This window comes from Pelophylax lessonae (assembly GCF_965119305.1).
Source record: "Pelophylax lessonae genome assembly, chromosome: 5".
Lineage (NCBI taxonomy): Eukaryota > Metazoa > Chordata > Amphibia > Anura > Ranidae > Pelophylax > Pelophylax lessonae.
In genome coordinates this window covers 25,715,342-25,787,430 of record NC_138772.1, presented here as the reverse complement: position 1 = coordinate 25,787,430, position 72,089 = coordinate 25,715,342, and positions in this window count along the sequence as shown.

Below are 72,089 nucleotides of genomic sequence, written 5' to 3'. Positions count from 1 at the left end.
GCTACCTATTTTTCAAAATTAGACCTGAAAGGAGCATACAATCTCATTCGAATCCGTGATGGACACGAGTGGAAGACTGCATTCAGAACTAGATACGGATTGTTCGAATATCTTGTGATGCCATTCGGCCTATGCAATGCCCCTGCAGTTTTCCAACGATTTATAAACGATATTTTTAAAGACTTACTAGATGTCTGTGTTGTGGTATATCTGGACGATATACTTATATATTCACGGACCCTGTCTGAACACATAAGACATGTAAGACTTGTATTATCGAGATTGCTTGCACATAATCTTTATGTGAAGCTGAAGAAATGCTTGTTCCATAAAGATGAGGTACTCTTTCTAGGCTACATCATATCCAAAACAGGAATCGAGATGGACATGAGTAAAATATCCTGCATTCAGGATTGGCCTACACCAACTACACGCAAGGCGCTACAGCGATTCCTGGGATTTCAAATTTCTACAGGAAGTTCATAAAAAACTTTTCTGCTATTGTGAGACCCCTCACACAGCTCACTAGCATAAAAATACCATTTAAATGGTCAGAAGAAGCAAATAAGGCTTTCCACTTGTTAAAGACAAGGTTTACTTCCGCTCCCATATTACGCCATCCAGACCCATCCCTCCAATACATTCTGGAGGTAGATGCGTCAAATCTGGCAGTAGGAGCAATACTCTCCCAACGACCTACCCCCACTTCACCACTTCATCCAGTCGCCTTTTTTTCTAAATCCCTGAGCAGTCCCGAGATAAATTACCCCGTGGGTGAGAAGGAACTGCTTGCTATAAAATTGGCTATGGAGAATTGGCGACATTTACTCGAAGGCACCCAATGACCAATAATTATATACACGGACCATAAAAACCTCCAATATCTTCAGACTAGCAAAACTCTCTCGCATCGACAGGTACGATGGTCACTATTCTTTCTAAGGTTTAACTTCCTAGTGACCTACACACCTGCAGATAAGAACAAAAAGGCGGATGCACTATCACGACTAACTGAAGAAAACTACTTTGAAATTCCTTCCGTTCCTATAATACCTCACAAACGCATTATTGGAGTTGTCCGTTCCTTGAAGGAAGAGGTTCTGCATGGTATAAGGTTGGATTCACCCCCACCACAACTAACTACCGATGCAGAAGGCTTCCTCTACTACAACGACAAACTTTACATACCACCTACCCTACGCACCAAGATCTTGGAATTATCGCATGATGTGCCTATGGCAGGACATATGGGTATGACAAAGACTTTCAATTTGATTTCTCGGCAATTCTGGTGGCCTGACATGAAAACATCTATACAAAAATTTGTCTCTTCATGCAATGTCTGTGCCAGGTCCAAAATTGACACTACGAGACCATCCGGTCTACTATGCAGTCTACCAATACCCCAAACTCCATGGGAGGTTCTGTCATTGGACTTCATCGTAGAATTGCCTCCTTCCAAAGGATTTAATACCATCTTGGTGTCAGTGGACCATCTGACAAAGATGGCACATTTCATTGCTATTCGCAGACTACCTTCGTCCAAACAAACGGCAGAACTCCTGATGAAACATGTCTTCAGATTACATGGTATCCCAAAAACTCTTTTGTCTGACCGTGGATCCCAATTTATTTCTAAATTCTGGCAAGAACTATGTCACATACTACGGATTGAGCGGAGGCTCACTTCTCCTTACCATCCGCAGACCAACGGACAGACTGAAAGAGTCAACCAATGCATCGAGCAGTATTTACGTTGTTACACTTCTTACCAACAGGATGATTGGTTGGATCTTCTCCCCCTGGCAGAATTTGCCTACAACAACGCAACTCACAGTACAACCAAGCAGAGTCCGTTCTACTTGAACTATGGGTTCCATCCCTCTATTCTCCCTCCACGCATCCTTCCTTCAAATAACCCAGTAGCCTCAGACTATCTTTCCCAAATAAAGGATTCTCTGGGTTTACTAAATACTACCATTGCACACGCTCACAGTCAACAAAAGAAGTACTATGATCTTCGTAGAAGACCTTCTCCACAGTATTCTATCGGGGACCTCGTTTGGCTCTCAACAAAAAACTTGAGACTGAAGATCCCTAGCAAAAAGCTTGGACCTCTGTTCTTGGGACCTTTCCCAATCAAGAAACTTATTGGAAAAGCTGCAGTGCAGCTTACATTGCCAATGGACCTAAAAATCCATCCCATTTTCCATGTGTCGCTACTAAAACCCCATGTTCCGGACCAAGGAATAAGGCCTAATATTCCACCTCCCCCTCCTGTACAAGTTGAAGGTGGAGAAGAATACGAGATAAAAGAGATTCTGGATTCTCGTATCTACAGAAGAAGACTTCAGTACTTGGTTAGATGGAAGAACTATGGGCCCCAAGACGACACCTGGCTAAACACCTCTGACATACATGCCCCTAGATTAATCCGCAATTTTCATGCGAGATACCCAGATAAACCAGCTCCAGAGGCCTTCAGGAGCAGGCCTTAAGGGGGGTATTGTAATGTTCCGGTACCTTTGGTACCCTAAATTACACTTTCCACAAGTGTATGCGCCCTACCATTTACTTTTGGAAAGGTGCGCATACACCTTTAAGACTGGAGCTGTCATCACTCAGCGCCGGACTAGATGGCTATTTAAGGCGTCGGTTCTCACTCACATGTGTTCGTTCAAACACCCTTATCTGGATGCTAACCTTGCTTGAAGCTTCCATGCTTGCAAGCTTACTTCGCTGACGGAACCTCGCTGCGCTGATCCCTGTATCCCGCTACTGGATCATCCGCCTCTCCTGAACCACCCTTCGGCTGTATCGCTAATAGTGCTAAGTACCCCGCAGGGGAATTCTCTATAAACTTATACTAAGCTTACACTATCTAGCTCTGCATAGTAGAGACTGTTTATCACATCTGCATAAACTAGATTGCTAGCTCTTGAGACTACTGCTACTTTTCTGCACTGGGTTGATCTCTTTTGTATGTCTACCTGCTATTCTATCATCTGCTATCATACAACATTGCTAAACCTTCCTGCATCCATCTGCTACTGTCTCACCTTCAAGTGTCTATCACCTACCACCTCCACTCAACCTATCCCTCAACCTTCATCATTGTGTTACCACATGCATAAAGTCACTCTAAGAACCAGCTTGCTAATTGTGTGTATTTACTGGCTGAAATAAGACCTTCCACACATGATGAGTCATTGAGGTTGGGAATGGTATCTCAGCATATCTCTTACATGACTGCTGACGTGGAACTATTTCTGCAGCTGAAAATCCACACCATATAAAAACGCAGGAGCGTTACACCCTCAAAGCTTCAGAAGTATGAGATGAACCCCAAAAACTTGGAAAGGTGGATCTCACACGTACCGACACAGACTTTTCCGCAATTTAATTGATCCCCAAAGGTTTTTATTGAATAGCGGAATAGGAAATATGATCAAAAAAAGTGTATGTATCTCACACGTACAGAATCACACTAGGCCCCAATTACTATTGTTTGTACACCTAAAAGGATGGAGGAGGAGGAGGAGGAGTATGGAACAGGCAGCACCCTCAAAGCTTCAGAAGTATGAGATGAACCCCAAAAACTTGGAAAGGTGGATCTCACACGTACCGACACAGACTATTCCGCAATTTAATTGATCCCCAAAGGTTTTTATTGAATAGCGGAATAGGAAATATGATCAAAAAAAGTGTATGTATCTCACACGTACAGAAGCACACTAGGCCCCAATTACTATTGTTTGTACACCTAAAAGGATGGAGGAGGAGGAGGAGGAGTATGGAACAGGCAGCACCCTCAAAGCTTCAGAAGTATGAGATGAACCCCAAAAACTTGGAAAGGTGGATCTCACACGTACCGACACAGACTATTCCGCAATTTAATTGATCCCCAAAGGTTTTTATTGAATAGCGGAATAGGAAATATGATCAAAAAAAAGTGTGTTTTTCACACGTACAGAAGCACACTAGGCCCCAATTACTATTGTTTGTACCCCTAAAAGGATGGATGAGGAGGAGGAGGATGAAACAGGCAGCACCCTCAAATCTTCAGAAGTATGAGATTGTGTTCACTGTACCCCATAAAGATTGTGTTCACTGCACCCCAAAAGGATTGTCTTCACTTCACCCCACAAAGATTGTGTTCACTGTAATCCACAAAGATTGTGTTCACTGTACCCCCCAAAGATTTTGTTCACTGCACCCCACAAAGATTGTGTTCATTGTACCCCACAAAGATGTTGTTCACTGCACCCCACAAGGATTGTCTTCACTGCACCCCACAAAGATTGTGTTCACTGTACCCCACAAAGATTGTGTTCACTGCACCCCAAAAGGATTGTCTTCACTGCACCCCACAAAGATTGTGTTCACTGTACCCCACAAAGATTGTGCTCACTGTACCCCCCAAAGATTTTGTTCACTGCACCCCACAAGGATTGTCTTCACTGCACCCCACAAGGATTGTCTTCACTGCACCCCACAAAGATTGTGTTCACTGTACCCCACAAAGATTGTGTTCACTGCACCCCAAAAGGATTGTCTTCACTGCACCCCACAAAGATTGTGTTCACTGTACCCCACAAGGATTGTCTTCACTGCACCCCACAAGGATTGTCTTCACTGCACCCCACAAAGATTGTGTTCACTGTACCCCACAAAGATTGTGTTCACTGCACCACAAAAGGATTGTCTTCACTGCACCCCACAAAGATTGTGTTCACTGCAGCTCACACACAGAAAAATGGATGTGGATCACTGACACCTGCATATCTCCTATCCCACACCACACAGCAATATCGATTGTAGTTTGTAGAACACACTTTCTCTAAAATTCAGCAGCTGCCTCTCCCTAACAGGATTGAGAAGAGATCGTAGATCGGGACTAAGTGCAGACCCCACCCCACACAGCAATATCGATTGTAGTTTGTAGAACACTCTGACCCTATAATTCAGCAGCAGCCTCTCCCTAACAGGATTGAGAAGAGATCGTAGATCAGGATTAAGTGCAGACCCCACCCCACACAGCAATATCGATTGTAGTTTGTAGAACACACTGACCCTATAATTCAGCAGACTCTATCCCTAAAATGCCTACAACTCGCCCTGCCTAAACACTCCGACCTGACCCTAAATTATATCCGGACACCAATTTGTTTTTCCTGCCTGTCTTTCCCTAATCAGCAGCCAGCACGTATGTGTGCTCTGTCCCTGAGCTAAGCAACAGAATGACGCCGCTGCGGCTGCCTCAAACTTATAAAGACTTGGTCACATGCTTCAGACGGCCAATCACAGCTACTCATACATTTGCAGGCATGGCTGGGATAGCTTAAGGCACACCAGTTAAACGATTGTTGATTGGCTGTTGAAAGCCCGCCATGAAAAGAGCGCCAAAACATGCAAAACCCGGAAATAAAACGACCGAACACGGATTTTTTACCCGAACATACAGTAAAGTGTCCCTGTCCGTGTTCGGGTAACAAAAATCCAATTATTCGGTACGAACACGAATAATACAGTCCGTGTTCGCTCAACACTAATCACGATATATGATCAAATATATGATATATGAAATGACACAAAAAGATAACTCTTCATAAACTACTAACTTCAAACAATTAATGCAATGTGATGTTTAGCTCAATAATGAAAGTGAAACTGAAACAAAGTGAAAGTAAAACGAAAGCAAGATTACCATTTCTTCCCAGGTATAGCATAAGCCATAAATAAATGTTCTATATAAACAGACTACAATGGTCTGCGCAATGCATAGCCGAAAGTCACTTCACTGCAGATGAGTGAGAGTAAGCCATGCAAAACGGAAGACTTAAAATTGCAAATAATGCACTAAATCTAATATTAATAAAAATGTATAAAAACAAAAATCAGCTATTTAGAGAAAAATCTACCATGGTTTATACGGCTGGGATTGTAATCATATTACCCTTTAAATATGCAATAGAAAACATATAAGGAAGGAAATAAACAATTGTTGAATAAAATCAAATAACATAGCAAGGCATATTTACCACACTTAAGATGGCCGCTAGCTTCAGATGGTCGTTACCAGAGTCTTAAGATGGATGCCAGTGAGGGAGGAGTTTCCTCCCAGTTTCAGATGAATGATGGACAAGTTGGAGTATGTCTGGATGAGTCTATCGAGGAATGTAATAGCGTGTATGATGTAAGTGTGAGGTGTGTTGTCAATAGTGTAATGTCTAATGTCCTATCTCTCATCTCTGGGCTGTTCTTTTATACAGTAAGAACAAAGGGCTATAAAAATCACCATAAGTAAAACCCAGAGGGATGAAACATTATCCCAATTGGTCGGGATATTCTATACCTAAACTGGTGAGGTCAGAGACACACCTCTTTTGATAATGAACCCAATACTTGGTATAATAAAATTAAAGGATGATTTCTCTATATGTAAGAGTAATCATAAAACACATATAAAACTTTGTCCAGACTCCCAGTACATACATAAATGTCCATCTGTATCTCCATCATTCTCTGGCAATTAATGCCCTTTCAATAATTATATTATTTAACACAATATAATATTTTTATATGGGAATATCTCAAATTATCTCAAGACTGCACCTGGTATTTCGTCTATAGAGGGCAGTATCGTACCGTTCATTAGATTTTGTATGTTAACAATAATTAAAACATTTTGTTATCTGGTGATCTTTAACCTCTGGCTAGTGAAGATCCATTAATTATTTGACCATGCCAAAGGGCTGTCAGGCATCTAGTCTAGGTTGGTAGAATTTATTACTTAGTCTATTCTAAAGCAACGCTTATATAAACACTCCTACCACATACCTTAAAATGAAGTAATTAGTATTCACTCCAGTCTTAGGTCCAAGTAAGATTACTACTATAAGAATATAAACCCAAAAGGTAATATAACATTCCTAAATATAAACGTATATGCCTTACATAATATAATGACATAATTATGGCTAATATCTTCTCACACATAATGATGTATCTTTAAAACTTATATATAGCTCATTTTAAAATACAACTAGAATATACTGGGGTATTGTCCATTGTTATGTACTTATAGACAGACTGAGATATCACCCCCTTAACATAGCGCCAGACTGACTGAGTCTTATCTGATAGAGATGTCAAAAGGGATCTTATTTACGATTACATAGATACCAAGACCTCTGTTTAAATTCTATTCTGTTTTGTAAGCTTGTAAGAGACATTTTGTTTAACAAGTACGTATGTGAACTTTGTTTTTACCCTGAAAACAAGATGGAAGCCATGCCATTCAGAATCTTATATGCATAATATGAAATACATGGCTTTTAAAATCATTTTTATTTTACCTATTATTATTTGAATCACCCCCAATAGTCCCGACAACCAGTTAAGAGTTAGAGAGGAGATATTTTTCTAGAATAATTGCTCTTGCTCTGGCGATCGCAGCGATACCCCACATGCGTGATTTGAACACCAATTACATTTGCGGGCGCGACTTACATATGTGTTTTCTTTGGTGGGGGAGCTCACATGGACGGGGGTGCTTTAAAAAAAAATGTTTCTATTTATTTTATTTTATTTTATTTTATCATTTTAAACACTGTTTAAAAAAAAATATGATTATTTTTTTTGCTGTCACAAGAAATGTAAACTCCCTTGTGACAGTAATAGGCAGTGATAGGAACCCCCCCCCCCCCCCACTTCAAAGTATTCAAAAAACTGAAATCGCCAATTTTGAATACTGATAGTTTTTTTTAAATCAACGTCATTGGTCGCCGAGTAAACCAGAAGTAACGTTGTGATGCCGCTTCCAGGTTACATGATCAGAGACCTGATCGAAGCAAAATCCGGCTTCGTTCGGGACTCTAACAAGCCGGCAGATGTGCCAGCTGGTTGCTCGGGTCTAGTGATGGACGAACATCGGACGGGGTGGTTCGCGAAACCCATCCGCAAACTTTCTCATGTTTGTGAACCCCATTCACTTTAATGGCAGGAGAATATTAAAAACCTCCAGGTCATATTTGCAGCCACAAAATACTTACTAGCTGTGCACACATAGTCCCACCACATGGACACTCACATACCAGAAGTATTGCTATTGGAAAAGTTGGCATGAATTATTATTTTTTTTTTCAGCCCCAAAATTTTTTATTTTTTTTTCTAAATCAGCCAAAACTGACAGCAGCCGGTAAATACATGTCAAATACCTATAGGGTCCATTCACACACATCTGTAAAATGGGTCCACATCCGTTCCACAATTTAGCGGAATGTTTACAGACCCATTGATTTTCAATTCCAGTCATTCACAGGATAAAGAAGTAAGTGTCGGCCAGTACAGGCCCCAAAAATTAGCCAACAGGCATTCACCTGACAGCAAACAACTTTGTATTCGGTGGCTGGAGGTACATTAGGCATTCACAGGATACAGAAGTGTCGTCCAATACAGACCCCAAAAATTAGCCAACAGGCATTCATATGACAGCAAACAACTTTGTATTCGGTGGCTGAAGGTACATTAGGCATTCACAGGATACAGAGTTAAGTGTCGGCCAGTACAGGCCCCAAAAATTAGCCCACAGGCATTCACCTGACAGCAAAGAACTTGGTATTCTGTGTTTGGAAGTACATTAGGCATTTACAGGATATAGAAGTAAGTGTTGGCCAGAACTGGCCCCAAAAAAGAGCCCACAGGCGTTCACCTGACAGCAAAGAACTTGGTATTCTGTGTCTGGAGGTATATTAGGCATTCACAGGATACAGAAGTAAGTGTTGGCCAGTACAGGCCCCAAAAATTTGCCAACAGGCATTCACCTGTAGTGATGGACGAATATCGGCCGGGGCGGATTGCGATTGTTAGCCGAAAACTTTCTCAAATGTTCGCGCACCGCAAGGTCGCGGTGGGCCTCATTGACTTTAATGGGAGGCAAACTTTAAAAATCTTTAGGTCATATTTGCAGCCACAAAATACTTACTAGCTGTGCACAAATAGTCCCACCACATGGACACGGTCATAACAGAAGAATTGCTATTGGAAAAGTTGCCCTAACATTTTTTTTTTTTTAAGAAAATAAATGTATTTTTTCCCCCTAAATCAGCCAGAACTGACAGCAGCCGGTAAATACATGTCAAATACATATAGGGTCCATTCACACATTTGTAAAATGGGTCTGCATCCCTTCCACAATTTGGCGGAACGTTTACAGACCCATTGATTTTCAATTCCAGTCTGAAAAATTAGGCATTCACAGGATAAAGAAGTAAGTGTCGGCCAGTACAGGCACCAAAAATTAGCCCACATGCGTTTACCTGACAGCTAAGAACCTTGTATTCTGTGGCTGAAGGTACATTAGGCATTCACAGGATACAGAAGTAAGTGTCGGCCATTCCAGGCCCCAAAAATTAGCCCACATGCGTTTACCTGACAGCTAAGAATGTTGTATTCTGTTACTGAAGGTACATTAGGCATTCACAGGATACAGAAGGAAGTGTTGGCCTGTATAGGCCCCAAAAATTAGCCCACATGTGTTTACCTGACAGCTAAGAACATTGTATTCTGTGGCTGAAGGTACATTAGGCATTCAGAGGATACAAAAGTAAGTGTCAGCCTGTATAGGCCCCAAAAATGAGCCCACATGCGTTTACCTGACAGGTAAGAACGTTGTATTCTGTGGCTGAAGGTACAATAGGCATTGACAGGATACAGAAGTAAGTGTCGGCCATTCCAGGCCCCATAAATTAGCCCACATGGGTTTACCTGACAGCTAAGAACGTTGTATTCTGTGGCTGAAGGTACATTAGGCATTCACAGGATACAGAAGTAAGTGTAGGCCAGTACAGGCCCCAAAAATTAGCCCACATGGGTTTACCTGACAGCTAAGAACGTTGTATTCTGTGGCTGAAGGTACATTAGGCATTCACAGGATACAGAAGTAAGTGTCGGCCAGTACAGGCCCCAAAAATTATCCCACATGGGTTTACCTGACAGCTAAGAACTTAGTATTTGGTGGCTGGAGGTACATTAGGCATTCACAGGATAAAGAAGTAAGTGTCGGCCAGTATTGGCCCCAAAAATAAGCCCACATGGGTTTACCTGACAGCTAAGAACATAGTATTCTGTGGCTGAAGGTACATTAGGCATTCACAGGATATAGAAGTAAGTGTCGGCCAGTATTGGCCCCAAAAATTAGCCCACATGGGTTTACCTGACAGCTAAGAACGTAGTATTTGGTGGCTGGAGGTACATTAGGCATTCACAGGATACAGAAGTAAGTGTCGGCCAGTATAGGCCCCAAACATTAGACCACGTGGGTTTACCTGACAGCTAAGGATGTAGTATTTGGTGGCTGGAGGTACATTAGGCATTCACAGGATAAAGAAGTAAGTGTCGGCCAGTATTGGCCCCAAAAATTAGCCCACATGGGTTTACCTGATAGCTAAGAACGTAGTATTCTGTGGCTGAAGGTACATTAAGCATTCACAGGATACAGAAGTAAGTTTAGGCCTGTATTGGCCCCAAAAATTAGCCCACATGGGTTTACCTGATAGCTAAGAACGTAGTATTCTATGGCTGAAGGTACATTAGGCATTCACAGGATACAGAAGTAAGTGTCGGCCTGTATAGGCCCCAAAAATTAGCCCACATGGGTTTAACCGACAGCTAAGAATGTAGTATTTGGTGGCTGGAGGTACATTAGGCATTCAAAGGATACAGAAGTAAGTGTCGGCCAGTATTGGCCCCAAAAATTAGCCCACATGGGTTTACCTGACAGCTAAAAATGTAGTATTTGGTGGCTTGAGGTACATTAGGCATTCACAGGATAAAGAATTAAGTGTCGGCCAGCATAGGCCCCAAAAATTAGACCAAGTGGGTTTACCTGACAGCTAAGAACGTAGTATTTGGTGGCTGGAGGTACATTAGGCATTCACAGGATACAGAAGTACGTGTCGGCCTGTATAGGCCCCAAAAATGAGACCACGTGGGTTTACCTGACAGCTAAGAACGTAGTATTTGGTGGCTGGAGGTACATTAGGCATTCACAGGATACAGAAGTAAGTGTCGGCCAGTATAGGCCCCAAAAATTAGACCACGTGGGTTTACCTGACAGCTAAGAACGTAGTATTTGGTGGCTGGAGGTACATTAGGCATTCACAGGATACAGAAGTAAGTGTAGGCCAGTATTGGCCCCAAAAATTAGCCCACATGGGTTTACATGACAGCTAAGAACGTAGTATTCTGTGGCTGAAGGTACATTAGGCATTCACAGGATACAGAAGTAAGTGTAGGCCTGTATAGGCCCCAAAAATTAGCCCACATTGGTTTACCTGACAGCTAAGAACGTAGTATTCTGTGGCTGAAGGTACATTAGGCGTTCACAGGATACAGAAGTAAGTGTCGGCCTGTATAGGCCCCAAAAACTAGCCCACATGGGTTTAACCGACAGCTAAGAATGTAGTATTTGGTGGTTGGAGGTACATTAGGCATTCACAAGATAAAGAAGTAAGTGTCAGCCAGTATAGGCCCCAAAAATTAGCCATTCAATGGACATGAAATGCCTTTTATACCGCTGTATTTAGCGAACCCAAGGACCAGGAATTGCTGTGGGTGGATGGCGGTCTGGCCGATATTTGTGGCCTGGCATGAGGAATTTCAATGAAACATGGTCTACTGGTCACATGTGTTAAATTCCTCAGATATCCGTGCCTCATTCATTTTTGCAAATGTGAGGTAATGAACACTGTGATGAGCTAGGCGAGTGCGCTTATCGGTCACGATCCCCCCTGCTGCGCTGAACGTCCTTTCGGATAGGACACTGGACGGGAGGCAAGCCAACATTTCCATTGTAAATTGTGCAAGCTCTGGCCAGAGGCCAAGCCTGCCCAACCAGTAGTCCAGGGGTTCATCACTCCTCAGAGCGTTCACATCGGCCGTTAACCCGATGTATTTGGACACCTGTCGGTCTAGGCATTCCCTGATGCTGGATCCGGAGTACAGCTGTTGATGATTCAGCTGAAAGAAGGATCTCATATCTGAAGTGACTAAGACATCTTCAAACCGCCCTCTTCTTGCAAGCGCTGTTGGATTGCTACCCGCAACAGTCTCTCTGTGACTGGAAATTCCTCTGCCAGCGCACGCAAAAGCAGAATGCAGCATTTCCAGCAGCAAGGCCTGGAAGTGCTGCATTTCAACTGCCCTCTGTGATTGTGGTAACATTTCTGCCATTTTTTGTTTGTACCGGGGGTCTAAATAGGTTGCCACCCAGTACTGGTCCTTTGCCTTTATGCTTTTTATACGGAGGTCCCCCTTAAAACACTGGAGCATGAAGGCCCCCATTCACACTAAACTGGAAGCGGTGTAGTGGCCTGCTTCCAGCTCATCATCCAGGATAATGTCCTCCTCGTTCTCCTCCCCCATCCACGGATAACACCAGGGATCCCAGAAAAGTTTAAAGCATGCTCTTCTTGCTCCTCCTCATCCCCCCAGCACCATCCTCCTCTGACTCCTCTTCAGACTCCTGCTGTTGACTTGTCTCAGATGGAGTAGCACCCACTGGGAATTCATCCAACATTGCGACTTCCTCATCTTCCTGCTCCTCGACGGCTTGATCAATGTCACAATGCAATGCACGCTCCAGAAAGAAGGCGTAAGGTACGATGTCACTTATGGCACCCTGGCCATGACTGACCAGTTTGGTGATCTCATTGAATGGCCGCAGAAGTCTGCATGCGTCCCGCATGAGCAGCCACTGGCGAGGTGAAAAAACCCAAGCTCCCCAGAACCAGTCCTGCCGCAGAGTTCATACAGGTAGTCGTTAACTGCATGTTTCTGCTGGAGCAGCCTATCAAGCATATGCAACGTTGAGTTCCATCGCGTCGGGCAGTCAGAAATAAGACGCCTGATGGGCAGGTTGTGTCGCCGCTGAATGTCAGCAAGGCGAGCCATGGCTGTTTAAGATCTCCTGAAATGGCCCGAGATTTTCCTGGCCTGCCGCAGGACGTCCCAGAACCCCAGGGTATTTGGCAACGAATCGCTGCACCACCAAGTTCAGGATGTGTGCCTTGCATGACACATGTGTTATTATGCCCTGTTTCAGCGCGCTCAGCAGATTGGCACCGTTGTCGCACACCACTTTACCAACTGTCAAATTCAGCTTTGTCAGCCACTGATCGGCCTGTGGACGCAAAGCTGAAAGGAGTGCAGGACCAGTATGGATCTTGGCTTCCAGGCACAACAGACGCAGCACAGCATGGCAACGTCTCACCTGGCATTTGGAATAGGTTCTGGGGATCTTGGGCGGCGCAGCAGAAGAGACGGTAGCAGCTTAAAAAGAGGAGTTAGCCGAGGAGGAGAGGGAGGATGAAGGAGGAGGAGAAGAAGAGGCAGGTCTACATGCAATCCGTGGCGGTACAACCAAATCTACACGGGTGCCACGGGTTACATGCTTGACGGCCGTCAGAAGGTTCACCCAGTGGGCAGTAAAAGTGATATACCTTCCCTGCCCGTGTTTGCTAGACAATGTGTCTGCGGTCAGATGTATCTTGGCACCAACACTGTGTGCCAGAGATATATTCACTTGCCGCTGAACATGACCATACAGCTCTGGAATGCCCTTCTGCTAGAAATATTTCCTGCCTGGGACATTCCATCGTGGTGTTCCAATGGCCACAAATTTACGAAAGGCCTCTGAGTCCATCAGTTGATATGGCAGTAGTTGGCGGGCTATCAGTTCCGACAAGCCAGCAGTCAAACGTTGGGCAAGAGGGCTTTCCGGCGTCATCATTTTTTTACGCTCCAACATTTGGGCCACAGAAGCCTGCCTTTTTCCAGAACAACGTGACGACGGCATCATGGAAGGTGGAGTGGAGGACAAATGTGAGGAGAGAGGAGAAGGAGAAGAGGCTGGACGGTGAGAGCCTGGAGTGTGGCTTTGTGGGTTCTGACGGTGTTGCTTCCACTGAGCTCGGTGATGGGAGTTCAGGTGCCTTCTTAAGGCGGTCGTCCCTAAGTGAGTGTTGGGCTTACCGCGACTTATGCGTTGACTGCAAAGGTTGCAGATGGCAACACTGTTGTCAGCAAAGGACACATTAAAAAAAGCCCACACTGTGGAGCCATGTGCTGGCGTCCTGGGAGCTGTACATGGTTGATGGCTCGCTCCTGATACATTTGCAGTCTGCTTTGTACCTCTTGTGCAATGCAAGTTCTGCCTGCCTCTATCCTATCTGCCGGTCTGTCTCTCCCTCTGAACTCCCCTCCTCTTCCTCTCTTGTGGGAACCCATGTGACGTCCATAGACACGTCATCATCCACGTCACCTTCCCCATCACTAACAATTGAGATATCGGAGTAGGCAGCAACAGTGGGGACCAACCTCCTTGGGCTGATCTGGGTACTGTCGTCAGACTGCTGAGTGGTGGCTGTTGCTACCTCCTCTTCCTGATCCGATGCCAACAAAGGCTGCATATCGCAAATGTCTTGTGATGGATCGGAAAATAATTCCAGAGACTCAAGCGGAGGGTATGTGGTGGTGGTGGTGGTGTTTGTGGTGGTGTCTTCGGGGGTGCTCACAGCAGAGAGTGAAGAGGGTGCAGATAGAGAGGATGTGGAGGGTGTAGAAGAGGAAGGCAGAGTGAGCCACTCAACCAAGTCTGGTGCGTCCTTTGACGTAATCGAATGTGCCTTTTGAAACTTCAGGCCTACTCCGGCCTACTGATCCTGCCCTACCCCTACCACCCCTGCGTAAGTGTCTGCCTCTTCCTCTGCCTGTCATGTTTTTAAATTACCCTGTGACAAAAGTATCTAGAGAATCGCAGTATATCTGGAAAAAGGTATATAACACCCCGCTTCAATCTGTGGTATTGGGGGGCCACAGGTTTATAATACCAATTCTACAAATAATTTGCCAGTAAATGTTGTCACTGTGTGTAGCACAGTTAACACAGCAAAAGAGGCCAAATTTTTGCAGGACTAAAATACAATCTTAGAAAAGTATACTGTTAAATAACACCCCACTTCAATATGTGATATTGGGGGGCCACAGTTTTATCACACCAGTTCTACAAATAATTGGCCAGTAACTGTTGTCACTGTGTGTAGCTCAGTTAACACAGCAAAAGAGGCCACATTTTTGCATGACTAAAATACACTCTTAGAAAATTATAATGTTAAATAACACCGCACTTCAATATGTGGTATTGGGGGGGCCACTGGTTTATCACACCAGTTGTTCAAAAATATGGCCAGTGAGTATGGCACTGTGTGTATCAGAATTAACACAGCAAAAGAGGGAATATTGTTGCAGGACACAAATACACTTATGAAAGTATACTCAGATAACACCCCACTTCAATATGTGATATTGGGAGGCCACTGGTTTATCACACCAGTTGTTCAAAAAATTGGCCAGGGAGTTTGGCACTGTGTGTATCAGAGTTAACACAGAAAAAGAGGCAATATTGTTGCAGGACACAAATACACTTGTAAAAGAATACTCAGATAACACCCCACTTCAATAGGTGGCATTGGGGGGGGGTGTACAGGTTTATTACACCAGTTCTACAAATAATTGGCCAGTAACTGTTGTCACTGTGTGTAGCAGAGTTAACACAGCAAAAGGCGCCAAATTTTTGCAGGATTAAAATATACTCTTAGAAAATCATACTGTTAAATAACACCCCACTTCAATATGTGGTATTGGGGGGGCCACTGGTCTATCACACCAGTTATTCAAAAAATTGTCCAGTGAGTTTGGCACTGTGTGTATCAGACTTAACACAGCAAAAGAGGCAATATTGTGACAGGACACAAATACACTTGTAAAAATATACTCAGATAACACCCCACTTCAATATGTGGTATTGGGGGGGGGGGGCACTGGTCTATCACACCAGTTATAATACATTAAAAGTGCTTTTGTCACTGTTTGTAGTATTGCTGCAGCAACACTCAGTCACCACACCTGTCACAATGCTGCACAGTGCACAATACAAATCCTCTATAATATGCTTTCTACAAAGTATATTATACTGTGGATTGCACACCTATATACTGCACTGCACACCAATACCAAAAAAATTGTAGCCCTTTAAATGACTTTTGTGGACATTAACAGAGCGATTTGTGCCACTGCCGATCTCTAACTGGCCCTAAAGCACAGACTGGATACCTGTCCCTAAACTGCAAAGAGACTGTAGTAGACCTATACCGAAATACCAGCCCTTTAAATGACTTCTGTGGACATTAACAGAGCGATTTGTGTCACTGCAGTGCCAATCTCTAACTACCCCTAAAGCACAGACTGGATACCTGTCCCTAACCTGAAAAGATACTGTAGTAGACCTATACCGAAATACCAGCCCTAGAAAGGACTTTTGTGGATCTTAACAGAGCTATTTGTGTCTGACAATCTCTCCCTCCGCACAGCAGACCTCTCCCTATGCTGGCACATAGCAGAATGTGAAAAGGCCGCCCGCTCTGGTGTATTTATAAGGTAGGGGGCATGTCCATGTGCTGAAATGTTTCAATTGGCTGTCCCGTTCCACCTGACGGCTGTGTCATGGGTCAAAGTTCTCCCCAATGTAAACTAATATGGCCGTCGCGAACATTGGCAAAAGTCCGCCTTTTCGCGAATTTGTGAACAAGCTAAATTTACCGCAAACCGCAAGGCCGTCTCTACACCCCTATATACTGCACACCAAACAATAGTACACCTATACCAGTCCTTTCAATGCCGGTTCACACTGATGCTATGCGGGGACACTGCGAATATATCTACGTGTTCCCGCATCGCATCCGCAGTACAGGCAGTTCACACTGCCATATGCGATACGCTGGGGGTGTCAATTCAAAGTTAACGACACCCCCAGGTAAGATTGCATATCGCAGTGCGATCTGACAGTTCGCACAGAATCGGATCGCACTGGTGTGAACCACCATGTGATCTGATTCTGCTGCGGACCAGAAAAAGGGTCCTGTGCATTTTCACTGCGATTGCGGTGCAAATTCAGCCATACAAACTGTATGGCTGAATTTGCACCGCACAGACATTGCATGTAATTTTAGGAGCGTTGCGCTCCAAATTACATGCGATCTCTGTGATCGCATCAGTGATTTGCATCAGTGTGAACCGGCACTTAGTGCCGGTTCACACTGATGCGATCACAGAGATCACATGTAATTTGGAGCGCACTGCTCCTAAAATTACATACGATGTCTGTGCGGTGCAAATTCAGCCATACAGTTTCAAGCCGGTGTACAGGTACATTGATTTGTGGGAAGTGGTTAAATTAACAGGGAATTCTTCTCACTTGCTGTTTGGCTCTAGGACATAAAGTGAATGGAAATCTCCACAATGGGACACAGGTGGCAAAATCTGATAGGGGTATAACCCTCCTTTGCTCTATCCAAAATTTAAAAAAAGTTTTGCCTATAGTTCTACTTTAAGGTTAGACTGAATAGTTTTTTTCCTACGCTGGGATCACCAATGAGGTATTTGTACAGTATATTGCAAATATGAGCAAATGAAGAAAGAGCACAAGGGAAAGGACAGGCATTGTAATCATGATCCAGGAGATAGGCCAGCTCAGCAGGCCCCCAGAAAAACTTGCTATGTAAAATCTAAAGTGTAAAGAGTAGAATGTGCAAGAGCAACAAGAAAAGCAAGAGTAATAAAAAACTGAGACCAAAGAAAAGAAGGGAGAAGGGGTAAAAAATGGGGGGGGGGGGGGTTACCGCTAGGCAGCCATTTCCTACTAAGGTTCTGTGTAACTCTAAGGTTCCTCCAGAGGTTGCTAAGGGTTTCTGGAGCTGTGGTTGAATGGCCTTTCATTTGATGGTGCCAACACTATATGGCAGAGTCAGTGACATGACACCAATGATCTTTTTTAGTTATCTGTAAGGGTGGCATTCTGGATTTAGAGGGGGTTTCCCAGGACCTAAAAATGAGTGCCGAGGTTCCTTTTAGGGGTAAAAAGGTTGAGAAAGGCTGCAAAGCTGAATGGGCAACATCAGATCAAAGATATTTCACACAAGAAGACCATATTTTCATCAACTTAGTATGCATATCATTAAGAATAGCCTTATGCCTCTCATTAAACATACTGCCAGTAATGCTTTGTTTGACTTCCCCAAAAGATAGAATGGGCTGCCACCAGGATTTAGCTATCATCTGCCTCATGGCTAAAAAGATGTATTCTTGGTTGTTTTTATTGTGCAATGACAAAAGACATTCTTAACAATGATTCACAATGATTCTAGAGATCAATATTAAGCCATATAGTGAAATTTCTTTTCTATGGACCCATTTTGTACATCTCCCATATGTGAATGAATGGCATTTTCTCTATGACTGTGTCAATCCTTGTTTGTCCTCCACAGGGTTGGTAGGATCACCGACTATTCTAATCCTGTGACAGCTTTCTGCTTTAAGGAGATAGAGGCTCAATACGTCAGCGTGGTGATTCCGGGGCGCACTCAATACCTAACCCTGTGCGAGGTGGAGGTCTACGGTGAGCCTGTGACTCCACAATAATCAGAGAATCAGCCCTGCTGGTAAACCTCAGAAGAACATAACAGAAGGAATACTAAGATTCATCATCAAATTTAATATCCAAGAAAATATATCATTAAGACCCCAGAAAAAATGATGCATCCATATTTTCCCATCTGGCTGGAGGAAGAAGTTTTTAATTTCACACTGTGTAGTTTTGACTCACTCAACTCTTAAGAAACAGCTGTCATTACTTTTTTTTATTTTAAATGAATTAAACTTAGCAGTCTATTTATATATTTTTGTACCTTAAGCCCCCGTTCACATTGCACGATTTGACAGGTCAAATCACATGTCAAATCCCAGCCTATTGTCGGCAATGGCACCGACTTTGATGGTCCCAAATTATGAGCTGTGAAATGCTTACAAAAAAAGTAATGACCTGCTAAAATTACAAAATGGTGTACCCATATCCCCAGCCATCTCTCTGTGTTACCAGCCCTGAGAATCCTCCAGCCTCTCCTCTGTGTTACCAGCCCTGATATTCCTCCAGACCCTCACCTGTGTTACCAGCCATGAGAATTCTCCAGCCTCTCCCCTGTGTTACCAGCCCTGACACCCCTCCAGCTGTTCGCTTGTCCTAGTTGATTACAGCATTTTCCTTTTGTTGGTAGGGGTGAGATTGTATCTGAAATATTACTGAATGTAGTACAAGTTGCTGAAAAAAGTTTAATAAAATGTGTTTGCAGAGAGTGATGCCTCGGATTTATCATCTGCAGTTGTCTGGAACACAAATATAATTATTTTTTTTCCATTTACAAACTTTTATTAAACGGAGTTTAGGCAACAAATGAGATGTAACAAGTATAGTGCAAAGCTATATCTCTATAACTGTACAGTATATAGAAAGATAGTACAAAATGTGTCAAAGGTATATCTGTATCCTTGTTACATCTAAAAAAAAAGGAACATAATCAGATATAGACATATATGCAATTAATTTCAGTCCGAATCTAAATTCTGACAAATTTTTGGTTATTTGGAGATTCGGATGTATCCCAATAACGATGGTAACAAATTTTGTTAAGAATAATTTTGTTTCGTTTACTAACAAATTCCAAATTTCAGAACGATTTGAATTTGAATCCCTCAAAAATGTATCGACCAATCCGAATTCTGTGGGAAGAATAGCTGGTTGTTAAGGAGGAGGCCGTGAAACTGACCACCACGCCCTTACCAACCCATGACTCAATTGCTGCCAGTTGGTTTCCCCACTGACAGCTGAATGTAAACTATAGAAGGTAAACTATAAAAAGTAAAGGATCAGGTATTGATTTTAAGGGGAACCCCACACTAAAAAAAAAAAAAAACTTGCTTGGTGTCCCCCCAAAATCCATACCAGACCCTTATCCATGCATGCAGCCCGGCAGGTCCGGAAGGGGGGGGGGATGAGAGAGCACACCCCCTCCTGAACCATACCAGACCACATGCCCTCAACATGGGGGAGTGTTTTGGGGTAGGTTGGGCTCCCCCCTGCCCAAAGCATCTTGTTCCTATGTTGATGGGAACAAGAGCCTCTTCCCCACAACCCTGGCCGTTTAACAAGGGGGCCGCCAGATCTCGCCTCCTCCCCCCTGATGTGAATAAGTATGGGGTACATCGTACCGTAGTTATTTACCAAAAAAAGTGTCAGAAAAATATAAAAACACTGAGACAATTTCAGCCGCTGATAGCTGATGAGTCATTGGTTGGTAAGGATGATGGCAGTCAATGATTCATTTTCAACCAATTTGAATTCGACTTGTTCTGAAAATTGGGAATTCATTAGAAAATAAATAAATGAAACGAGATGAAACCAAACAAATTCCAAAACGAATCCAGGAAACAAAATTGATAGCATAACAAATTTATTTGACACTAAACAAATTTTTCCATTCTGCACATGTCTAATTAGATATACAGATAAGCAATATACAATTGTATAAAGTACCGATTGGGTATGAGGTACCATGGTAAAAGGAAAACACATTGGGGTTGATTTACTAAAGGCAAATAGACTGTGCACTACAAAAGAAGGGGGTTCAAGACTTTAAATGAGGCGTGTGACACGGCCAATAAAATAAAATCATGTTTATTGCAATGAAAATAACACCACATATAGCAAAAACTACAAACGAGATAAAATGACAAACATGTAGATGTGAGCTGAATGCATATGACAAAATCACATAGTAACACAAGCAATAGTATAGTATGACTGTAGATACATGATACTGAGTTGCATAGAAGTAAGCTTGATGCGTTTCTGTGGACTGTATTCCACTTCATCAGTGGCAAGTATAAAGTATATATCTGCAAAAGATTTATGTATATGTAAAAAATACAGAAAATGGTATAGTATTGAGGAGGAGGAGATAACTCAAACCTCGTCAACTTACAATGCAGCTCAGATCTACTGTAGTGTGCTGGTACAGATCACTGGGCATGGCCGGAGGTGCAACTCTCCCAGGAGCTGAGAGGGCAAAACATATGCAGACAAGGCAAATATATAGACATATGACAAGCCAAATATATGGTGTGAATCAGCAAAGTCATCACAAATTGAACAGTGGTGGCAGACCGTATGGAGGTCCCAGATATTCTGGGCTTCCACCCTGGTAAATCTGATGAGACTTCCTCGGATCAATTTGCCCGCTACCCGACATGTTTCGTGGAAAATTCCGCTTCCTCGGGGGTGTAGGGGTCTATAATATCAATTCAGTGTAATAACTGTAGAGGATGAAACAAACATAAGATAAATACATGTAAAGGACAGTATGTTTATATGTACATATATATAAACCATAATCGTGTCTATTTAAAGCACAAACATTCATCACATTAGATATTTGAAAAGTGGGTAACATGGGTAGTCCGACCTGTATAGCTGCTTGCAAGATGACGACCAGTGGAACCGTCCAAGGGCAAACCAAACCCCCCGGGCGGGCATGAACTGCCCAGATAGATAAAGGCCGTGAAGCCCTATTAATATAAAGTTGAAAGAAAATAGGTACAAGGGTAGTGTTAGACCAAAAAGGGCCATGCCAATGATTTAACCAGTTATCTGTGTACATATAGACAAATAAAGATAAGAGAACCTACCCAATATAGGGCAAAATTAATCATATGTCAGATGGTGGGATGTGCTTGAGAGCTCCGTTCAAGGTGTTAAACTTGGTAGAAGGGGTGACCAGTTTCAAGGTGAACAACAAGTTCCAAAGAGTCCACCAGCGGCAGAAACAAAAGTCTAGATAGATATACAGTGCATTGCGAAAGTATTCGGCCCCCTTGAACTTTTCGACCTTTTGCCACATTTCAGGCTTCAAACATAAAGATATAAAACTGTAATTTTTTTTGAAGAATCAACAACAAGTGGGACACAATCATGAAGTGGAACAAAATTTATTGGATATTTTAAACTTTGTTAACAAATAAAAAACTGAAAAATTGGGCGTGCAAAATGATTCAGCCCCTTTACTTTCAATGCAGCAAACTCTCTCCAGAAGTTCAGTGAGGATCTCTGAATGATCCAATGTTGACCTAAATGACTAATGATGATAAATAGAATCCACCTGTGTGTAATCAAGTCTCCGTATAAATGCACCTGCACTGTGATAGTCTCAGAGGTCTGTTTAAAGCGCAGAGAGCATCATGAAGAACAAGGAATACACCAGGCAGGTCCGAGATACTGTTGTGGAGATGTTTAAAGCCGGATTTGGATACAAAAATATTTCCCAAGCTTTAAACATCATCCCAAGGAGCACTGTGCAAGCGATAATATTGAAATGGAAGGAGTATCAGACCACTTCAAATCTACGAAGACCTGGCCGTCCCTCTAAACTTTCAGCTCATACAAGAAGAAGACTGACCAGAGATGCAGCCAAGAGGCCCATGATCACTCTGGATGAACTGCAGAGATCTACAGCTGAGGTGGGAGACTCTGTCCATAGGACAACAATCAGTCGTATACTGCACAAATCTGGCCTTTATGGAAGAGTGGCAAGAAGAAAGCAATTTCTTAAACATATCCATAAAAAGTGTTGTTTAAAGTTTGCCACAAGCCACCTGGGAGACACACCAAACATGTGGAAGAAGGTGCTCTGATCAGATGAAACCAAAATCCAACTTTTTGGCAACAATGCAAAACGTTATGTTTGGCCTAAAAGCAACACAGCTCATCACCCTGAACACACCATCCCCACTGTCAAACATGGTGGTGGCAGCATCATGGTTTGGGCCTGCTTTTCTTCAGCAGGGACAGGGAAGATGGTTAAAATTGATGGGAAGATGGATGGAGCCAAATACAGGACCAGTCTGGAAGAAAACTTGATGGAGTCTGCAAAAAAGCTGAGACTGGACGGAGATTTGTCTGCCAACAAGACAATGATCCAAAACATAAAGCAAAATCTACAATGGAATGGTTCACAAATAAACATATCCAGGTGTTAGAATGGCCAAGTCAAAGTCCAGACCTGAATCCAATCAAGAATCTGTGGAAAGAACTGAAAACTGCTGTTCACAAACGCTCTCCATCCAACCTCACTGAGCTCGAGCTGTTTTGCAAGGAGGAATGGGAAAAAAGAACAGTCTCTCGATGTGCAAAACTGATAGAGACATACCCCAAGCGACTTACAGCTGTAATCGCAGCAAAAGGTGGCGCTACAAAGTATTAACTTAAGGGGGCTGAATAATTTTGCACGCCCAATTTTTCAGTTTTTTATTTGTTAAAAAAGTTTGAAATATCCAACAAATTTCGTTCCACTTCATGATTAGAGATGTCCCGAACTATTCGCCGGCGAACATCGCTTGTTTGCGTTCTCCTCGGCGGGCGAACATATACGATGTTCGGTCCGCCCCCTATACTTCATCATTGAGGCAAACTTTGACCCTGTACCTCACAGTCAGCAGACAAATTCCAGCCAATCAGCATACCCTCCCTCCCAGACCCTCCCACCTCCTATAAAAAAGCAAGGGCAGCATCCATCTTAGATTCATTCTGAAGCTGCAGTGTTAGTGAGAGCAGGGAGGGTGCTGCTGCTGCTGAATCAATAGGGAAATTGTTAGCTAGGCTAGTGTTCTGTGTCCACTCCTGCTGTAAGGACAGCGTCCTGACAGCACCCCAAAAAAGCCCTCTTTAGGGCTGGTATATCAGTCTGCTTTTATTTATTTTTTTCTATATATATACAGACTGTACTGTGTGCAAACCACTCATATCGGGTGGCACAGTACTTTGCAGATAAAAAAGTCATTTAATTTTTACCCTTTAATATAATTGCAGTTGCCTGCCAGTGTGTTTCAGGCTCACTGACTGAACTGTGCCCACTGCCAGTGCCCACCACTCATATAGGGTGGCACAGCACCTTGCAGATAAAAAATTTATTTAATTTTTCCTATAATAAAAAATACAATTCATCCAGAAAAAACAGGAACTGTCTTTTTCATTCGAATTTCAGTAGCGCAGGGATGGTGATAACCTCCTACCAAATAAATAGGATGATAATATATACCAAAATATATAGGGATGCACCGAAATGAATTTCTTGGCCGAAGCCGAATAATAATAAAATGTTTGGCCGAAGGCCGAAGGCCGAATACCGAACGCGGTGTTTTGCATTTTTTCCATTTATTTTGCCAATTTTTTGTCCTCTCTCTCGTCCTCTCGTGTCTCTCTCTCTCTCTCTTGTCCTCTCACTCTCTCTCTCTCTCTCTTGTCCTCTCATGTCTCTCTCTCTCTCTCTCTCTCTCTCTTGTCCTCTCTCTCTCTCTCTCTTGTCCTCTCATGTCTCTCTCTCTCCCTAAATGTTACTGTAGGGAATGGGATTCAGTGCACACTGCAGCCTTGTACCATAGGGTTAATGTTAGTGACACTGTAGGGATTGGGAAGGATGCTGGGAATGGAAATCAGGAAGCATGCAGGCAGGCTTGTAAATTTTAATTGCAGATACAGGGCACTGGGCAGGTCAGGGTTAATGTGGTAACATCAATTACTCAGTGACAGTCAGTCAGTGTCAGTGTGGACTCGATCAGATTATACAGTGACAGACAGTCTCTCATAGTGGTGGTAGTAGGAGGCTGGAGGTGGACTAGTAGTAGCCTGGAAAGGAGCACAGCCGCATACATACATTACTCACTAGTGCACTGCAGCCCGCCCCACACATTCAGTGAGTCTTACTCTCCTCCCTAGTTTTTTCAATGGCACATTCAGGAAGCCAATCACGCCGTGAGTAGCAGGCACGCGTGATTGGTTCGCTGTGCAGCTAATCACGGTGTGATTGGCTTCCTGAATGTGCCATTGAAAAAACTAGGGAGGAGAGTAAGACTCACTGAATGTGTGGGGCGGGCTGCAGTGCACGAGTGAGTAATGTATGTATGCTCACCGCTGAAGTGTCCCGGCTTCCCCTGCCTAACACGGAAGTCTGTGAGTCCTCCTGTCCTCCTCCGAGTCCCTTCCCCCTGTAAATATCGTGACCTCGGCGATATGAATATCGCCTACGGCCACAGAACGATAGTCAGTATCATATCGACTATCGTTCAGCCCTATTATTCGGCACAAAATTATTCGGCCTTTTGACTTATTCGGCCGAACACCGAAAGTGCTATTTTTTCTATTTTCGGCCGAATAATGTTCGGCCGCCGATTATTCGGTGCATCCCTAAAAATATATGAATCAGATGTGATAAATATAAGCATAAAATCATAAATACATAAAAGCATGTAATCACATCAATAGGAGTTCATAAAGTCCATAGGTATAAAGTGCATAGAGCAATGAAAGTGCAAACATGAAGGATCACAGGTGCGACTTATGGGGACCACCCTTGCTTGCCACCACCACACAGTGCCGGGAGAAGTATCTGAAATTCAGATTCACTATAAATTTACCAGGAAATCTTCCAGAGGAGTCTTTGCAGCACAAATCAGAGATCTGGAGGAAATCTGATTTTACTATATGCTGTTGTTGGCTAGTCCATGAGAGTGGTTAGGCATAGGCGTCTGGTGAGTCCTAATTTCAGACACTTCTCCTGGCACTGTGTGGTGGTGGCAAGCAAGGGTGGTCCCCATAAGTTGCACCTGTGATCCTTCATGTTTGCACTTTCATTGCTCTATGCACTTTATACCTATGGACTTTATGGACTCCTATTGATGTGATTTCATGCTTTTATGTATTTATGATTTTATGCTTATATTTATCACATCTGATTCATATATTTTGGTATATGTTATCATCCTATTTGTTTGGTAAGAGGTTATCACCATCCCTGCGCTACTGAAATTCAAATGAAAAAGCCAGTTCCGTTTTTTTCTGGATTCATTTTTTTTAATTATATTTACTCATTTAAGTAGCAGCAATTTGTGTTATTTGTGTTATTCTGTCAGGTTTGTGTTACCTGTATTTCCTAAAGCACAGTGGATTACAACATCGTCTATTAATTTAGTACAAGTAGTGATATTTATATATTTATTTTTTCCTCTGTAATATAATTGCAGTTGCCTGCCAGTGAGTGTCAGGTCAACAGACTGTACTGTGCCCACTGCCCACCACTCATATAGGATGGCACAGCACCTTGCAGATAAAAAAGTCATTTAATTTTTCCTCTCTAATATAATTGCAGTTGCCTGCCAGTGAGTGTCAGGCCCACAGACTGTACTGTGCCCACTGCAAATGGACAGTTTGCGGTTGTTTGCGGTGCCTTAAACGGGGAGTTTGGTCTGTCACTGTGAAGCGGGCGTAACCCTTACACTACCTGATCAATACAACATCATACCTGATCATATACACACACTGGATGTTTTAAAGCACGTTATTCCAAACAATTTAGGAATGTTAGGTGATTTATGCCCTTTATAGAATAAAACCCGACTCTGCGTCAACTACGTAATTTTCCATGGGAGTTTTGCCATGGATCCCCCTCCGGCATGCCACAGTCCAGGTGTTAGTCCCCTTGAAACAACTTTTCCATCACTATTGTGGCCAGAAAGAGTCCCTGTGGGTTTTAAAATTCGCCTGCCTATTGAAGTCTATGGCGGTTCGCCCGGGTTCGCCCGTTCGCGAACATTTGCGGAAGTTCGTGTTCGCCGTTCGCGAATATAAAATTTTATGTTCGCGACATCTCTATTCATGATTGTGTCCCACTTGTTGTTGATTCATCTTTATGTTTGAAGCCTGAAATGTGGCAAAAGGTCAAAAAGTTCAAGGGGGCCAAATACTTTTGCAATGCACTGTATATATATATATATATAGAAACAAGAGTCTATATATATATATATATATATATATATATATATATATATATATATATATATGTATATATATGTATATATAGATATATGTATTGGGTACAATAGGTAATAAGATTGTGCTAATGTTGATTAGAGAAATTCTAAGGGCAGTATATAGACATTTAAGTATATATACAACTTTCTCTGCAAGGGTATATACATCTCTAAGAGCAGGAGGGTCCGCCAGCGATAAAAAAAAAGGAGTCTATAAAGATATATATCTATATGGGGTACGGTGAATGATATAGGTTGTGCTAATATTAACCAGAGAGATTCTAAGGGCAGTATATAAGCATTTAGATAAATATACAGCTTTCACTGCAAAGGTATGGGTATCTAATAAGTACCCCAATGAATATAAAATATAAAGTTGAGGACTAAGGGAAAAGCACCTATAAAGCGATGACCGTCTCTCACAAGCACAGGTGAAAAAATATCCCAACAGAGATTACCTAGAACGTCTCCAATGCCCGGCATCCACCGTCTGCAGATTGCCGTGGAGGAGGCCTATGTTATATGGGCAGTAAACTCTGACGTCATCAAACAGGGATGCCACCCTGTAAAGACGTTTTAAAACCCGGAAATCGAACAGTGTATGCGCCAGCTGACGCGTGCATGCTGCCGTATTTTACGCAGGCCGTAACTGCAGGTCCGGTGGTCATGGCAACCAGACACTGCCAAACCAGGCAGGAACGCACCTAGCTGGAGAGAGGTGCTGCAGTGGAAGGAAAGGACCGGCATACAGGCACGGAGGGGTGTCGAGGGGACAATCACCAACTCCTTAGAGTCCCGTATACCTGCCAATGGGGACAGAATATGCCCAAATAAGCAGCCAGTGGGGCAGAACTCGCAAGCAGGGGGACAACAGATCGAAGGCCCATGTCATCCAGAAAATTAAATATTCTCCAATATTATCTTAATAACGAATTATCTAAATATAAAAATACAGTACATATCAATCTACGTATGCAAAAGTACAGTCACAATTGATATATACAAAAAAGCCGAATTACTGCTCATTTATTACATAAAGATGGGTATATCAAATGCAAAAATAACCACCTACATCACATGGAAAACCATCAATAGGGGATACGCAGGAATTGTACAGACTTTTCAGGCTTTGAAACTCAGACAACGTCTATTAAAAGTAGGCTATTCCCGAACAACTTTAAGGAAAGCATATAACAAAGTTAAAATTCAATCCAGCATAGATTTATTATATAAACACAAACCTTCGGTAGACTGTTCTACAGTAAGACTAATTACGCAGTTTTCCAACAACTCTATGGAACTTCGTTCCATCATTGCTAAACACTGGCATCTCCTCATGGAGGATCCTACTTTATCAAAATATGTCAGGAACTGACCTGAGTTGGTATTTAGGCGTGCTGTCTCTATTAGAGACCGCCTTATATCGAGTCACTATTCAACTACACATCGAGCTGGTCCCTCAGGACCCGTGGGCATGTATCGCTGTGGCAGCTGCCCATGATGCCCGTGGATCACTGAGGGCTCCACCATGTCACTCTCAAATGGCCAAACCCAGCGATTACGCTCACATGCAGATTGCGCTACACAGGGGGTCATTTACCTAATGACCTGTCAGTGTACAGCCTTTTACGTAGGTAAGACCATACGCCAACTAGGCCAACGTATAGCAGACCACATATACTATTCAGGTAATGGAAAAATACTTATATCGGTAACAAGACATATCGGTTTACATCATAAATTTGATAATACCGTAGTATCTTTCTAGGTACCCGAGGTGATCCCCACAGACCCCAGGGGTGGCGACTGGGATCGTCGTATCCTGCAACGTGAAACATTATGGATTGAGAGACTTGATGCACTCCAGGGCTTAATAAAATGCACACCTTTTAATCATTCCTTTGACAGGAGGTGTCCCTTCCATTGAGCGTCTTGTCTCCATGATCTCCCTTTATACCTATGCAGACAATTCATTTTTGACATTCCTTTCTAATGCATTAGGGTTTGTTTGTTTCCCCCCCCCCCTCCCCCTTCCCTTCCTTGTGATATGGTGTATTGTCTGTGTATCCATGTCTTTGTTTTTTCTTCTTTTTTCCCCTCTCTTTATCCTCCCTGGTTCTATTGCATGTATATGTATCCACATCATGATGTGCTTTACTAACATGCTTTACACACAGACCAGACTACGATAGTCAAGCTTATCCCCTATTGATGGTTTTCCATGTGATGTAGGTGCTTATTTTTGCATTTGATATACCCATCTTTATGTAATAAATGAGCAGTAATTCGGCTTTTTTGCATCTGTCAATTATGACTGTACTTTCACATACGTAGATTGATATGTACTGTATTTTTATATTTAGATAATTCATTATTAAGATAATATTGAATAATATTTAATTTTCTGGATGATCTCTGATCTGTTGTCCCCCTGCTTGCGAGTTCTGCCAAACTGGCTGCTTATTTGGGCATATTCTGTCCCCATTGGAGGGTATGCAGGACTCGTAGGAGTTGGTGATCGTCTCCTCGACACCCCTCCGTGTCTGTATGCTGGTCCTTTCCTTCCACTGCAGCACCTTTCTCCATCTAGGTGCGTTCCTGCCTGGTATGGCAGGGCTAGTTGCCATGACCACCGGCCCTGCAGTGGTGGCCTGCTTACAATATGGCAGCACGCACACGCCGGTATGTCTTTACAGGGCGGCGTCCCTGTTTGATGACGTTGGAGTTTACTACCCATATAACATAGGCCTCCTCCACAGCAATCTGCAGAAGGTGGATGCCGGGCATTGGAGACGTTCCAGGTAATCTCTGTTGGGATATTTTTTTCACCTGTGCTTTATATTTTATATTCATTGGGGTACGTATTAGATACCCATACCTTTGCAGTGAAAGCTGTATATATATATCTAAATGCTTATATACTGCCCTTAGAATCTCTCTAGTTATTATTAGCACAACCTATATCATTCACCGTACCCCATATAGATACAGTATATATCTTTGTAGACTCCTGTTTTTTTATCGCTGGCGGACCCTCCTGCTCTTAGAGATGTATATACCCTTGTAGAGAAAGTTGTATATATACTTAAATGTCTATATACTGTCCATAGAATTTCTCTAATCAACATTAGCACAATCTTATTACCTATTGTACCCCATACATACACACACACATATATATACATACATACACACATCTAGACTCTTGTTTCTATATATATATATATATATATATATATATATATATATATATATTCAGACTTTTTTTTCTGCCGCTGGTGGATGCTTTGGAACTTGTTGTTCACCTTGAAACTGGTCACCCTTTCTACCGAGCGAGTTTAACACCTTGAACGGAGCTCTCAAGCACATCCCACCATCTGACATATGATTTATTTTGCCTTACATTGGGTAGGTTCTCTTATCTTTATTTGTCTATATGTACACAGATAACTGGTTAAATCATTGGCATGGCCCTTTTTGGTCTAACACTACCCTTGTACGTATTTCCATTCAACTCTATATTATTAGGACTTCACGGACTTTATTTATCTGGGCAGTTCATACCCGCTCAGGGGGGGGTGGTTTGCCCTTGGACGGCTCCACTGGTCGTCATCATGCAAGCAGCTATACAGGTCGGACTACCCATGTTACCCACTTTTCAAATATCTAATGTGATGAATGTTTGTGCTTTAAATAGAAACGATTATGGTTTATATATATGTACATATGAGCATACTGTTCTATACATGTATTTATCTTATGTTTGTTTCATTCTCTACAGTGATTACACTGAATTGATATTATAGACCCCTATACCCCTGAGGAAGCTGAATTTCCCGCGAAACATGTTGGGTAGTGGGTAAATTGATCCGAGGAAGTCTCATCAGATTTACCAGGGTGGAAGCCCGGAACATCTGGGACCTCCATACGGTCTGCCACCATTGTTCAATTTGTGATAACTTTGCTGATTCACACCCTATATTTGGCTTGTCATATGTCTATATAGTTTTTCTCTTTTTTCTATATATTTTTTGTGTATTGTTTTTAATATCTTATTTTGTAATAAAATTTAATAACTTTAAATATATTATGTTGTATACCTGCTATTATTGGTCCAAGATGGTACCCTGAAAATCCCACCATATGCCCCAAAACCCTCCCTTCTATCTTCTATGTTAATTTTGGGATGTGGTACCTTTAAAATATATTCACCTTTGTTTTGCCCCTCACTACACGTGATTGAGGTGTATTTGGGCATACTGTTAACTCCTCTCATAGCAATGCATTCCAGTAGGCGCAGAATCCTTTTGAACTTTTATTGCTACAAGACAGAGTAAAACTGTAACAGATACAGACAAAATACAATTAATAAACAATCATACAATTAGTGCCTTCCTATCTATCTAAAGACACAGATAGTAAACATACCGAAGATGGATTTGGATGGCTCGCGTAGAACTTAGCAGCCATGTGCTTGCTTCCAGGGTGAGAAGAGAAATGGGAAATGGCTGAAAAGCTGATGCAAGTCCTGATGGGATTGAAAGTACGGAGGCTTGCATGTACCAAACCTAACCAGCTATTCTGAATAACTACATTGAAAAAGATATAGCAGTTATACAAAATGGCCACTAGATGGCAGCATTGATTAATCTAATTAAACCAAAAAGTCAACAAGAAGATTACAAGCCTTATTAAGGAAGGCATGACACTTCCCGCCTGGTTTCCCACGGATACCACATTTAATGGCACTCCGGAGGAGAGTAACAAAATAAGTTCAGAAACGGGTCTGAGGATACGTTTGGGCTCGTCTTGCCTGATGACTGAGTTCAACTTTCCTGACGTTTCCATCTTCGCTGGGAAACACTTGGGTTATCAGACCCAAAGGCCACTTGTTTCTCCTCAATTGAGAGTCTTTCATGAGAACAATGCACCAGGCTCTAAGTGGGGCTGGCTGTCTTGCCATTTGTTCCTGGTCTGTAGATTAGACAAGTATTGTTAGTTCCACTTGTTCCAAAAGGTGTCAGCTAACACTTGTACTTTTTTCCATTGACATCTGCATAAATCATTTGGGTCCAGATTGACTGGAGGAGCTGTGATCACCTCAACTTTCTGAGTGAGCAAAGTGGAAAGTGTAAGCAAGAAAGGATCTTCAGGATCACTGGATATAGATGTCATGGGTCTGGCATTGTGAAACTGTAGCTCTTTGTAAGTACTTGCAATTGGAGAATTTATGGAAGCGCTTGGATCCCAACAATTGGTTAGAAATTGTTGTACTGTATGTAGTGCGGAAACCTGAGGATGGATATCTGGGTCAGATTCAGGTTCTAACAGTACATATGTCCCCCTTTCTGAAATGGTAGGCACTTGCTTGAACAGGAAGGGTGGTCCTGTGAGCCATGTAGTGTCTTTGAGATGGGATGCTAGCACAGACCTTGTGGCATGATCTGCTGGGTTATGATCAGTGGAGACATAACGCCACTGGGTGGGCTGTGTAGACTTCCTGATTTTTAGGACTCTGTTGTGTACATAGATAGGGTTGAGCGAACACGGACTGTATTATTCGTGTTTAGTGTTGAGCGAACACGGACTGTATTATTCGTGTTCGTACCGAATAATTGGATTTTTTGTACCCGAACACGGACACGGACACTTTACTGTATGTTCGGGTAAAAATCCGTGTTCGGTCGTTTTATTTCCGGGTTTTGCATGCTTTGGCACTCTTTTCATGGCGGGCTTTCAACAGCCAATCAACAATCGTTTAACTGGTGTGCCTTAAGCCATCCCAGCCATGCCTGCAAATGTCTCAGTAGCTGTGATTGGCCGTCTGAAGCATGTGACCAAGTCTTTATAAGTTCGAGGCAGCCGCAGCGGCGTCATTATGCTGCTTAGATTCAGGGACAGAGCACACATCAACGTGCTGGCTGCTGATTAGGGAAAGATAGGCAGGAAAAAACCATTTGTGTCCGGATAGAATTGAGGGACAGGTCGGAGTGTTTAGGCAGGGCGAGTTGTAGGCATTTTAGGGATAGAGTCTGCTGAATTATATAGGGTCAGTGTCTTCTACAAACTACAATCGATATTGCTGTGTGGGGGGTGGGGTGAATCTGCACTCAATCCTGATCTACGATCTCTTCTCAATCCTGTTAGGGACAGAGTCTGCTGAATTTTAGGGAAACTGTGTTCTACAAACTACAATCGATATTGCTGTGTGGGGGGTGGGGTGAATCTGCACTCAATCCTGATCTACGATCTCTTCTCAATCCTGTTAGGGACAGAGTCTGCTGAATTTTAGGGAAACTGTGTTCTACAAACTACAATCGATATTGCTGTGTGGGGGGTGGGGTGAATCTGCACTCAATCCTGATCTACGATCTCTTCTCAATCCTGTTAGGGACAGAGTCTGCTGAATTTTAGGGAAACTGTGTTCTACAAACTACAATCGATATTGCTGTGTGGTGTGGGATTGGAGATAGGCAGGTGTCAGTGATCCACATCCATTTTTCTGTGTGTGAGCTGCAGTGAACACAATCTTTTTGGGCTGCAGTGAACACAATCTTTTTGGGCTGCAGTGAACACAATCTTTTTGGGCTGCAGTGAACACAATCTTTTTGGGCTGCAGTGAACACAATCTTTTTGGGCTGCAGTGAACACAATCTTTTTGGGGTGCAGTGAACAAAATCTTTTTGGGGTGCAGTGAACACAATCCTTTTTGGTGTGCAGTGAACACAATCTTTGTGGGGTGCAGTGAACAAAATCCTTTGTGGGGTGCAGTGAACACAATCTTTTTGGGGTGCAGTGAACAAAATCCTTTTTGGGGTGCAGTGAACAACATCCTTTTTGGGGTGCAGTGAACACAATCTTTTTGGGGTGCAGTGAACAAAATCCTTTGTGGGGTGCAGTGAACACAATCTTTTTGGGGTGCAGTGAACACAATCTTTTTGGGGTGGAGTGAACAACATCCTTTTTGGGGTGCAGTGAACAAAATCCTTTTTGGGGTGCAGTGAACAAAATCATTTTTGGGGTGCAGTGAACACAATCTTTTTGGGGTGCAGTGAACACAATCTTTGTGGGGTGCAGTGAACACAATCTTTTTGGGGTGGAGTGAACAACATCCTTTTTGGGGTGCAGTGAACAAAATCCTTTTTGGGGTGCAGTGAACAACATCCTTTTTGGGGTGCAGTGAACACAATCTTTTTGGGGTGCAGTGAACACAATCTTTGTGGGGTACAGTGAACAGAATCTTTGTGGGGTGCAGTGAACACAATCTTTGGGGGGTACAGTGAACACAATCTTTGTGAGGTGCAGTGAACACAATCTTTGTGGGGTGCAGTGAACACAATCATTGTGGGGTGCAGTGAACTCAATCTTTGTGGGGTACAGTGAACACAATCTCATACTGAAGGTTTGAGGGTGCTGCCTGTTCCATACTCCCCCTACTCCTCATCTAGCCTTTTAGGGGTACAAACAATAGTAATTGGGGCCTAGTGTGGTTGTGTACGTGTGATATACATACACTTTTTTGGGATCATATTTTCTATTCCGCTATTTAATCAAAAACCTTTGGGGATCAGTTAAATTGGGGGATAGTCTGTGTTGGTACGTGTGAGAGAGATCCACCTTTCCAAGTTGTTGGGGTTCATCTCATACTTCTGAAGGTTTGAGGGTGCTGCCTGTTCCATACTCCCCCCTACTCCTAGCCTTTTAGGGGTACAAACAATAGTAATTGGGGCCTAGTGTGGTTGTGTACGTGTGATATACATACACTTTTTTGGGATCATATTTTCTATTCCGCTATTTAATCAAAAACCTCTGGGGATCAGTTAAATTGGGGGATAGTCTGTGTTGGTACGTGTGAGAGAGATCCACCTTTCCAAGTTGTTGGGGTTCATCTCATACTTCTGAAGGTTTGAGGGTGCTGCCTGTTCCATACTCCCCCCTACTCCTAGCCTTTTAGGGGTACAAACAATAGTAATTGGGGCCTAGTGTGGTTGTGTACGTGTGATATACATACACTTTTTTGGGATCATATTTTCTATTCCGCTATTTAATCAAAAACCTCTGGGGATCAGTTAAATTGGGGGATAGTCTGTGTTGGTACGTGTGAGAGAGATCCACCTTTCCAAGTTGTTGGGGTTCATCTCATACTTCTGAAGGTTTGAGGGTGCTGCCTGTTCCATACTCCCCCCTACTCCTAGCCTTTTAGGGGTACAAACAATAGTAATTGGGGCCTAGTGTGGTTGTGTACGTGTGATATACATACACTTTTTTGGGATCATATTTTCTATTCCGCTATTTAATCAAAAACCTCTGGGGATCAGTTAAATTGGGGGATAGTCTGTGTTGGTACGTGTGAGAGAGATCCACCTTTCCAAGTTGTTGGGGTTCATCTCATACTTCTGAAGGTTTGAGGGTGCTGCCTGTTCCATACTCCCCCTACTCCTAGCCTTTTAGGGGTACAAACAATAGTAATTGGGGCCTAGTGTGGTTGTGTACGTGTGATATACATACACTTTTTTGGGATCATATTTTCTATTCCGCTATTTAATCAAAAACCTCTGGGGATCAGTTAAATTGGGGGATAGTCTGTGTTGGTACGTGTGAGAGAGATCCACCTTTCCAAGTTGTTGGGGTTCATCTCATACTTCTGAAGGTTTGAGGGTGCTGCCTGTTCCATACTCCCCCCTACTCCTAGCCTTTTAGGGGTACAAACAATAGTAATTGGGGCCTAGTGTGGTTGTGTACGTGTGATATACATACACTTTTTTGGGATCATATTTTCTATTCCGCTATTTAATCAAAAACCTCTGGGGATCAGTTAAATTGGGGCATAGTCTGTGTTGGTACGTGTGAGAGAGATCCACCTTTCCAAGTTGTTGGGGTTCATCTCATACTTCTGAAGGTTTGAGGGTGCTGCCTGTTCCATACTCCCCCCTACTCCTAGCCTTTTAGGGGTACAAACAATAGTAATTGGGGCCTAGTGTGGTTGTGTACGTGTGATATACATACACTTTTTTGGGATCATATTTTCTATTCCGCTATTTAATCAAAAACCTCTGGGGATCAGTTAAATTGGGGGATAGTCTGTGTTGGTACGTGTGAGAGAGATCCACCTTTCCAAGTTGTTGGGGTTCATCTCATACTTCTGAAGGTTTGAGGGTGCTGCCTGTTCCATACTCCCCCCTACTCCTAGCCTTTTAGGGGTACAAACAATAGTAATTGGGGCCTAGTGTGGTTGTGTACGTGTGATATACATACACTTTTTTGGGATCATATTTTCTATTCCGCTATTTAATCAAAAACCTCTGGGGATCAGTTAAATTGGGGGATAGTCTGTGTTGGTACGTGTGAGAGAGATCCACCTTTCCAAGTTGTTGGGGTTCATCTCATACTTCTGAAGGTTTGAGGGTGCTGCCTGTTCCATACTCCCCCCTACTCCTAGCCTTTTAGGGGTACAAACAATAGTAATTGGGGCCTAGTGTGGTTGTGTACGTGTGATATACATACACTTTTTTGGGATCATATTTTCTATTCCGCTATTTAATCAAAAACCTCTGGGGATCAGTTAAATTGGGGGATAGTCTGTGTTGGTACGTGTGAGAGAGATCCACCTTTCCAAGTTGTTGGGGTTCATCTCATACTTCTGAAGGTTTGAGGGTGCTGCCTGTTCCATACTCCCCCCTACTCCTAGCCTTTTAGGGGTACAAACAATAGTAATTGGGGCCTAGTGTGGTTGTGTACGTGTGATATACATACACTTTTTTGGGATCATATTTTCTATTCCGCTATTTAATCAAAAACCTCTGGGGATCAGTTAAATTGGGGGATAGTCTGTGTTGGTACGTGTGAGAGAGATCCACCTTTCCAAGTTGTTGGGGTTCATCTCATACTTCTGAAGGTTTGAGGGTGCTGCCTGTTCCATACTCCCCCTACTCCTAGCCTTTTAGGGGTACAAACAATAGTAATTGGGGCCTAGTGTGGTTGTGTACGTGTGATATACATACACTTTTTTGGGATCATATTTTCTATTCCGCTATTTAATCAAAAACCTTTGGGGATCAGTTAAATTGGGGGATAGTCTGTGTTGGTACGTGTGAGAGAGATCCACCTTTCCAAGTTGTTGGGGTTCATCTCATACTTCTGAAGGTTTGAGGGTGCTGCCTGTTCCATACTCCCCCTACTCCTAGCCTTTTAGGGGTACAAACAATAGTAATTGGGGCCTAGTGTGGTTGTGTACGTGTGATATACATACACTTTTTTGGGATCATATTTTCTATTCCGCTATTTAATCAAAAACCTCTGGGGATCAGTTAAATTGGGGGATAGTCTGTGTTGGTACGTGTGAGAGAGATCCACCTTTCCAAGTTGTTGGGGTTCATCTCATACTTCTGAAGGTTTGAGGGTGCTGCCTGTTCCATACTCCCCCCTACTCCTAGCCTTTTAGGGGTACAAACAATAGTAATTGGGGCCTAGTGTGGTTGTGTACGTGTGATATACATACACTTTTTTGGGATCATATTTTCTATTCCGCTATTTAATCAAAAACCTTTGGGGATCAGTTAAATTGGGGGATAGTCTGTGTTGGTACGTGTGAGAGAGATCCACCTTTCCAAGTTGTTGGGGTTCATCTCATACTTCTGAAGGTTTGAGGGTGCTGCCTGTTCCATACTCCCCCTACTCCTCATCTAGCCTTTTAGGGGTACAAACAATAGTAATTGGGGCCTAGTGTGGTTGTGTACGTGCGAGATACATACACTTTTTTTGATCATATTTCCTATTCCGCTATTCAATAAAAACCTTTGGGGATCAATTAAATTGCGGGATAGTCTGTGTCGGTACGTGTGAGATCCACCTTTCCAAGTTTTTGGGGTTCATCTCATACTTCTGAAGCTTTGAGGGTGCTGCCTGTTCCATACTCCTCCTCCTCCTCATCCATCCTTTTAGGTGTACAAACAATAGTAATTGGGGCCTAGTGTGCTTCTGTACGTGTGAGATACATACACATTTTTTGATCATATTTCCTATTCCGCTATTCAATAAAAACCTTTGGGGATCAATTAAATTGCGGAATAGTCTGTGTCGGTACGTGTGAGATCCACCTTTCCAAGTTTTTGGGGTTCATCTCATACTTCTGAAGCTTTGAGGGTGCTGCCTGTTCCATACTCCTCCTCCTCCTCATCCATCCTTTTAGGTGTACAAACAATAGTAATTGGGGCCTAGTGTGTTTCTGTACGTGCGAGATACATACACTTTTTTTGATCATATTTCCTATTCCGCTATTCAATAAAAACCTTTGGGGATCAATTAAATTGCGGGATAGTCTGTGTCGGTACGTGTGAGATCCACCTTTCCAAGTTTTTGGGGTTCATCTCATACTTCTGAAGCTTTGAGGGTGCTGCCTGTTCCATACTCCTCCTCCTCCTCATCCATCCTTTTAGGTGTACAAACAATAGTAATTGGGGCCTAGTGTGCTTCTGTACGTGTGAGATACATACACATTTTTTGATCATATTTCCTATTCCGCTATTCAATAAAAACCTTTGGGGATCAATTAAATTGCGGAATAGTCTGTGTCGGTACGTGTGAGATCCACCTTTCCAAGTTTTTGGGGTTCATCTCATACTTCTGAAGCTTTGAGGGTGCTGCCTGTTCCATACTCCTCCTCCTCCTCATCCATCCTTTTAGGTGTACAAACAATAGTAATTGGGGCCTAGTGTGTTTCTGTACGTGTGAGATACATACACTTTTTTTGATCATATTTCCTATTCCGCTATTCAATAAAAACCTGTGGGGATCAATTGAATTGCGGGATAGTCTGTGTCGGTACGTGTGAGAGAGATCCACCTTTCCAAGTTGTTGGGGTTCATCTCATACTTCTGAAGGTTTGAGGGTGCTGCCTGTTCCATACCCCCCCTACTCCTCATCTAGCCTTTTAGGGGTACAAACAATAGTAATTGGGGCCTAGTGTGGTTGTGTACGTGCGAGATACATACACTTTTTTTGATTATATTTCCTATTCCGCTATTCAATAAAAACCTTTGAGGATCAATTGAATTGCGGGATAGTCTGTGTCGGTACGTGTGAGAGAGATCCACCTTTCCAAGTTGTTGGGGTTCATCTCATACTTCTGAAGGTTTGAGGGTGCTGCCTGTTCCATACTCCCCCTACTCCTCATCTAGCCTTTTAGGGGTACAAACAATAGTAATTGGGGCCTAGTGTGGTTGTGTACGTGTGATATACATACACTTTTTTTGGATCATATTTTCTATTCCGCTATTCAATAAAAACCTTTCTAGGGCAAGATCTTAAATTACAGAAATATGAGGAGACCGTCAAATAAGGGCCGTGGCCTGGGTCGTGGTGCTGCTGGTAGAGCTCCTGTTGCAAGGAGAGGACATGGTCGATCTGTGCCAGCTACACGCACAAGTGAAACACCTTCCTCAAGTGTGAGTAGGCGACAGAACCTGCATCAGTATTTGGTAGGGCATCAAACGCCCCTAGAAGTGATGAGGCCAGAACAAGTTGAGGCGATAGTAGATTGGTTTGCTGCTGACAGTGCCTCCAGTTCCTTCACATTGTCTCCCACCCAGTCTACTGCAGAAAGGTCAGAGTTGGCACCTGCAGCCAATGTCCAACCGTCTTTCACCTCACCCCCTTGCAAATCAGGCCAGCAGTCTGAGCCCCAAGCCATACAGCAGTCTCTTATTCTTTTTGAGGACTCTGTCAGCAGGGTTTCCCAGGGCCATCCACCTAGCCCTGCCCCAGAAGTGGAAGAGATTGAGTGCAGCGATGCCCAACCACTTATTCCTCAAGATGAGTACATGCAAGGATCATCGCAGCACGTCTCCGATGATGACGAAACGCAGGTGCCAACTGCTGCGGCGTTCAGCATTGTGGAGACCGACAAGGAGGGCAGGGGTGAAGACTGGGTGGAAGATGATGTGGAGGACGATGAGGTCCTCGACCCCACATGGAATGAACGTCATGCAGGTGAACTGAGTAGTTTGGAGGAAGAGGCGGTGGTCGCACAGAGCCACCAGCACAGCAGAAGAGGGAGCAGGGTGCAGAAGCGGAGCGGCCGTGCCCTAGACACTACGCCCGCTACTGCCCAACGCAGCAAGGGAACGAGCGCACCAAAGTCAGCTCAAAGGAGTTCTCTAGCGTGGAAGTTCTTTAGAAAATGTGCTGATGACAGGACACGAGTGGTTTGCACCCTGTGCAATCAGAGCTTGAAGCGAGGCATGAACCTTCTCAACCTGAGCACAACCTGCATGATCAGGCATCTAAGTGCAAAGCACGAGCTGCAGTGGAGTACACACCTTCAAAACCAAGAAACGTCTCTGGCTCATCCTGCTTCCTCTTCTGCTGCAGTCTCGGCCGCTCCAGCCACATCTGTAGTGATACCGGCACCTGCCACCCCGCAAACAGACGATCTGTCAGCAACACCACCACCTGGGTCACCAACAACCATCTCCACAATGTCCCGTGGAAGCGTTCAGCTTTCCATCTCCCAAACACTTGAGAGGAAGAGGAAGTACCCCCCTACCCACCCGCGATCCCTGGCCCTGAATGCCAGCATTTCAAAATTATTGGCCTTTGAAATGCTGTCATTCCGTCTGGTGGAGACGCACAGTTTTAAAAACCTTATGTCGGTGGCTGTCCCACAGTACGTCGTGCCCAGCCGCCACTACTTTTCCAGGCAAGCCATCCCTTCCCTGCACAACCAAGTGGGGGAAAAAATCAGGTGTGCACTGCGCAACGCCATCTGTGCCAAGGTCCACCTAACTACGGATACGTGGACCAGTAAGCACGGTCAGGGGCGTTATATCTCCCTAACGGCACACTGGGTAAATGCAGTGGCGGATGGGCCTGAGGCGGATAGCAATTTGGCGCATGTCCTTCCACCACCGAGGATTGCAGGGCGCTTCAGTTTGCCTCCTGTTCCTAACTCCTCCTACTCCGCTTCCTCATCCTCTACCGCCTCCTCATCCGGACAGCGTAACACCTTCACCACCAACTTCAGCACGGCCAGGGGTAAACGACAGCAGGCAGTTTTACAACTTGCCTGTTTGGGGGACAAACCACACACCGCGCAGGAGTTGTGGAGGAGCATGGAACAGCAGACAAATGAGTGGTTGCTGCCAGCGAGCCTCAAGCCCGGCCTGGTGGTGTGCGATAACGGGCGAAATCTCATAGCAGCTCTGGGCCTAGCCGGTTTGACGCACATCCCTTGCCTGGCGCATGTGCTGAATTTGGTGGTGCAGAGGTTCCTTAAAAACTACCCCGATATGTCAGAGCTGCTGCAGAAAGTGCGGGCCGTTTGTGCGCACTTTCGGCGTTCTCACCCTGCTGCTGCTCGCCTGGCAGCGCTGCAGCGTAACTTCGGCCTTCCCGCTCACCGCCTCATATGTGACGTGCCCACAAGGTGGAACTCCACCTTGCACATGCTGGAAAGACTGTGCGAGCAGCAGCAGGCCATAGTGGAGTTTCAGCTGCAGCACGCACGCGTGAGTCGCTCTGCGGAACAGCACCACTTCACCACCAATAACTGGGCCTCCATGCGAGACCTGTGTGCCTTGTTGCGCTGTTTTGAGTACTCCACCAACATGGCCAGTGGCAATGACGCCGTTCTTAGCTTAACTATCCCACTTCTATGCCTCCTTGAAAAAACAATTCGGGCGATGATGGAAGAGGATGTGGCACAGGATGAGGAGGAGGAGGAGGATGAAGAGGTAACATTTCCAAGGCTTTCAGGGCAGTCATTCGCAAGGGGCTCCGAGGGTGGGTTCCTGCACACGCAAACGCCAGGGACGCAATTGTCCAGCAGGGGCACAGTTCTGGAGGATGAGGAGGATGAGGAGGAGGAGGAGCTGGAGGAGGAGATGGAACCATGTTCACAGCAGGGTGGCACCCAGGCCAGCTCATGGCCATCACTGGTGCGTGGCTGGGGGGATACAGAGGACACGGACCATACACCTCCCACAGAGGACAGCCTTTCGTCGCCTCTGGGCAGCCTGGCACACATGAGCGATTACATGCTGCAGTGTCTCCACAACGACCGCCGAGTTGCCCACATTCTAACTTGTGCTGATTACTGGGTGGCCACGCTGCTGGATCCCCGTTACAAGGACAACGTACCGTCCTTAATTCACTCACTGGAGCGCGATCGCAAGATGCGCGAGTACAAGCGCACGCTGGTAGACGCCATGCTGCTGGCATTCCCATCTGACAGCGGGGCCACAGTGGAAGCACAAGGCAGAGGAGGAGGAGGAGGAGGTCGCCAACGCAACCAGGGCACCGCCAGCACCTCAGAAGGCAGGGTTAGCATGGCCGAAATGTGGAAAAGCTTTGTCAGCACGCCACAACAAACAGCAGCACCAGCAGCTCAGATGGAACGTCTTAGCAGGAGGCAGCATTTTACCAACATGGTGGAGCAGTATGTGTGCACACGCCTACATGTAGTGAATGACGGGTCTGCCCCCTTCAACTTCTGGGTCTCCAAATTGGGCACATGGCCTGAGCTTGCCCTTTACGCCTTGGAGGTGCTGGCGTGCCCTGCAGCCAGTGTATTATCTGAACGGGTATTTAGCACGGCTGGGGGCGTTATAACAGACAAGCGCAGCCGCCTGTCCAGAGACAATGTGGACAAGCTCACGTTCATTAAAATGAACCAGGCATGGATCCCACGGGACTTTTCCGTACCTTATGCAGAATAGCAATGGATACCGACCTTACCCACCCATTGTTCCATTTTTGCTCTTTCTCACTCTTTTGGGGTGTACCCTCATTTAAAATTTGTGAAAAGAAGCAGTGTTGGCTACCTCGTCCTCCTCCTCAGGGCCAGATTAATGTAGGGTCTATTGGAGCTGCAGCTCCAGGCCCCTACCTTTTATATAGGCCCCGGGTTGGCCATATTCACTGTTACCGCTCTTCTGTCACTTGTAAACACAGAAGTCTGGCTTCTATGCTCGCTTCCCCAGGCAGCACCCTCAGAACCTCCCCACACAGCGTGAAGGCCGGACAAGGAGGGACAGTTGGCGATGCATGGATGTGTTTATGGGCTTCAGAGACAGCATCCCATGTTGAATTAGGCATGCATGGCTGCACCCTTCCTCCTCTGGGTGCATGGCAAGGCACGGCCCTAAGGCCCTTCAAAATCCTCAGCACCAAGCCCATGATGCTGTTAATCCGGCCCTGGTCCTCCTCCACCGCCGCTTCCACCTACACCGCCCATAGGTGTGCGCAGCCTATTGCATTAAGGTGTGCACCCCAAAGTTGAAATACACATGCATGTGTTTGCCAGCAGGGAGAGTAATGTATCGGGGCCATGTACCTGTAGGCAAGGAGAAATAGAGCAGAGCAGGTCCCAGGGAGATCTTTCCCATCTCCTCACTGGCAATGCTATGTGCCCTAGGTGATTAGGGTGTGCCCAGGCACACCCAGCACACCCTGTGCGCACGCCTATGTCACCGCCACATCCACCACCACCTCAACCTCCCTCCTACTCCATATGGGCCTCGTCCTTCAGAGATGAAGAAGAACATTGTTTTATTTTTCTGTTTTTTTTTGTTGTTTTAAGTTATTTCCCTATCCACATTTGTTTGCAGAGCACTTGCCATGCTCTTAATTACGTTTTGCTGCCATTTGCAGCACTCTAGCCCTTTCCTTTGGTGTTTTAGAGCCATTTTAGTGCCTTAAAGTTCGGGTCCCCATTGACTTCAATGGGGTTCGGTGTCCGGGAAAAGTTCGGTAAAAGTCCGGGACACGGACCCGGACTTTTTTTTAAAGTTCGGCCGAACCCGTCGAACACGGACATCTAGGTGTCCGCTCAACCCTATTCGTGTTCGTACCGAATAATTGGATTTTTTTTACCCGAACACGGACACGAACACTTTACTGTATATTCGGGTAAAAATCCGCGTTCGGTCGTTATATTTCCGGGTTTTGCATGCTTTGGCGCGCTTTTCATGGCGGGCTTTCAACAGCCAATCAACAAGCGTTTAACTGGTGTGCCTAAGCCATACCAGCCATGCCTGCAAATGTATCAGTAGCTGTGATTGGCCGTCTGAAGCATGTGACCAAGTCTTTATAAGTTCGAGGCAGCGCCGCAGCTGCGTCATTCTGCTGTTTAGATCAGGGAGAGAGCACACGTCAACGTGCTGCCTGCTGATTAGGGACAGACAGGAAAAAAAAAACATTTGTGTCCGGATAGAATTGAGGGACATGTCGGAGTGTGTTAGGCAGGGCGAGTTGTAGGCATTTTAGGGAGAGAGTCTGCTGATTTTAGGGACAGTGCGTTCTACAAACTACAATCGACATTGCTGTGTGGGGTGGGGTTTGCAGTCACCCGATCTACGATCTTATCAATCCTGTTAGGGATAGAGTCTGCTGATTTTTAGGGAAAGTGTGTTCTACAAACTACAATCGATATTGCTGTGTGGTGTGGGATAGGAGATAGGCAGGTGTCAGTGGTCCACATCCATTTTGCTGTGTGTGGGCTGCAGTGAACACAATCTTTTTGGGGTGCAGTGAACACAATCTTTTTGGGGTGCAGTGAACGCAATCTTTTTGGGGTGCAGTGAACACAATCTTTTTGGGGTGCAGTGAACGCAATCTTTTTGGGGTACAGTGAACACAATCTTTTTGGGGTGCAGTGAACACAATCTTTTTTGCCCACTGAGGAGGAGGGAGAAAAGTATTTTTCTATCAGGCACTGTGTGCAGCCTTTTTCCTTCAGCTGTGCTGTGCTGAGTGACTGATCATACACTGCTGTGTTCAGTTCACATGTGCTAATATTGAGTGGTTTCAAAAATCATACACTTTTTTTCTATTCCACTATTCAATATACAGCCTTGGGTTAAAAAAAATTAAGTTGTGGCCTGCAGCAGAGCTGAATGATATTTGGGGTTTTTGGGGTTCATCTCATACTTCTGAAGATTTGAGGGTGCTGCCTGTTCCATACTCCCCCCTACTCCTCATCCAGCCTTTTAGGGGTACAAACAATAGTAATTGGGGCCTAGTGTGGTTGTGTACGTGTGATATACATACACTTTTTTTGATCATATTTTCTATTCCGCTATTTAATCAAAAACCTTTGGGGATCAGTTAAATTGGGGGATAGTCTGTGTTGGTACGTGTGAGAGAGATCCACCTTTCCAAGTTTTTGGGGTTCATCTCATACTTCTGAAGATTTGAGGGTGCTGCCTGTTCCATACTCCCCCCTACTCCTCATCCAGCCTTTTAGGGGTACAAACAATAGTAATTGGGGCCTAGTGTGATTGTGTACGTGTGATATACATACACTTTTTTTGACCATATTTTCTATTCTGCTATTTAATCAAAAACCTTTGGGGATCAGTTAAATTGGGGGATAGTCTGTGTTGGTACGTGTGAGAGAGATCCACCTTTCCAAGTTTTTGGGGTTCATTTCATACTTCTGAATATTTGAGGGTGCTGCCTGTTCCATACTCCCCCCTACTCCTCATCCAGCCTTTTAGGGGTACAAACAATAGTAATTGGGGCCTAGTGTGGTTGTGTACGTGTGATATACATACACTTTTTTGATCATATTTTCTATTCCGCTATTTAATCAAAAACCTTTGGGGATCAGTTAAATTGGGGGATAGTCTGTGTTGGTACGTGTGAGAGAGATCCACCTTTCCAAGTTTTTGGGGTTCATCTCATACTTCTGAAGATTTGAGGGTGCTGCCTGTTCCATACTCCCCCCTACTCCTCATCCAGCCTTTTAGGGGTACAAACAATAGTAATTGGGGCCTAGTGTGGTTGTGTACGTTTGATATACATACATTTTTTTTGATCATATTTTCTATTCCGCTATTTAATCAAAAACCTTTGGGGATCAGTTAAATTGGGGGATAGTCTGTGTTGGTACGTGTGAGAGAGATCCACCTTTCCAAGTTTTTGGGGTTCATATCATACTTCTGAAGATTTGAGGGTGCTGCCTGTTCCATACTCCCCCCTACTCCTCATCCAGCCTTTTAGGGGTACAAACAATAGTAATTGGGGCCTAGTGTGGTTGTGTACGTGTGAGATACATACACTTTTTTTGATCATATTTCCTATTCCGCTATTCAATAAAAACCTTTGGGGATCAATTAAATTGCGGGATAGTCTGTGTTGGTACGTGTGAGAGAGATCCACCTTTCCAAGTTTTTGGGGTTCATATCATACTTCTGAAGATTTGAGGGTGCTGCCTGTTCCATACTCCCCCCTACTCCTCATCCAGCCTTTTAGGGGTACAAACAATAGTAATTGGGGCCTAGTGTGGTTGTGTACGTGTGATATACATACACTTTTTTTGATCATATTTTCTATTCCGCTATTTAATCAAAAACCTTTGGGGATCAGTTAAATTGGGGGATAGTCTGTGTTGGTACGTGTGAGAGAGATCCACCTTTCCAAGTTTTTGGGGTTCATCTCATACTTCTGAAGATTTGAGGGTGCTGCCTGTTCCATACTCCCCCCCTACTCCTCATCCAGCCTTTTAGGGGTACAAACAATAGTAATTGGGGCCTAGTGTGATTGTGTACGTGTGATATACATACACTTTTTTTGACCATATTTTCTATTCCGCTATTTAATCAAAAACCTTTGGGGATCAGTTAAATTGGGGGATAGTCTGTGTTGGTACGTGTGAGAGAGATCCACCTTTCCAAGTTTTTGGTGTTCATTTCATACTTCTGAATATTTGAGGGTGCTGCCTGTTCCATACTCCCCCCTACTCCTCATCCAGCCTTTTAGGGGTACAAACAATAGTAATTGGGGCCTAGTGTGGTTGTGTACGTGTGATATACATACACTTTTTTTGATCATATTTTCTATTCCGCTATTTAATCAAAAACCTTTGGGGATCAGTTAAATTGGGGGATAGTCTGTGTTGGTACGTGTGAGAGAGATCCACCTTTCCAAGTTTTTGGGGTTCATCTCATACTTCTGAAGATTTGAGGGTGCTGCCTGTTCCATACTCCCCCCTACTCCTCATCCAGCCTTTTAGGGGTACAAACAATAGTAATTGGGGCCTAGTGTGGTTGTGTACGTTTGATATACATACACTTTTTTTGATCATATTTTCTATTCCGCTATTTAATCAAAAACCTTTGGGGATCAGTTAAATTGGGGGATAGTCTGTGTTGGTACGTGTGAGAGAGATCCACCTTTCCAAGTTCATCTCATACTTCTGAAGATTTGAGGGTGCTGCCTGTTCCATACTCCCCCCTACTCCTCATCCAGCCTTTTAGGGGTACAAACAATAGTAATTGGGGCCTAGTGTGGTTGTGTACGTGTGATATACATACACTTTTTTTGATCATATTTTCTATTCCTCTATTTAATCAAAAACCTTTGGGGATCAGTTAAATTGCGTGATAGTCTGTGTTGGTACGTGTGAGAGAGATCCACCTTTCCAAGTTTTTGGGGTTCATCTCATACTTCTGAAGATTTGAGGGTGCTGCCTGTTCCATACTCCCCCCTACTCCTCATCCAGCCTTTTAGGGGTACAAACAATAGTAATTGGGGCCTAGTGTGGTTGTGTACGTGTGAGATACATACACTTTTTTTGATCATATTTCCTATTCCGCTATTCAATAAAAACCTTTGGGGATCAATTAAATTGCGGGATAGTCTGTGTTGGTACGTGTGAGAGAGATCCACCTTTCCAAGTTTTTGGGGTTCATATCATACTTCTGAAGATTTGAGGGTGCTGCCTGTTCCATACTCCCCCCTACTCCTCATCCAGCCTTTTAGGGGTACAAACAATAGTAATTGGGGCCTAGTGTGGTTGTGTACGTGTGAGATTCATACACTTTTTTTGATCATATTTCCTATTCCGCTATTCAATAAAAACCTTTGGGGATCAATTAAATTGCGGGATAGTCTGTGTTGGTACGTGTGAGAGAGATCCACCTTTCCAAGTTTTTGGGGTTCATATCATACTTCTGAAGATTTGAGGGTGCTGCCTGTTCCATACTCCCCCCTACTCCTCATCCAGCCTTTTAGGGGTACAAACAATAGTAATTGGGGCCTAGTGTGGTTGTGTACGTGTGATATACATACACTTTTTTTGATCATATTTTCTATTCCGCTATTTAATCAAAAACCTTTGGGGATCAGTTAAATTGGGGGATAGTCTGTGTTGGTACGTGTGAGAGAGATCCACCTTTCCAAGTTTTTGAGGTTCATCTCATACTTCTGAAGATTTGAGGGTGCTGCCTGTTCCATACTCCCCCCCTACTCCTCATCCAGCCTTTTAGGGGTACAAACAATAGTAATTGGGGCCTAGTGTGATTGTGTACGTGTGATATACATACACTTTTTTTGACCATATTTTCTATTCCGCTATTTAATCAAAAACCTTTGGGGATCAGTTAAATTGGGGGATAGTCTGTGTTAGTACGTGTGAGAGAGATCCACCTTTCCAAGTTTTTGGGGTTCATTTCATACTTCTGAATATTTGAGGGTGCTGCCTGTTCCATACTCCCCCCTACTCCTCATCCAGCCTTTTAGGGGTACAAACAATAGTAATTGGGGCCTAGTGTGGTTGTGTACGTGTGATATACATACACTTTTTTTGATCATATTTTCTATTCCGCTATTTAATCAAAAACCTTTGGGGATCAGTTAAATTGGGGGATAGTCTGTGTTGGTACGTGTGAGAGAGATCCACCTTTCCAAGTTTTTGGAGTTCATCTCATACTTCTGAAGATTTGAGGGTGCTGCCTGTTCCATACTCCCCCCTACTCCTCATCCAGCCTTTTAGGGGTACAAACAATAGTAATTGGGGCCTAGTGTGGTTGTGTACGTTTGATATACATGCACTTTTTTTGATCATATTTTCTATTCCGCTATTTAATCAAAAACCTTTGGGGATCAGTTAAATTGGGGGATAGTCTGTGTTGGTACGTGTGAGAGAGATCCACCTTTCCAAGTTCATCTCATACTTCTGAAGATTTGAGGGTGCTGCCTGTTCCATACTCCCCCCTACTCCTCATCCAGCCTTTTAGGGGTACAAACAATAGTAATTGGGGCCTAGTGTGGTTGTGTACGTGTGATATACATACACTTTTTTTGATCATATTTTCTATTCCTCTATTTAATCAAAAACCTTTGGGGATCAGTTTAATTGCGTGATAGTCTGTGTTGGTACGTGTGAGAGAGATCCACCTTTCCAAGTTTTTGGGGTTCATCTCATACTTCTGAAGATTTGAGGGTGCTGCCTGTTCCATACTCCCCCCTACTCCTCATCCAGCCTTTTAGGGGTACAAACAATAGTAATTGGGGCCTAGTGTGGTTGTGTACGTGTGAGATACATACACTTTTTTTGATCATATTTCCTATTCCGCTATTCAATAAAAACCTTTGGGGATCAATTAAATTGCGGGATAGTCTGTGTTGGTACGTGTGAGAGAGATCCACCTTTCCAAGTTTTTGGGGTTCATATCATACTTCTGAAGATTTGAGGGTGCTGCCTGTTCCATACTCCCCCCTACTCCTCATCCAGCCTTTTAGGGGTACAAACAATAGTAATTGGGGCCTAGTGTGGTTGTGTACGTGTGAGATACATACACTTTTTTTGATCATATTTCCTATTCCGCTATTCAATAAAAACCTTTGGGGATCAATTAAATTGCGGGATAGTCTGTGTTGGTACGTGTGAGAGAGATCCACCTTTCCAAGTTTTTGGGGTTCATCTCATACTTCTGAAGCTTTGAGGGTGCTGCCTGTTCCATACTCCTCCTACTCCTCATCCTGCCTTTAGGGGTACAAACAATAGTAATTGGGGCCTAGTGTGGTTGTGTACGTGTGAGATACATACACTTTTTTTTGGATCATATTTTCTATTCCACTATTTAATCAAAACCTTTGGGTATAAACAATTAAATTGCGTGATAGTCTGTGTCGGTACGTGTGAGATACACCTTTCCAATTTTTGTGGCGCATCTCATACTGCCGAGGATTTGAGGGTGCTTCAGTCTGCCTCCTGCCTGTTCCGAACTCCTCCTACTCCTCATCCTGCCTTTAGGGTAGAAAAAATTGTAATCGGGGCCTAGTTTGTGTTTGTACGTGTGAGATACACCGTTTTGTAAAATTTGTCCTATTCCGCTATTCAATATACACCCTGTTTGAGTGTAAAAAATTAAATTGCGGGATAGTCTGTACCGGTACATGTGAGATATACCTTTTTAAATTGGTTTGGCGCATCTCCTTCTACTGCCGAGGATTGCAGGGCGCTTCAGTTTGCCTCCTATTCCCAACTCCTCCTACTCCTCTTCCTCATCCTGCCTTTAGGGTACAAAAAATTGTAATCGGGGCATAGTTGGTGTTTGTACGTGTGAGATACACCGTTTTGTAAAATTTGTCCTATTCCGCTATTCAATATACACCCTGTTTGAGTGTAAAAAATTAAATTGCGGGATAGTCTGTACCGGTACATGTGAGATACACCTTTTTAAATTGGTTTGGCGCATCTCCTTCTACCGCCGAGGATTGCAGGGCGCTTCAGTTTGCCTCCTGTTCCCAACTCCTCCTACTCCTCTTCCTCATCCTGCCTTTAGGGTACAAAAAATTGTAATCGGGGCCTAGTTGGTGTTTGTACGTGTGAGATACACCGTTTTGTAAAATTTGTCCTATTCCGCTATTCAATATACACCTTTTTGGAGTGTAAGAAATTTAAATTACGGCATAGTCTGTATCGGTACGTGTGAGATACACCTTTTAAATTTGTTTGGCGCATCTCCTTCCACCGCCAAGGATTGCAGGGCGCTTCAGTTTGCCTCCTGTTTCCAACTCCTCCTACTCCTCTTCCTCATCCTCCCTTTAGGGTACAAAAAATTTGAATCGGGGCCTAGTCTGTGTTTGTACGTGTGAGATACACCGTTTTTTTTATCCTTTTTCCTATTCCGCTATTCAATATACACCCTTTTGGGGTAAAAAACATTAAATTGCGGCATAGTTTGCATATTTGACTGTGAGATACACCCGTGCGATACTGTTGTTGTTTTGTTCCACTATTCAATAAACACCTTTCTAGGGCAAGATCATAAATTACAGAAATATGAGGAGACCGTAAAATAGGGGCCGTGGTGCTGCTGGTAGAGCTCCTGTTGCAAGGAGAGGACGTGGTCGATCTGTGCCAGCTACACGCACAAGTGAAACACCTTCCACAAGTGTGAGTAGGCGACAGAACCTGCATCAGTATTTGGTAGGGCATCATGCGCCTCTAGACGTGATGAGGCCTGAAGAAGTACAGGTGATAGTAGATTGGGTTGCTGACAGCGCCTCCAGTTCCTTCACATTGTCTCCCACCCAGTCTACTGCAGAAAGGTCAGAGTTGGCACCTGCAGCCAATGTCCAACCGTCTTTCACCACACCCCCTTGGAAATCAGGCAAGCAGTCTGAGCCCCAATCCATACAGCAGTCTCTTCTTCTTTTTGAGGACTCTGTCAGCAGGGTTTCCCAGGGCCATCCACCTAGCCCTGCCCCAGAAGTTGAAGAGATTGAGTGCAGCGATGCCCAACCACTTATTTCTCAAGATGAGTACATGCAAGGACCATCGCAGCACGTCTCTGATGATGACGAAACGCAGGTGCCAACTGCTGTGGCGTTCAGCATTGTGGAGACCGACAAGGAGGGCAGGGGTGAAGACTGGGTGGAAGATGATGTGGAGGACGATGAGGTCCTCGACCCCACATGGAATGAACGTCATGCAGGTGACCTGAGTAGTTTGGAGGAAGAGGCGGTGGTCGCACAGAGCCACCAGCACAGCAGAAGAGGGAGCAGGGTGCAGAAGCGGAGCGGCCGTGCCCTAGACACTACGCCCGCTACTGCCCAACGCATCAAAATCAGCTCACAGGAGTTCTCTAGCATGGAAGTTCTTTAGAAAATGTGCTGATGACAGGACACGAGTGGTTTGCACCCTGTGCAATCAGAGCCTGAAGCGAGGCATAAACCTTCTCAACCTGAGCACAACCTGCATGATCAGGCATCTAAGTGCAAAGAACGAGCTGCAGTGGAGTAGACACCTTCAAAACCAAGAAACGTCTCTGGCTCATCCTGCTTCCTCTTCTGCTGCAGTCTCGGCCGCTCCAGCCACATCTGTAGTGATACCGGCACCTGCCACCCCGCAAACAGAGAATCTGTCAGCAACACCACCACCTGGGTCACCAACCATCTCCACAATGTCCCGTGGAAGCGTTCAGCTTTCCATCTCCCAAACACTTGAGAGGAAGAGGAAGTACCCCCCTACCCACCCGCGATCACTAGCCCTGAATGCCAGCATTTCAAAATTTTTGGCCTTTGAAATGCTGTCATTTCGTCTGGTGGAGAGGCACAGTTTTAAAAACCTTATGTCGGTGGCTGTCCCACAGTACGTCGTGCCCAGCCACCACTACTTTTCCAGGCAAGCCATCCCTTCCCTGCACAACCAAGTGGGGGAAAAAATCAGGTGTGCACTGCGCAACGCCATCTGTGCCAAGGTCCACCTAACTACCGATACGTGGACCAGTAAGCACTGTCAGGGGCGTTATATCTCCCTAACGGCACACTGGGTAAATGCAGTGGCGGATGGGCCTGAGGCGGATAGCAATTTGGCGCATGTCCTTCCACCACCGAGGATTGCAGGGCGCTTCAGTTTGCCTCCTGTTCCTAACTCCTCCTACTCCGCTTCCTCATCCTCTATCGCCTCCTCATCCGGACAGCGTAACACCTTCACCTCCAACATTAGCACGGCCAGGGGTAAACGACAGCAGGCAGTTTTACAACTTGCCTGTTTGGGGGACAAACCACACACCGCGCAGGAGTTGTGGAGGAGCATGGAACAGCAGACAAATGAGTGGTTGCTGCCAGCGAGCCTCAAGCCCGGCCTGGTGGTGTGCGATAACGGGCGAAATCTCATAGCAGCTCTGGGCCTAGCCGGTTTGACGCACATCGCCTTGCCGCTCACCGCCTCATATGTGACGTGCCCACAAGGTGGAACTCCACCTTGCACATGCTGCAAAGACTGTGCGAGCAGCAGCAGGCCATAGTGGAGTTTCAGCTGCAGCACGCACGCGTGAGTCGCTCTGCGGAACAGCACCACTTCACCACCAATAACTGGGCCTCCATGCGAGACCTGTGTGCCTTGTTGCGCTGTTTTGAGTACTCCACCAACATGGCCAGTGCCGATGACGCCGTTCTCAGCTTAACTATCCCACTTCTATGCCTCCTTGAAAAAACAATTCGGACGATGATGGAAGAGGATGTGGCACAGGATGAGGAGGATGAGGAGGTAACATTTCCAAGGCTTTCAGGGCAGTCATTCGCAAGGGGCTCCGAGGGTGGGTTCCTGCACACACAAACGCCATGGACACAATTGTCCAGCAGGGGCACAGTTCTGGAGGATGAGGAGGATGAGGAGGAGGAACTGGAGGAGGAGATGGAACCATGTTCACAGCAGGGTGGCACCCAGGCCAGCTCATGCCCATCACTGGTGCGTGGCTGGGGGGATACAGAGGACACGGACGATACACCTCCCACAGAGGACAGCCTTTCGTTGCCTCTGGGCAGCCTGGCACACATGAGCAATTACATGCTGCAGTGTCTCCACAACGACCGCCGAGTTGCCCACATTCTAACTTGTGCTGATTACTGGGTGGCCACGCTGCTGGATCCCCGTTACAAGGACAAGGTACCGTCCTTAATTCACTCACTGGAGCGCGATCGCAAGATGCGCGAGTACAAGCGCACGCTGGTAGACGCGATGCTGCTGGCATTCCCACCTGACAGCGGGGCCACAGTGGAAGCACAAGGCAGAGGAGGAGTAGGAGGGGGAGGAGGAAGAGGTCGCCAATGCAACCAGGGCACCGCCAGCACCTCAGAAGGCAGGGTTAGCATGGCCAAAATGTGGAAAAGCTTTGTCAGCATGCCACAACAAACAGCAGCACCAGCAGCTCAGATGGAACGTCTTAGCAGGAGGCAGCATTTTACCAACATGGTGGAGTAGTATGTGTGCACACGCCTACATGTAGTGAATGACGGGTCTGCCCCCTTCAACTTCTGGGTCTCCAAATTGGGCACATGGCCTGAGCTTGCCCTTTACGCCTTGGAGGTGCTGGCGTGCCCTGCAGCCAGTGTATTATCTGAACGTGTATTTAGCACGGCTGGGGGCGTTATAACAGACAAGCGCAGCCGCCTGTCCAGAGACAATGTGGACAAGCTCACGTTCATTAAAATGAACCAGGCATGGATCCCACGGGACTTTTCCGTACCTTGTGCAGAATAGCAATGGATACCGACCTTACCCACCCATTGTTCCATTTTTGCTCTTTCTCACTCTTTTGGGGTGTACCCGCATTTAAAATTTGTGAAAAGAAGCAGTGTTGGCTACCTCGTCCTCCTCAGGGCCAGATTAACATAGGGGCTATTGGAGCTGCAGCTCCAGGCCCCTACCTTTTATATAGCCCCTACTATTTATATATATATGGTTGGCCATATTCACTGTTACCGCTCTTCTGTCACTTGTAAACACAGAAGTCTGGCATCTAGGCTCGCTTCCCCAGGCAGCTCCCTCAGAACCTCCCCACACAGCACGAAGGCCGGACAAGGAGGGACAGTTGCCGATGCATGGATGTGTTTATGGGCTTCAGAGACAGCATCCCATGTTGAATTAGGCATGCATGGCTGCACCCTTCCTCCTCTGGGTGCATGCCAAGGCACGGCCCTTAAAAATCCTCAGCACCAAGCCCATGATGCTCTTAATCCGGCCCTGGTCCTCCTCCACCACCGCTTCCACCTACACCGCCCATAGGTGTGCGCAGCCTATTGCATTAGGGTGTGCACCCCAAAGTTTAAATACACATGCATGTGTTTGCCTACATGTACATGGCCCCGATACATTACTCTCCCTGCTGGCAAAGTGAAATAGAGCAGAGCAGGTCAGAGGGAGATCTTTCCCATCTCCTCACTGGCAAACAGAGCGATAATGCTAATGTGCCCTAGGTGATTAGGGTGTGCCCAGGTATACCCGGCACACCCTGTGCGCACGCCTATGACACCGCCACATCCACCACCACCTCAACCTCCCTCCTTCTCCATATGGGCCTCGTCCTTCAGAGATGAAGAACATTGTTTTATTTTTCTGTTTTTTTTTTGTTGTTTTAAGTTATTTCCCTATCCACATTTGTTTGCAGAGCACTTGCCATGCTCTTAACTACGTTTTGCTGCCATTTGCAGCACTCTAGCCCTTTCCTTTGGTGTTTTAGAGCCATTTTAGTGCCTGAAAGTTCGGGTCCCCATTGACTTCAATGGGGTTCGGTGTGAGGGAAAAGTTTGTCAAAAGTCCGGGACACGGACCCGGACTTTTTTTTAAAGTTCGGCCGAACCCGCCGAACACGGACATCCAGGTGTCCGCTCAACTCTATACATAGACATAAAATCTCCTACTTTTGTTGTAAATGTAGCCTAACACTACCTTGCTGTCTGTGTAAAACTCTGTGTCCTCGAGTTCTAGATCCATCTCAGATGTAATAAGTTCTGCTAGTTCTACTGCTAGTACAGCAGCACACAGTTCCAATCTTGGAATGGTGGTATCAGGACATGGTACTAGCTTAGCCTTGCCCATAACAAACCCAATATGAATTTGGCCCTCGATGTCTACTGACTTGAGGTAGGTTACGGCTCCTATTGCTTTAACTGAAGCATCGCAGAATATACATAACTTTCTAGACTGAACCCTTGCAGGAGGAAAATGGGTGTATGGTCTATGTATGTGCAGGTTGGATAAAGTCTTTAAAGAGTCTCTCCATGTTACCCACAATGTCTCTTTCTCAGGAGGTAGTGGAGAATCCCAATCACATGTGTCTGCAGTAAGCTTTCTAAGCAGAATCTTACCTTGGATGGTCACCGGTGCTGCTAACCCGAGTGGATCATACAAGCTGTTGATGGTGGATATGACACCTCGCTATGTGAAAGGCTTTGGCTCTTGGTTGACCTGAAAGGTAAGGTTGTCAGACTTGAGGTCGCAGTTGAGTCCTAAGCTGCGTTGCATAGGAAGGGAGTCCGTAGCTAAGTCCAGATCTTTGAAGTCACTGGTGTTGTCTTGAGAAGGGAAGACCTCTATGACGACCTTGCTGTTTGATGCTATCTTATGCAGTCTAAGATTTGAAGAGGCAAGTGTGCTTTGAGTCCTCTTGAGTAGACTGATTGCAGCTTCGGGTGAAGAAAGTGATTTCAGACCATCATCTGCATAAAAGTCTCTTTCAATAAACTGTGTAAGATCTTTCTCACCTTCTTGGGCGGATAGCTTAAGTCCATAGATGGCAACAGCAGGAGATCACCACAAATGTGCACTTTCATGCGGTATTCTGTAATGTCTTTAGTAGAGTCATTGAAATAAAAGTGGTCTGGTGCGCTAAACAAATATGGTGCTAAACAACATCAATGTGCTACCAATGATCTTATCAATAGTGTTTTAGCAATCTACAATAGTATAAAAAAAAAAATTAAATTAATTGCAAAAATGTATAAACTTCACAAATAAAAGTCCACAGTGCAAAATCCGTGTTATGAATACAAATATAAAGTCAATGTGCAAATTCAGTGATAAATAAATCCAAAAGTTGAAGGTCCAATTAGTGCACAGTGACACGCATAGGGTTCCCACCACCTTCAGGATTAGCCTCTTACCAGCTGATTAAGAATGAATGGCGGAATTTTTTAACTCCTTAAAATGATAGCACCCCGACACCATGGAGGAAAGGTAACACTCCTATGTACCCCTATAGCTGGAAACAGGTGCAATAGCCTCTTACCAGATGTAGATAAAGCATTAACATGTTTAACTCCTATATTAGGGTCCTCCCCATCCTGATTCCAAGGAATGCCAGAATCTTATAAATACTGTCCTTTTCTTAACCTCCCCGCGGATATACTCATGCTTCCCCCCTCTCCTCTCTGCAGATCACAACCAGTCGCTTTCGCCTTCACTTTCTTCCACAATTTGCACATTGACTTTATAATACAAAGTGATATTAAACCCACGCTAAACTAAAAACAGGGGATATAGTGAAACATAATAAATGTAAGTAAAAAATAGACAAATAAGGTGCAGAAGTGTCCCAAAAAGAACTAATACAGTGCCTTGCGAAAGTATTCGGCCCCCTTGAACTTTTCGACCTTTTGCCACATTTCAGGCTTCAAACATAAAGATATAAAACTGTAATTTTTTGTGAAGAATCAACAACAAGTGGGACACAATCATAAAGTGGAATGACATTTATTGGACATTTCAAACTTTTTTAACAAATAAAAAACTGAAAAATTGGGCGTGCAAAATTATTCAGCCCCTTTACTTTCAGTGCAGAAAACTCTCTCCAGAAGTTCAGTGAGGATCTCTGAATGATCCAATGTTGACCTAAATGACTAATGATGATAAATAGAATCCACCTATGTGTAATCAAGTCTCCGTATAAATGCACCTGCACTGTGATAGTCTCAGAGGCCTGTTTAAAGCGCAGAGAGCATCATGAAGAACAAGGAACACACCAGGCAGGTCCGAGATACTGTTGTGGAGAAGTTTAAAGCCGGATTTGGATACAAAAAGATTTCCCAAGCTTTAAACATCCCAAGGAGCACTGTGCAAGCGATAATATTGAAATGGAAGGAGTATCAGACTACTGCAAATCTACGAAGACCTGGCCGTCCCTCTAAACTTTCAGCTCATACAAGGAGAAGACTGATCAGAGATGCAGCCAAGAGGCCCCTGATCACTCTGGATGAACTGCAGAGATCTACAGCTGAGGTGGGAGACTCTGTCCATAGGACAACAATCAGTCTTATACTACACAAATCTGGCCTTTGTGGAAGAGTGGCAAGAAGAAAGATATCCATAAAAAGTGTAGTTTAAAGTTTGCCACAAGCCACCTGGGAGACACACCAAACATGTGGAAGAAGGTGCTCTGGTCAGATGAAACCAAAATCAAACTTTTTTGGCAACAATGCAAAACGTTATGTTTGTCGTAAAAGCAACACAGCTCATCACCCTGAACACACCATCCCCACTGTCAAACATGGTGGTGGCAGCATCATGGTTTGGGCCTGCTTTTCGTCTGCAGGGACAGGGAAGATGGTTAAAATTGATGGGAAGATGGATGGAGCCAAATACAGGACCATTCTGGAAGAAAACCTGATGGAGTCTGCAAAAGACCTGAGACTGGACGGAGATTTGTCTTCCAACAAGACAATGATCCAAAACATAAAGCAAAATCTACAATGGAATGGTTCACAAATAAACATATCCAGGTGTTAGAATGGCCAAGTCAAAGTCCAGACCTGAATCCAATCGAGAATCTGTGGAAAGAACTGAAAACTGCTGTTCACAAACGCTCTCCATCCAACCTCCCTGAGCTTGAGCTGTTTTGCAAGGAGGAATGGGCATAAATTTCAGTCTCTCGATGTGCAAAACTGATAGAGACATACCCCAAGCGACTTACAGCTGTAATCGCAGCAAAACTTGTTGTTGATTCTTTACAAAAAATTACAGTTTTATATATTTATGTTTGAAGCCTGAAATGTGGCAAAAGGTCGAAAAGTTCAAGGGGGCCGAATACTTTCGCAAGGCACTGTATATGAATAAATGTGTATCCAAAAAATCAAACAAAACATATTCCACTACAGTTTCCAAATGAGAAGTCGATCAATAAAGTGCAAGGTGCTCCATTGCAGACATAAAACATTTGTGCTCCAAGTGACTGTGACCCCTCCAGGAACCCCACTCACCAGAACGAATGGACCCTAACTAGGGTCAAACAAGCCTGTATACTAGTGGATATTATACACCAGATCTTCTCCTTAGCAATGGAAGGGCTAGTTGGATATTCTTAATGAATGGTGGTCCTGAATGGCTCCGAAGGATAAATGCCAACAAAAAGACCAGGGATAGTGAAGCCCGTTTAAACAATTTTAATTAAATAAGCCAAAAAAGTATACTCACAAACGTGTTATAATAAAATGCGAGACAGACTGCAGGTGCTTCCAGGAACGCCTGCTATCGGCGTGCGTTCCACGGCCAGCCAGGAAGTGAACTGGAAGTGACGAATCCAAGGTACCGTACCGGAAATACGTCGAGGCGTTTCACCCTCCCACTTGGGCGTTATCATTGGTCTATGATGTAGATGGCATAGAGTATTGAGGGGCCACTGGTCTATCACACCAGTTCTACAAATAATTGGCCAGTAAGTTTGGCACTGTGTGTGTCAGACTTAACTCAGCAAAAGAGCCAATGTTGGTGCAGGACACAAATACACTTGTAAAAGTATACTCAGATAACTCCCCACTTCAATATGTGGTAATGGGGGGGCCACTGGTCTATCACACCAGTTCTACAAATAATTGTCCAGTAACTGTTGTCACTATGTTTAGCACAGTCAACACAGCAAGAGAGGCCAAATTTTTGCAGGACTAAAATACACTCTTAGAAAAGTATACTGTTAAATAACACCCCACTTCAATATGTGGTATTGGGGGGCCACTGGTCTATCACACCAAATGTTGAAAAAATTGACCAGGGAGTTTGGCACTGTGTATATCAGACTTCACTCAGCAAAAGAGGCAATATTGTTGCAGGACACAAATACACTTGTAAAAGTATACTCAGATAACACCCCACTTCAATATGTGGTATTTGGGGAGGGGGGGGGCACACAGGTTTATTACACCAGTTCTACAAATAATTGGCCAGTATCTGTTGTCACTGTGTGTAGCAGTCGCAATGTTGAGGAAGTCGCAATGTTGGATGAATTCCCAGTGGGTGCTACTCCATCTGAGACAAGTCAACAGCAGGAGTCTGAAGAGGAGTCAGAGGAGGATGGTGCTGGGGGGGATGAGGAGGAGCAAGAAGAGCATGCTTTAAACCTTTCTGGGATCCCTGGTGTTATCCGTGGATGGGGGGAGGAGAACGAGGACAACATTATCCTGGATGATAAGCTGGAAGAAGGCCACTACACTGCTTCCGGTTTAGTGAGAATGGGGGCCTACATGCTGCAGTGTTTTAAAGGGGACCCCCGTATAAAACGCATAAAGGCCAAGGACCATGTACTGGGTGGCAACGTACTTAGACCCCCGGTACAAACACAAAATGGCGGAAATGTTACCACAATCACAGAGGGCGGTCAGAATGCAGCACTTCCAATCCTTGCTGCGGGAAATGGTGCATTCTGCTTTTCCGTGCGCTGGCAGGGGAATTTCCAGTCACAGAGAGACAGTTGCGGGTAGCAATCCAACAGCACCTGCAAGAAGAGGGTGGTTGGAAGATGTCTTGGTCACTTCATATATGAGATCCTTCTTTCAGCCGAACCATCGACAGCTGTACTCCGGATCCAGCATGAGGGAACGCCTAGACCGACAGGTGTCCGACTACATCGGGTTAACGGCCGATGTGGACGCTCTGAGGAGTGATGAACCCCTGGACTACTGGGTTGGCAGGCTTGACCTCTGGCCAGAGCTTGCACAATTTGCAATGGAAATGTTGGCTTGCCCCCCATCCAGTGTCCTGTCTGAAAGGACGTTCAGGGCAGCAGGGGGGATTGTGACCAATAAGCGCACTCGCCTAGCTCATGACAGTGTAGACTACCTCACATTTATAAAAATGAATGAGGCATGGATCTCTGAGGAATTCAACACATGTGACCAGTAGACCAGGTTTCATCGAAATTCCTCCACCCACAACAATTCCTGCTCCTTGGCTTCGCTACATACAGCGGCATAAAAGGCATTTCATGTCCATTGAATGGCAAATTTTTGGGGCCTTTCAGGGCCAACAATTATTTTTTCTGTGAATGCTTAATGTACCTCCAGCCACCAAATATTAAGTTCTTTGCTGTTAGTTCAAACCATGTGAGCTAATTTTTGGAGCCTATACAGGCCGACACTTACGGTTCTGTGTTCTATGAACGCCTACTGTACCTCTAGCCATCAAAAACTTAGTTTTTTGCTGTCAGTTCAAACCATGTGAGCTACTTTTTGCAGCCTATACAGGCCGACACTTACTTCTGTATACTGTGTGAATGCCAAATGTACCTTCAGCCACAGAATACTACATTCTTAGCTGTCAGGTAAACCCATGTGGTCTATTTTTTGGTGCCTTTTATGGCTGACACTTACTTCTGTTACCTGTGAATGCCTAATGGACCTTCAGCCGCAGAATACTACGTTCTTAGCTGTCAGGTAAACGCATGTGGGTTAATTTTTGGGGCCTGTACTGGCCGGCACTTACTTCTTTATCCTGTGAATGCCTAATTTTTCAGACTGGAAATGAAAAACAATGGGTCTGTAAAGGTTCCGCCAAATTGTGGAATGGATGCGGACCCATTTTACAGATGTGTGAATGGACCCTATATGTATTAGACATGTATTTACCGGCTGCTGTCAGTTCTGGCTGATTTATGAAAAAAAAAATTTTTTTTTGATGTAAAAAAAAAAAATAAAACATTTTAGGGCAACTTTTTCAATTGCAATACTTCTGTTATGACATTGTCCATGTGCTGGGACTATTTGTGTACAGCTAGTACGTCTTTTGTGGCTGCAAATATGACCTAAAGGTTTTTAAAGTTCGCCTCCCATTATCCACATTAGGACCGGAGGATTTTCCTGCTTTGCGTCCAGGCCACTTTTTGCGATTCAGCACTGTGCGACTTTAACTGACAATTGCGCGGTCATTCAACGCCGTACCCAAACGAAATTTACGTCCTTTTTTTCTCACAAACAGAGCTTTCTTTTGGTGGTATTTGATCACCTCTGCGCTTTTCATTTTTTGTGATATTAATAAAGAAAAAGCGACAATTTTGAAAAAATAACAATATTTTTCTACTTTGACAGTTAAAAAATGTCCAATATATTAAATGTTTGTCATATATTTAGGCCAAAATGTATTTAGCTACATGTCTTTGACAAAAAAATTCTCAATGAGCATATTTTTAACCACTTTAAGACCGGAAGATTTTACCCCATTCCTGACCAGGCCATATTTTCGGCACTGCGTTATTTTAACAGACAATTGCGCGGTCCTGCAACGCTGTACCCAAATTAAATTTATGTCCTTTTTTTCCCGCACAAATAGAGCTTTCTTTTGGTGGTATTTGATCACCTGTGCGATATTTACTTTTTGCGCTATAAACAAAAAAAGAGCGACAATTTTGAAAAAATAACAATATTTTTCACATTTTTTTATATGAAATTCCCCCCCCAAAAAATGTAAAAATCTAAATTTTTTAACATTTTAGGTCAATTTGTTTTTTGCTACATATTTTTGGTAAAAAAAATTGCAATAAGCGTATTTTGATTGGTTTGCGCAAAAGTTATCGCAGCTACTAACTACGGAAAATTTATATCATTTTTATAGTTTTTTTAACTAGTAATGTCGGCGATCTGGCGGCAAATTTTTTTTGCGGGACTGCGACATTGCGGCGGACAGATCAGACCCCTAACTGACATTTTTGACACTTTTGGGGGTACCTGTGACATTACTACAGTAATCAGTGCTATAAATATGCACTGTTACTGTAAAAATTACACTGGCAGGGAAGGGGTTAACTTTTGTTGGTGATCAAGGGGTTAATGTATGCCTGGTGCTTACTGACGTGTGTGGGGGGAGGGGACTGTGTGACACAGGCACAGATCGCAGGTTCAGCTATGCTGAATTCTGAATCCTGTAATCTGTGACTGCCTGTCACATAAGAGATCCACCCGCTTTGTTTACCCAAGGGGGTGGATCTCCTCACTCTTTCCACGACGATCGGGGAAGAGCGGCGGTGATCACCGCCTCTCCTCCCCTGGCCCGACTCCCACTGTGTCTGAATACAGCTGGAGCGAGCCTCCGGCGGCGCGTGCGCGCCGCCCTCAAGGGGAGGAGTCCAGCGACGTAGACCTACGTTGCTGGACGTTAACGAGCCACTTTGCCGCAGTACGCTCAATGTGAGCGATCGGCAAGTGGTTAAAGTCAATGGGGCCTGCCACAAACTCGCGGTTCGTGGACTTTTGAGAAAATTTGCGGCTGGCGTTTGGCCCCGGGCCGATATTCGTCCATCACTAATCCAGGACAGATTGGTACATGCCCGGGCACAGTACCAGGTAAAACAGTACAGTTGGAGGGGGGTCTGTTTTCAGTGGGGATCACAGTGGCAGTTTCTCTGTGTGGTCCATGTCCAACATTCCTCTATTGTGGTAGCAGAGTGAGTAGAATGATCAGTGTTTGAAAGCTGAAATACGCCTTCCTCTGATCAGCATGACACAAGACCTAATTACCTCTTCAAACAGTACCGAGCAGATTATGCCGACAGTGGAAATAGATTGCAAGCTCTTGAAACCAGCCAGAAATTTTAGCAAAAAAGAAAAAAAAAATATTTTGTCTGTAGAACTAGATTGTCAGTTTTTTTTTTTTTATTTAAACCAGACTTCCACCCAAATGTGGAACTTCTGCTCATTTGCTTCCTCCCCCCCTCCGGTGCCACATTTGGCACCTTTCAGGGGGGAGGGGGGAAACGGTACCTGTTTTTGGCAGGTACCCTTCCCTACTTCCGGGAACGGCGCAGCGGCAAAGTGAGGACCCCTCCTCCGCCGCCGATCCAATCCGAATGCGCAGTAGGGACCCGCCTGTGAAGTCGCAAGACTTCACTGCCGGGTTCCCTGACCGGCAATGGTGGCGGGAGCACCTAACAGCCGATGGAAACATCTGCTGCGGTGCCGACATCGCTGGACTCCAGGACAGGTAAGTGTCCTAATATTAAAAGTTAGCAGCTACAGTATGTGTAGCTGCTGACTTTTAATTTTTGGAGGGGGGGGGCTGGAGGCTGGAACACCGCTTTAAATAGCATGCTTTAAAATTAGATTTCTGTTCCAAACAGTTGCACACAATAGGTCCAAGTCATTGCACTCTGTGCACACATTTTATTTGTTTATTTATTTACCTATTTATTTTATTTAACATTTTTAAGCAATTTCTGATAGATTCAGTAGAGTTTCAGATATGACCCCACACCGCCCAACAAACAGAAAATGCTGCAATCAACAAGGTTAGGTTTGGTACCACAGCAAGAGGCTGGAGGGGTCTCAGGGCTGGTACCATCGGTGGGTGCCTGGGGACACCATTTTGTAATCAGTATTTTTGTAAGGATTTTAGAAGCTGGAACCAACCCACGCAATCAGTAAAAGTTGGCCCCTGTGACAAAGCAGACATAAGACCCCAGATAAACATAACTTATTTTAATACACAAGAACATTAGGGGTTGCAGGGGAGTTCACACAACACATAACGGGCATGGCCAGTGAACACACTAATCAAATATAATCATTTGCTTAGGACCACCTTGGCATGAAAGCCTATAGAGATATTGAGGAAGGAGGCACGCTGAAGACATGCTCCAGAAAAACATGGATGTTCAGACAAGGGTCCCCAATTTGTCCATTCCCCACCCCAACAAGATTCAATTTATAAGAACCTTTAGGTCTTCTGCAGAAAGTTCTGCTCTTCCCGGACAAGTGTTATGAAAACCATGTACGCAACTGTGATAGTGAAAGGAGAATGTGTAAGATGTAGAGGGTGTGAGAGGTGATTACAAGGTTTGTCCTTGAATTTCCCTCCATAGCATTATAGCAGAGATCATGTTCTATTTTTTGTCCCAGTCAGACAAATTGGTGTCTGGTGAAAGTCATTCTACAGAAGCAACAGAGAAAAGGATAAAGACCACCTGGCCCAAAAGAGGTGATGGACTAGCTGTGATATATATATATATATATATATATAGTGGACACAGACATTAATAAAACCCAGCAGTGGTTCAAACCCCTCCACTACAGGGGTCACAAGGGTCAAAATTGCTACCAGGGGGCGCAAGCACCCCCTCCCCCATACACCTGGATAGGAGGGACGGCAGCCTTTAGAGGAAACGTTCCCCACCATCTTCCTTCTGCAGCTGTTGAATGCCTGATTCTTCTCCTCACCCTCCCGTAGGCATTCAGCAGCTGCAGGAGGAAGATGGAGGGGATCAGTTCTTCTATAGGCTGCCACCCCTCCTGTCCAGCTTTCCTCTGCTGCCTCCAGCACCCTGCACTCACTCCCGGCCTCTGTGCTCTCTCTGCCAGGGTCAGATCTAGGGGGGGTGCTGTGCTGGGTTGTGCTCTCCCCACTCCTGTAAGAACAGCGATCTTCCAAACAGCGAATGACATAGGATCTGTCGCTCTCAGATCAGACTATGCACAGATGCTCAGATAAGACTTTTGTTCTAGGATAGGAAATTTGAGGTGAGGCTAAAGAGGATGTGTGCTGGGGAGGGGGTTGATTTTTTGGGTGGGGAGATTTGTCCTAGGAGGAGGAATTGAGAGGGATTCCAGCTAGGAGGTGGGATTGGGGGGGGGGGGGGGGTAAAGAGTTGTGCTGAAAGGAAGGATTTGGACTGGGAGTAGGGGAATATTTGCATTCCGGGTGGAGAGCGTGGAAGGGACCAGCAAATGTGTCATTTAACAGCCCCTTCCTTGTCTGAATGAAGAGAGTCAGTGATCCGTACCAATCACTGACTCTGTCCATTCCTTACTAAAGTATAGTAAACTGTGTTTACTATGCTTCAGTGTGTGAATGAACAGGAATCTCTGTACAGAGCTATTCCTGTCCATTCATTCTGTGCAGACGAGGCGGCAAAGATGGAGATTGAAGGCTGTGTCCATAATCTCTTTTCTCTGTCTCTAAGGTGAACCATCAGAGGCCTGTTTAGACCCCAATATTTTACCGGAGCCCCCCAACAGGGCTCCTGAATTTAAAAAAAAAAATAATATTGTAAAAATAAAAATAAAATGGTAAAAATATAAAATAACAAAAACAAAAAACTACTGCCATTAGTGGAGGAACTACCGGGGTCACAAAGGTTGCACTTGTGATTGGGCTCTGGCACTCTGCCACTGGGCTCGAAGGGAAGGGCCCTGGACGGGGGTTAGGGAGGTCCCTTATGGTTTCTTGCATCGGGGCCTTGAAGGTTCTGCCTTCCACACTTTATCCACCACTTAAAATGCAGATTTGGTTTAATATACACTTAATGGGGTCTATTTATAAATGTTTTCACATGGGACTCACACAAATTTCACCCAAGAGTCATATATTTTTCTATAAAAAAGTGTTGAAGGTAAGGTATAGTGGGATCCTATTCCTTCAGACCACCAATCACTCGTGTTCGTGGGTTAGTGGTCTCCTTCACCGACACCACATGCACATCCCACTTACCAAATGTTAATGACCCCTATTACAGGCGTCAAAAACAACTTGAAACCAAGGATGATGTTCTCATACATAAATCCCCATAGCGAACCGCCAGACACACTGATGAAATCCAGGCAGATATAGAGGAAGAATTGGAAAGCCTTTATGGTATAGAATGTTTGTAATCCATTTATTTATAAAAATAGTAACTTATAGCTTCATAATGCAGATAACAGCCGAGAGGACACCCTAACATCGGAGCGCAACGGGGGGAACCTACCCTGGCCTTGGGGGCCAAATAAGCGTGAGTGGTCTTAGTGCTATAAGATACATGAGACCAGAGATGTATAGTAACTAAGTAGAACTACTTCACTACTGTACTTAAGTACCAAAATGCGGTATCTGTACTTTCCTAGAGTAGAATTTTTTTCTCCTACTTCCACTTTTACTTCACTACATTTTTTCAATGATTTCAATACTTCTACTCCGATATTTTTTTTTTGTGCTGCATAGTTACTCGTTACAATTATAAAAATAACCACTGCCAGAACAATAGATGGCAGGTTTCATGAAGCTCAAAACATGTGTATTATCAGCGCATACGAAAATAAATGCTACTGTATGTATAAATAAAAGCTGCATTTTAAATAATAAAAAACAATATGATGTTCAAACTTTTGACTTCTTTCTTTAATAACTACATAAACACAATACTTGTACTTTTACTTTCAGTACTTGAGTAGCAAAATTAAAAAAAAAAAAACTACTTGCAATACTTAAGTACAAAAAATGTTGAATACTTTAGTACTTCTACTCAAGTCACTTTTTGATCGAGCACTTGTACTTTTACTCAAGTATGAGTTTCGAGTACTTTATACAACTCTGCATGAGACCCATAACATCTGGTAAGTTACCCAACTTTATCCACACCACGGTGGAGAGGAACCTGTGCCACATACATGTCACAAGGCGGATTGGATAAGATCCACACTGAGCACCTGCACTTTGAGTGTATCGGATGAGCATATTTGCACAAGGATAATTCTTTTTGAACTTTGATCACTACAGTCACTTTATATGGACTTGAATTATTCCGTTTGGGACACTTGCACTTATAACTCAGGCACCGCACTATAAAATATAAGTAATTTATTAACGATTATTATTTATTACATTGGATTGGAATATTGCATTGTTTTATTTATCCTTGAGCCCATTGATTTAGTTGATGTATATATATATATATTAATTAAAAAATTGCAGTTATTATTTATCTATTTATTGCACTAGCACCTTTTTTATTGTTTGAACAAGTCACATGATATTTATTGAAGTATACGGCATATTCTTGAGTTGTTGTATTACCATTTAGCAAGCGCTGTAGGTAGCCTTAATCTTAAAGGCTATTACTTACATCTCCTATCCCCATTCTATAGCTGCTGCCTTAAATTTTTTCATAATATCATAATTAACAATTTTATACACCATTAGGCACGGGGGATAAACCATTGGTATATTTTCTAACACGGTACTTTGTACTTCCGTTTCATGTCTAGCCTCCACCAGGTTGACAGGTTTCCATCTGTGTGGCTAAAGTGGCCATGATCCCAGTTTATATCTTTCACATTATCAATGGCCTTGTAAGCGCCACCTACAGGCGGATTGCTTTGAAGATCAGAACTCCGGGAGGCTTCCCCAGTTCTGGCGATATTAAAGCCTGGAGAAAGAAAAACAGAACACATTCCATAATTATACATGTAGGGGTTCATGTATGTAGCAGGATTCCCAGCCGGATGTGGTTCCGCCAGGGCTACCGCTAACAGTAACAGCACATTTATGCATTTCCTCCAAGTGTGAGCACTGAGACAAGGAACAGTCCGGCATCTTTGTTTTTGTATTAATTTTAGGAACTTGGATGGAAGAAGGGAATGACTGGGATACTCCTCTGGCTCAACTATACACAATAGGATGGGACACTGCCGAAAATGCCTCTTGACGCTGACTTGATGCTGGTCAACGCCCGTTGGCGCTACTTAACACTGACTTACTGTCTGTGAACTTGAACTGACTTCTGACACTCTCGGGTGATACAAAAGTCCTTTATACTGCTCCCTTTAGCCTCCCCAGCTGAGGTAGCTACAGTGGGTACGGAAAGTATTCAGACCCCCTTAAATTTTTTCACTCTTTGTTTTATTGCAGCCATTTGCTAAAATCATTTAAGTTAATTCTTCTTCCTCATGAATGTACACATAGCACCCCATACTGACAGAAAAACACAGAATTGTTGACATTGTTGCAGATTTATTAAAAAAGAAAAACTGAAATATCACATGGTCCTAAGTATTCAGACCCTTTGCTGTGACACTCATATATTTAACTCAGGTGCTTTCCATTTCTTCTGATCATCCTTGAGATGGTTCTACACCTTCATTTGAGTCCAGCTGTGTTTGATTATACTGATTGGACTTGATTAGGAAAGCCACACACCTGTCTATATAAGACCTTCCAGATCACAATGCATGTCAGAGCAAATGAGAATCATGAGGTCAAAGGAACTGCCTGAAGAGCTCAGAGACAGAATTGTGGCAAGGCACAGATCTGGCCAAGGTTACAAAAAGATTTCTGCTGCACTTAAGGTTCCTAAGAGCACAGTGGCCTCCATAATCCTCAAATGAAAGACGTTTGGGACGACCAGAACCCTTCCTAGAGCTGGCCGTCCGGCCAAACTGAGCTATCGGGGGAGAAGAGCCTTGGTGAGAGAGGTAAAGAAGAACCCAAAGATCACTGTGGCTGAGCTCCAGAGATGCAGTCAGGAGATGGGAGAAAGTTGTAGAAAGTCAACCATCACTGCAGCCCTCCACCAGTCGGGGCTTTATGGCAGAGTGGCCCGACGGCAGCCTCTCCTCAGTGTAAGACACATGAAAGCCCACATGGAGTTTGCTAAAAAACACCTGAAGGACTCCAAGATGGTGAGAAATAAGATTCTCTGGTCTGATGAGACCAAAATAGAACTTTTTGGCCTTAATTCTAAGCGGTATGTGTGGAGAAAACCAGGCACTGCTCATCACCTGTCCAATACAGTCCCAACAGTGAAGCATGGTGGTGGCAGCATCATGCTGTGGGGGTGTTTTTCAGCTGCAGGGACAGGACGACTGGTTGCAATCGAGGGAAAGATGAATGCGGCCAAGTACAGGGATATCCTGGACAAAAACCTTCTCCAGAGTGCTCTGGACCTCAGACTGGGCCGAAGGTTTACCTTCCAACAAGACAATGACCCTAAGCACACAGCTAAAATAACGAAGGAGTGGCTTCACAACAACTCCGTGACTGTTCTTGAATGGCCCAGCCAGAGCCCTGACTTAAACCCAATTGAGCATCTCTGGAGAGACCTAAAAATGGCTGTCCACCAACGTTTACCATCCAACCTGACAGAACTGGAGAGGATCTGCAAGGAGGAATGGCAGAGGATCCCCAAATCCAGGTGTGAAAGACTTGTTGCATCTTTCCCAAAAAGACTCCTGGCTGTATTAGATCAAAAGGGGGCTTCTACTAAATACTGAGCAAAGGGTCTGAATACTTAGGACCATGTGATATTTCAGTTTTTCTTTTTTAATAAATCTGCAACAATGTCAGCAATTCTGTGTTTTTCTGTCAGTATGGGGTGCTATGTGTACATTCATGAGGAAGAAGAATGAACCTAAATGATTTTAGCAAATGGCTGCAATATAACAAAGAGTGAAAAATTTAAGGGGGTCTGAATACTTTCCGTACCCACTGTATATGTGAACATTGCTGCAACTCTTAACTCTTCAGGGTTTAGACTCAGGCACCCCCTTTCTAAATCCTCTGTACAGGCTAGCTAGCTCCTGGATCCCTCTGACCTCCTGGAGTGGTCCCCTATCCTAGGCAGACCCCGGGGGCAGTTTACAGTACTCACGACACTGCTTTCTTGAAACTCCGGCCCCCACAGCTCCGCTTGGTCCTCAGCACACTGGATCCCTCTCTGCAGCCCAGCTCAACCTTCTGTCCTGCTAGGCCAGCCACCTAGGACACCCGTCACACACTGACAGGAAGAGAGACAGCCGTCCCCTCCCTCCTGGGACTCTGCTTCCCACCAAAGACATCCTGTCATGTGCTTCCCACAGACTTAGATCCCCTCCCGGGATGCATTGCGGCAGAATCTGCCCTCTGGGATAGATATAAGCCCTGGTGTGCTATTGGTCAGATTTCCTCCACTGTCCAATAAGAATCCTCATTGGCTACAGTGGGGAGATTCCCCAACTCAACAGTCACACCTGAGAACACATGACAGCCTAGCTGAACAATTAAACCCTGCTGATAAGCAGACTCCCTATATAAGGTCTCCCCTATAGGTTACCTAGCACCTACCTGGGAGGGTGATACATGTATAAGAAGTTAGCTAAATTAAAGTGACAAATATCTGTACAGCTCCACGAAACTTGCCATATTCTGTGTAATATAATTATGCATGAAGGTAAACAACCTTCTGTGTGCCCCCTGATACTCACCTGAGCCCCCTCTCGATCCAGCGATGTGCACGGGAGCCTCATCTGTCCCAGGTCTCTCTCTGTCATTCACAGCCATGGACATGTGTGGTTAATTTTGAGCCAAAATTCAGATACATTTTTTGTTATTCAGAAATTTGGATGTATCAAAATTACAATAGTAATGGATTTAAACTGAAATAAGTAAACAATATTCGGCCAAAATTCGAAATGTAATTTGAAATCAAATTTGAAAACAAGAATAGAATGAAACAGAATATAATAGAAAATGATAGACTAGAATACAGTAAAAAATAACAGATTGGAAAATAAAATAATATAATTAAATATAATAGAAAATAAAGGAATAGAAAATAAAATGTAATAGAGTAGAATAAAAAATGACAGAAAATAATAGAAGAGACTAAAAAATAAAATAAGATAGCTACTGGAATAGAAGAGAAAAGAATAGAACGGAATAGAAAAAAAATCTAATAGAAAATAATAAAATAGAATAGAATAGAGTAAAACAGAACAAAATAGAATAAAATAGAATAGAATTTAAAGGAATAGAATAGAAAATAAAATAATAATATAGAAGAGAATAGAATAAACAAAAGCAATAGAATAGAATAGCATAAAAAAGAGAGAATATAACCATCTTCCGAAATTAAAATTTCAAATAAAATAAATTCAAATCTAATACAATAGATTAGAACCCAATAGAAAAGACTAGAATAGACAAAAACAATATAATTTAATAGAGTAGAATAAAATAGAAAGACTATAACCATCTTCTAAAATGTTATTTTCCAATAGAATAAATTCAAATTTGAATAGAATAGAAATGAATAGAACAGAATAGAATAGAAAAAAACAATAGACTAGAATAGAATAGAATAGAATAGACAGAATATAACTGTTTTCCGAAATTCGAATTTCATATAGAATAAATTCAAATAGAATAGATTGGAATTCAAATTGAATAGAAAAGAATTTGAATAGAATAGAAAATAATAGAATGGATTAGAAAAAAAACAATAGAACAGAATAAAATAAAAAGAATGTAGCCATCTTCCAACATTTGAATTTCAAAAAGAATAAATTTGAATGCAGATTAAAATTTGAAAACTAATAAACAAATGTTTTCCTTCTGCACATGTCTACATAACCAATGAGGAGAGAGCAGGGACAGAGCCGAGCCGCTGCTCTGTGTCTTATGGATGCATAGCGTGGGGCCTAGAAGCGACTACATACTAGTGATCCCATAGCAAGTAGCTTGCTATTGGGGGCACTGGTCAAGGGGGAGGAGCCAGGAGCACTAGCGGAGGACCCGAGAAGAAGAGGATTGGGGCTGCTTTGTGCAAAACCAACTGCACAGAGGAGGTAAGTGTGACATGTTTGTTATTTTTTTAAAAAAAAAATTAAAGTATCTCAAACAGGAACAAAATGCATTATGGCCACTAGATGGCGAACAAAGGAGACAATACCGGTAATTATACAGAATGCAGCAAGATTCGTTGGAGCTGTGCAGATACTGATAATAAGAT